Source organism: Falco peregrinus, chromosome 12 (genome assembly GCF_023634155.1).
Source record: "Falco peregrinus isolate bFalPer1 chromosome 12, bFalPer1.pri, whole genome shotgun sequence".
Lineage (NCBI taxonomy): Eukaryota > Metazoa > Chordata > Aves > Falconiformes > Falconidae > Falco > Falco peregrinus.
In genome coordinates this window covers 8,096,515-8,168,603 of record NC_073732.1, presented here as the reverse complement: position 1 = coordinate 8,168,603, position 72,089 = coordinate 8,096,515, and the positions used below count along the sequence as shown (strand labels likewise).

At 40.3% G+C, this 72,089-nt stretch overlaps 1 protein-coding gene across 2 annotated transcripts; it reads left to right on the top strand.

The window, feature by feature from the left end:
- Positions 1-24,212: 24,212 nt before the first annotated feature.
- Positions 24,213-60,218, top strand: SLC25A36 (solute carrier family 25 member 36). Of its 2 annotated transcripts, XM_055816864.1 has the most exons (7): positions 24,214-24,381; positions 34,974-35,144; positions 39,907-39,984; positions 44,549-44,649; positions 52,103-52,169; positions 54,749-55,038; positions 55,791-60,218. In XM_055816864.1, exons 1-7 carry the CDS (start codon positions 24,341-24,343, stop codon positions 55,982-55,984), a joined length of 942 nt encoding a protein of 313 aa, XP_055672839.1. In that variant the 5' UTR covers positions 24,214-24,340; the 3' UTR covers positions 55,985-60,218. The 2 variants fall into 2 exon arrangements, with proteins under 2 accessions (XP_055672840.1, XP_055672839.1); XM_055816865.1 differs by lacking the exon at positions 39,907-39,984 and having other exon boundaries at positions 24,213-24,381.
- Positions 60,219-72,089: the final 11,871 nt, after the last annotated feature.

Sequence of the window (72,089 nt, the reverse complement as noted above, 5' to 3'; positions counted from 1 at the left end):
GCCTTGGCATTAACTTATTCCAAGACTGAGCAAGTCAGGCAGATCTCAGACTGAGTCAAGGGAAGCTTTCAGTAAGCAGTTGCATCTGCCTCAGTTCATATGCCTCTAGTTAAACACCTGCAATAACACCTGTCTTGTAAATGCTGGTGTTCATCCAAGTGAATGCAAACAATTTAAGTAGTTTTGCTTTATTTTTTTCAGGCATTTGGAGACTCATGCTGTGAGGTGTGTTTTGAGTCTGAAACCGGTCAATGTAGCTCTGTGAATACGAATGCCTGATTTCAAATGCCTCTTCTAGACTACCCTGTTTTGCAGAAAGGGGAAGGTCAGAGCTAAGTTGTGAGCAGCTGAAAGTAATTCCATTTATACACTTGCAAATATTTATTCGTCCTCTGTGACAGGATAAATAGGTTGAGCCTACTTAGTCTTACCAATTACATTTGTCAAAGTATTCTTGGTCCATTTAACTGTGACCATGGCTGATTTGCTTAGACATAGTATCACAGAGTAGCATAAAGCTGCACCATGAGGTTACCCAGGATGTGGGCACATACATTTCTCTGTTTCACCTATACGCAGTTCCCTCTGGTGATGGAGCCTCATAAGCTTCAATTCTATCTCCTCCTGAGGTGCAGCAAACATCTACATTAATGTTGACATGCTTCCAAATGCCGGCAGTGTGATTTTTGTTCAGCCAACACTTTCCAGAGACTACGGACTCTTCCGCATCCCAAACTCTACTGTAAAATGATTTTGTTCTCCATGACAAGTGTAATCCTGTTTTAAAATAATTATGAACTTCCATGTCTGATGCAAACGCTTAATGTTTGACACTGATAACCCTTGGACAGCACTCTTAGATGCACTTTTAAATATTGCAGCTAACTGGAAAACTCTCATGACCAACTGAGCACTACCTGCACTGGATCCAAATGCAAGACCTAGCCCATTTCAGCTATGTTTCACGTTCAAACAGGTTTGTTCATTTTTCCTACCTCTCTGAGGAAGCAGAATCCCTCCCTGCCTGCGGAGTTATCCTACAGACTTTTCAAATGGGATGAGGTGAGAAAGGAAGAGATCAGAATAGCTGTTGAAGTTACACCCAGCATTACTGATCAACTTCTGCCTGTGTATCACCTCTCATGAGAGGATATTTGAGACATCTCACCTGTAGAGGAAAAAGAACCAAGCAAGCAGGAAGCATTGTACACATCTAACATAAAATCTGTATTTGTCTGAAGTATCGCTAGCTTATGAACTGCCTTTTTGTTTTCCTTCCTAATGACTCAAATATGCTTGGTCAGCAAGCTTATTTTTTTCCTGTGCTGTCATGCACATATTTAACTCTTCTACTTGAGAAACTGAGCTCTGGTTTAATTAAACAGAATGTGAGTGACTACAACTGCTTGGGTGTGTGTGGACTTGGTACCCTGGCAAACAGTATTACAGACAGCTACCCCAGACATCTGTGCCAACACACCTCGTTATTAGAATGCAGTCATCCTGCTGCTGTTGTCCTGCACGCTGCTCTATCAGGGCAAAGACAAGCCAAACAGTGTGATAGCTGGTTGGGACTAGAGTAGATGAAGCACTTCAACACCTGGGAATCCAAGCGCTAGGGTTCAGAAAAGAATCAATAAAGCTGCACATCATTCCTTTGTCCTTTTTTTCTTGCTAAAAGATAAGGTTGATCTCATCCCAGCCACTACTCAATCCATTTGATGTTTGAACCTCTGTGTGACATCTGATTATTCTGATATTAAGTTTACACTGTTTAAACCAAAGTCTGGGGAAAAACACGGTAGCATATGAATGGAAGATTTCTAAGCAGCCATTATATGGAAAATGACATCTCTGATCCAGATTTCTTTATGACTCACACAACAGGGGTTATATAATTTGTTACTAATATTAGATATGAACTTTGGGATTATTTAAAAGAATGCCAGTTTCCATTTTTACATAAAAAATAATCTGTTAGACTAACAGAGAATATGTATTTTTTCAGATTCATTGTAGAGATAATTCTGTCTCTAACGTTTATGAAATATACAAATTCCATTTCATATGCACTGTTATATCAAAAGCTCATGAAGTCAGCAGAAACAATCCTGCTGACTGCATGGACTCCAGATGAACTTTGGCGAGCACAGTTTTCAAGCTCTTTCAAAGGGACCTTTGCTGAGGCAAAGAAGAAATACAGATGAATCCACTGTTTTTCAATATTATGCTGTGCATTATGTCTCAGATTTCTTAAAATATGCTGTCAAAGAGCTTGTACCTATCCACACATTTAGTCATCAGCAGAAACATGTAACAACCTTCCAAAAGCTACACTTGTTAGGCCCTCAAAATAAGATCTGCTTAGAGGTGGTAGGGGTAGCAATAGTACAGTAGTAGTAAATTTTAACTTAATTTTTAACCCAATGCATATATAATGTCTAGAAGGTACTGTTACAATGTTTTTGTAGCTCTCTGCCCAACATGTGACTTACACACCAATTTCAGGGGTGGTAGTGTTTCTGGTTGTTTTAATCATTCCACTGCTGAGATGCCTTGAAATATACAGTCTTGTGCCTTCCTCAGCACTGCTGCTAACAACAGAGCTGGCTGTTTTTCACTAGATGATTTTTAAAGCGTTTATGAAACACATAATTGCATTACTGCTTTCAAAAGGGCTACAGTTTTCAGCTCTGCCTTGCTGGAAGGCAGCATGAAACCCTAATACATAATAAAGCACATCCTTGTCTGCTTCTAGTCAAATACATCTCTGCTACAATAGATTAGTTTTAGACCCTTTCTACCACAGGTTGGGCCTGCTCCCAGTTGAAGCTGGGTTCAAAGGGAATTGGTAAGCACAGTTCAAAGCCTGGCAGATAGTAACTTGAAAGCAAGATGGAAGACTAGAAAGGGAAACAGGTGAAGGGTGGGAAATGTACATTACAATTAAATAACAGCTAGCATTAGCCAAAGCAATCATGTGGGTGTCTTAATGCTGTTTTGTTTTTAAGTTATTCAGGGTATCAACCACCATGTTCAGTACATGTTTGATGGGAAGCTGCAAGGACTTTGATAACTGGCTGAAAAAAAGACAACATTTCCAGTACAAGTTCTGCTTTGCCTTATCATGAGTTGTCGACACAACAAGTTTCTTCAGAGCTGTTGCATGTCAGATAGGAGACAGAACCTAACAGCCAAATCCAAGTCCTGCTACGTATTAAAAAGAGGGGAAGCCTGTGTTATGGCTTTAATATTTTTTCTGGCCTAAACCAGGACTTCTAGATTCCCATTTTGCAATTTTTTGAACTGATTGTTCTCCAAAACCCCTGTGCACTTTTCCTAAATAAGCTCAAAGATATATCTCCTGCTAAGAAATGCACAATCTAACTTCAGAATGAAATACAAGCTTTACATAAAGATGCAACCAAACTCTTAAGGAAACTCACCACACCACAAGGCAATCAAATCCAAGTGCCCAATCCTAATCTTAACTCCATCCATATCAGACTCAGAAGACTGCTTCCTTCATCTGTTATTTTTCTAGGCAGACCATACAACAAGTCTTTCTCCTTGTACTCACAGTAGTGATATTTTCAGTAAAGCTTTTGCCAACGCAGATGAAAGCACTGGCCTTGGTTTTTTTTGCACTGCTACCAAGGACTTTCCTCCCAAGGATATCAGCAAGCTGTTAGTATTAGTAAATCCAAAGTTCAAACAACTGTCTCCATAGCATCACAGTTATCCATAAATTCTTTTTTGTTCTTGAAATCAAACAGCTAACCAAAACAAGGGCTCTCATCACTTATTGCATTGAAGAGTTCTCCATTTTCACTGAGTTTTTCTTGTTCTCAGGATTTTCAGGTAAGAAAAGCACTTTCATATTGGCCGTGGCTCCATAAAAATTTTAAAACAAAGAAGTTGTTTTAAGTTCTCCCACTTCTTTCCATTAAAAAAATAATTCTTACATAAAAAGCAAACAACACAAGAATCATTTGCCGACAAAAAAATAAACCATTGAAAGAAACTGAAAGTACTCAATGCTCATGAACAAAAAACCTGAGCAATAACACAGCGTCTTGGGATTCAAGCTGTCTGACTTTCTGTCCATCCATTACTTGACATTTTCTCTCCCCTTGCTTGTGTTACAGAGGTTATAACCAGAGGCTACCAAACTTTAGCTAAGCTAGCCTCTTCATTGTCACGTATTCTGGCAATTCTGTCCCTTTGAAATGACTACAGACTATAAAGGTTTGGGGTTCTCAAGAGAGGTAGCACTTGCAGAGAAAAATCACCTCTTAGAAAAGTGATACAGCACAGATAATACATGAATGTGCTGTGACATCCTGCCAATGACTGAGTGCGGCTAGGAGAGGGGAAAGCTGCAACAGTGGGGAAAAAAATCCGGAAGAACAAATCAATCTTTTGTCAATGTCCTGCTGAAAACCCCAGCAAGTGTGGCACCCTCTTTCTCTGCATTAATACAGGGCTGAACTGTAACCACTCCACCTGTCCCACAGCACAGTTTTTCCCATGTTGCTGTGCACTCTTTCCCCAAAGCGAGGAACTACCTGACCGACAAGCGTGGGGACAGTCTCCAACCACTCACCTGTCCTCCGCTCACTTCCAGCTCAAATGCTCCCCATGCGGAACAGCTGGTGAGTCACTGCAGGGCCAGTCAGCAGCCAAGAACAACAAAAAGACAAGGAGGGGAAAAGTCTTAGCTCACCTGTCTTATCTTCTTGGAAGCTCAAGCTGGGTCCCAGTGTTTAATAGAGTTTTAAATACTTCTTGGGAAAGCAGAACCTTTTAACTGAACCTAAGGCTTATGGATTTTGCTGATAACAAAAATAGTTTTTCAAAATTCTTCAAAGTACCTCTCAACATAACTAATGGTGCAGCACTAATCCGCCTCTCCCTTGGCATTTATATCCATCAGAGGTTTAGTGACAGTGCATTTACATTCAGTACTGCACTACAACCTAGCGAGACTTGGACTTAGCTCTTCACTGCTCCTTACTACCCTGTAAGAATTATAATAAGAATCTGCTTTCAGATTTTAATTTCCAAATATCAGACTGGCACTTTTAGTATCACACTTACAGATCATTAAGGCTTTGTTCTGCTAGGTTTATTATGTATATCACAAATTCAGGCATACTGGATGCAAATGCACGCCTGCAAAAATACAATTTATCACAACCAAGTTGAAAACTAGTCTTGGTTATTTTGATGAACATTTGGAAACATACCTTTAATGCTGATCCATCTGCATGTCTGACTATGTAAGAGCCTATGGTATATCTCATTTGGAATGCATGTTTTATAGGACTTCATAAAAAGGGCATTAAGTGATAGAAGGAAAGTAGAAACTGCCTGCCTTTGCTCTGAACCTTCAGGACTAACTCACCAAGCCTTCCCCAAAAGCATCTGCATAATTATGGCTTCGGGGTCAGCAGGTGTGTTTGAACCACTTTCTTAAAGCTTACTAGTAGGAATAAGCTTACTAGCAGTAATGCTTGAAAAAGGAAAATGGGGAAAATATCCTATGCATTGAGCTATTCTCTGCCAATGTAGCCACACATTGATACAGCTTTTGAAATACACAGGTATCTACTTCCACTACAGGCAATAAATAAATTAGTATTACAATAAAAATGAAAGTTCATGCAGTTTTTGAACTGTAACAGTAGAGAGCAGCCACTTCACAATTTCACTGCAGTTTTCTCCACAGTCTTAATTGTGGCTAGCATAGAGTTAAAACAAGGAGTGTGAACAGAGCTCCAAGCACTAGAAAGCCAGTTTGCACTGTTAATTCGATTGGGGAATCCACAGGAACACATCCATCTTCTGCTATAACATGTTAATATAAATGGATGTGTCAGACATTAAACATAATCTGCGCACTTGCTGTAGGCAGTTCCACTTGCAGGGCTCTAACAAATGTTATTACAATGAGACTCCATTTGCTCCAAACTCTGCCTCCATCACTGACTAGAACAGAAACAAGAAGCCTTCTTGCTTTGCATACTTGTCATGAGTTTGGAGGAAGGGACAGACAGGTTGAGAAGAAATATCAGTGCAGAGATAGGAAGGCTTTTATCAACTTAGCACTTGCAAAAATGCAGCCTGTCTTTTTGCTCCTGTCAGGAGACTGGAAAAAGAGCTTCTGCCAACGTCTGTACAATCAGTAAGTTTCCACTCTCAAGCAGCATGAACATGCATTTTTGCCTCCAGGAGGAATGTGAGAGCATCATGTGAATACGAGTAGTGCAGAGTCCAAAGGGCTCCAGCGAACAAACAGCCACTGATATTGATGAAAGCAACATACCTAGGTACGTTGAAAACATCATTGAAAGGAAAAGGATTTTGCTTTTCGAGGCAAATACAAGGAAGGGAACTGTTGTCAGTTATAACTGCTCCAGTTCGAGGTCATGGAAGCACTGAACCACTTTTTGGAATCCAGCTGGTTTTAACTGAGGGTAAATGCCAAGGAAAGAGGACAGGCAGCGTGTCAGGCCTGAACTTAGCTGTCCCACTTCTCCCTGAATTTTCTGTAAATTTAGAACCTCCTAAAAGCTGTCCTTCTCCTCCTTTGCTGTTCTGTATGGCAAAGCTGGAAGTTAACTGGCTAGACTGCCTGCATAATATCTAATTGTCAGTATCATGTTCTTTTTTTTTTTAACATTACACCTTCTGGAAATGATGCAAAATGGTTAGAGCAGCCACTGCAGTCTGTCTTGAAGCAGATATAGCTTTTTAATTTCCTGCACTGTAGTTCTGTAGGAAGAAGAAGTTTTCAGCAATACCAGACAAAAAATCTTGTCCAGCAGAACCGGTCTTGTGGTAGACGGCTCAGCTTACCTGCACTATGGCATGGTAAGTATTTCACACACTTTGCCAAATGTGTATTTCATATACAAATGACAAATGCATTTTTGGGTCATAATTTAACTATGGTTACCACTCATTTCCTTCTGAAGTTCATCTTAAATATTTGACGGTATTAGCAATATCATTCCAACCTGCTCGTCTGAAGAACTGCTACTGAAAAGGAAAGTTTAACTCCACAGGCATTCCTCGGTGCCCACAACGAACTGCTGCCATAGTATTGTAAAAAGGCCATTTTGGCCTTGTTTCTTGAACATCCCCTCAGTAACTGAACACAAATAACTGGGCATTCTGGTGATGATTGTAAAGCCTCTCATCAGCCTTGAATACTTCACCCCTAATGGTGTTACTGACTTTAATTGTGACTGTCATCACACTTGGCTGACGAAACTCCTGCTTTTAAAGACCCTGGGGTTAAGCTGCTGAGCAAGACTTTTGTGGCAATGTCAACATCAGCTTCATGTAGGTCCTTCTAACTGAATATAAGTGGTTTAACATCTCACCAGCATGTTAGGACAGGGAGAAAGGCAGCTAAGGTTCAGCTCATTCAAGATGGAAGCACATCGTTTGGTATAACAAAAGCTCTAACAAGAATCACAGTGGTGTTCGCTCAGCTACTAGAGCTTACTAACTATCCACAGTGCCTCTTTCCCTCCATACATATAGCACGGAGACTGCAAAGGCTTGTTTCTGTTCTCGGCCTTGCCCTAGTTACCTGTGATTAAAAACTGAAGACCTACCTCACACTTTATGTGGGGTGTTAGTGCACATACTGGAAACTGTGAGGCAACAAACTGAGCAGCCAGTCTATGGAGGGGTGTAATGCAGGAGCAATGCCACACTGGTGTTACTGGCTGTCTCTGCTGCCAGTGTCTGCACACTCACAAAAGAGGACAGAGTAAGTTCTGAAGAGCTAGTTTCTCTCACTGCCCCATGAAGTTTGATCCCTTAGATGGCCTTCAGAGTCAAACTTATTTCCATTGAAGCGTTCGAAGAGTACTGCAGATGACATAACTGCTGACTGCAAATCTCCAAATTGCTTAAATTAAACTACATCCTTAAGCTTAATTAAAAATTCCCATGACATTGTGGCAAAACTATTGCAATACATTTAGGATGAAATACCCTGTTTGGTATTTTGAAGATGTATCTTACTCTGCATCTATCTAGTAGCTCTAGCTGCTCTGCCTTTCCCATTCTTCTGGGCAGGCTCCAAGCAGGGGGACTTGCTGCTGGTGCAACAGCTACGCAGCTCCACTACCAGGAAGGCCAAGTGAGAACTAATGTGACAGCTCTTCTAGCTCCTGCTGTCACTGCAGGACCATAGCAGTAAAAAAAAGGAAGCCAAAATGGTAGAAAGCAAGAATACAGATAGGTGCCAAAATATGAGGTGTTTAGCCCTCTATTTTTCTGTTACAGGCTAGAATAAAGGGAATCATGTCTTTTGGGTATGTACCTTTCTACCAGCTCTTCCTGAAGTAGGCAGAACTTCATATATCTAGAGAACTTACAGTAAAAATGTCTATGTAGTATTAGGCAATATAAACAGTGCTCAGCACATCTTGATTAGAAATTGAGCTAATCTACCACAGGGGAATGCAGCATTGTATCTGGCCTTCTAGCCTCAGAAACACTTAATAAATCATGTTACAGGATAGAGTGAAAAAAACATAGTCTGGCTGGCTGGTTCTCTAGGACAACACTGCAACAGAAGGTAGGACCCTCTACACCACCCAAATCATCTGACACACCCAGTGTGTAATGACATATAGCAGAATCTGTAGCTTCATATTTGGTCATTGGTTGTTGTTTCTAGTAGAGCTGTGACTTAAAGTGCCCAGCTCAACGGGCACACCATTACCCAATTCATCTTCCTGAATTGTGCCTCCACTTTTCAGCATTGACTCACTAATAGGCTAGGTACGCTAATATTTACAGCCCACCTCAAATCATTTTCAACATCTTATTTGGCCAGGAAGTTTTCTTGAAGATGTTTTACAATCCAAGCAGAATCCCTCAGCCTGTAGGGTCCCCGCTTTCAAGAATTACTTTTGTTGAGAGCATTAAAATCTACCCCTTGCAGACTAGTCTTAGTCAAGACAACACAGCCTGCTTTTTAGCAGTGCCAGTTGTCTGCAGCTCTCTGATTTCAGCTTGAATTGAAGATATGCTCAGTATTTCTAAAGACTAACATCTCTTCAAGGAAGTTTGTGTGGTAAATAGTAGAGAAATAAAAACAAATTACAGATCATATGTATGTGATTTTTTCTGGGATAAATTACAAAAGATATAAAACATCTGTCCTCAAATGTTATATTCTTTTTTTAAAGTCATTTTGGAAATCACTGAATAGCCTAGGAATGGAAGCTTTACTGTTATGATTACTGACATTTGGCTTTCTCCCTCATCTGAAATTCTCTGTACTTGCTTTAATCCCAGCAATGGTTTTTTTTTTTTCCTTACAAAAGGAAGAAATGGCAGTCTGGTACCTTAGACTGACTGTAACAGGGGAGGGAGATTTGTTAGGAAGATCCAGATACCTATCTGCAAATTATTTTTGGTGCATTCGCTCAGCCCTCGACAGCTCCTAGCTGTATGCACTCTGGGAGCTCAGTTCTCCACAGCACTGTTCTAATTTTGTGTTAGCATAAGAAGCTGTTCATAAGGCTGAAACATGGACAAATCTTTTCAGCCCCATTGTCTCCAAAAAGGCAAGAGATTAAAGAAGGAAGTTATAACAGAGAATAACAATCTGAACACTTACTGTAAAAAAACCAAAAAAAAACCCCAAACAACAACTTTACCTCACACTAAAAGATAGCACTCCTTTTATACATGTTGGCTATGAGATGGCACATACTCTAGCTGTCCTGGGTAATACTGGCACCCCCTGATCTGCCTGCTTACAGCCGTGACCAGTGTCCAGGGGCGCTGCTGACTGGAATCAGAGCACTGTTGAATAAACTTTCTTCCCTCTACTTGAGGTTACAGCGAGCAAGCAGAAACCTGGCTGGTGACTGTTCTCTGCTTTCCTGTCTTTGCAACTCTTCTGTGCTCTGATTGATTTAGGAGAGAAAAGACAACCCCACAAATAAACAAAGACTTGATCTTCACATTCAGCTGATCCTGAAGGCTCAGCACAGCAGCAACTCTAATTTTGTTTTGCAGAGCTTTTCAGTGCTGCATTGAGTGAGAGAGGAAAAGAAACTGACATCTCTTTTTACACTAGACATTTCTAGGTGGTGGTGGTGGTGGTGGCAAGGTGCCATTGGTTATGGGAAAAAGGAGGAAGGTGGCACAGCCACCCCAGTTTGGAAAAGAGACCACATGCACAAGTGACACAATATTCTTGAATTCAGAATGCTGACCAGAATAATCTCCAAGTACCTCTTCACTATTTAGCACTTTATAGGCTTTGATGCAAGAAAAGTTCTATTATAGTCAGAGTTAACACAAAAACAACCAATCACCCATACAATCCAAGTGAATTTATCTACAGATCCAGACATCTCTGCACAAATAACCTTTGGTATCATTCACTCAGCCTTATTCCTGACTGTAGCTCTGCACACAAACCTCCCTCTTGGGTGTGGAAACATATGTGGCTCCATCTGTCTCACAGCTGGCTATGCCTTCTTGCATAATAACTATGCGGTATCAAAAACAATGTAAGAAATCACCATCAACTACCAGAGAGTGTTGCATTTTGGCTCGCTTTTCTAATAAGATGCCTGTAAATTTTCTGAGCTACAGACAAACGACTGCATCTGTTGTGGAGCAGAACGCAACTCCATAAAGCCCCTCATGAACTTCTCTCTCTTCTGCAAGCCCAAGACTACTGGCCCTTAAAATCAGAACAGCCAGCCTACTTTCTAGCTTTGAGGACAAGCTCACTGCCAAACCACTTCTCAGCAGACGTTCTGATTCAGCCATATACTTTACCTCAGTGATGGTACCTCTAAAGCGTCATTGTTTAGGGCCTATGAAACAAGGCTGGCCTGAAAAAAAAAGATACAAACAACAAAATCGCATCTGAGGAAGATGAAACCATGGTATTTACCAAGCCTGTTGGATTACAAGGCAGTGGAGGAAAAAAGGATGTCTACATGAAAAAGCCTGGATGATAAAGGTCAACGGATAAATATTGTAGTTTCACCCCACAGAAGAAATTATCATTGTTGACAAAGACACTTAGGAGATAGTACACTTAGGTTCTACTTAGAGCCTGAGGAACTGGAAGGGACACATTGTTTGAGGTTTGCTCGTTTTATTCAAATTGAAGTACTTCCTTCACACACACATGCATCATAACCAACTTTCACTCTGAATGTTGAAGTCATTCGGGTATAATTGGAACAAACACTGCAAAGTGAATGAGGTTGAAAAAACCCACTGCTTTCTATAAAGCAGGTTTGAACACTGAAGTTTTCACTGGCCAAATCTGTGATATATTGGATATAAACATAACCAATGATTTCTCAGCTTGTTCTGAAGCTAAATTCACACTCCCATTTAAGAAAGGAAAAGGCTACAGCACTGGAAGAAACCTGATATTTATCCTGCTTTAATTGATGTCTCCATTATCTGACCTCTCAAAAAGACTACAAAAGCAAACATCACAGTACATGTTTCTGACTTGCCTAATCTCTCCCTGTCTAGGCTGATTTATTGATTTCAGTTGAAGATTAGCCAATGTTGAACTGTAACTGGTTACATTCAGTGTGAATTAGGTTCTATGTAGAGTCTGAGGAACTGGAAGTGTCACATTGTTTGAGGATTGCTCAGTTTTATTCATACTGAAGTACTTCACACACAGTTGCATCACCTCCAGTTCACTGTGAGAAGTCACTTGGTATAACCAAAAAAAAATATCTGTTTGGTGTTTAGTGCTGGGCCAAAGATCATTAAAGTCAATGAAGTCAAGCTTCTATTGACACTGCAACCCAAATTCCAGCTACTGAAATTCTCAGAACTGTAGTCAAAATAGCAGATATACTTATCTGACCCGGTGAAACATAAGCCTGTCTTCTGATCACCTAGTAGCTGTTCAGTTGGGTTTTTTTACAGACTGCTGCCTGCTTGCATATTGTTGACGTCATGGTACATGCTCCTTTACAGCATTCATCACATCATCAGCATCAGTGTTGTTTAAATATATATGAGCAACATATTGCTTAAGCAATAATTATTTTTCTTCTAAGCAGTGACAAAAATATGGAAAAAATTTGATCTATATTTCTAAATTATCCTTTTATCTATTTCTTTCTAGAACTAGGCTGAGACTGAATATTAACTTCCACAGCAACCCATTACGATATCAAAAGTAAAACTAAGTTTCTGAAATTACATCGGCAGCTAGCAGTGCTGGGAAATTTGTCATATTTAAAGGTTTCAGGACATATTTGTCCTATGATTTTGAAAACACAGTTCCTCCTTTCAGAAAATCTCATTAATAACTGCAGGCAGGAGAATGCAAAAAGTGCAGAACAGTTTTCAATAAGCATATGTTAATATTTGCCATGATGTATCAGCAAGCCTTTGTTAGTTCCTCTATATGCTGTCTTTTAAAAGAAACAGAGTAAGTCTATTATCTTCATTCACTGGCAATCCGACAGTTTTCATGATTTATTTTCTATAGGTTTTCATTATTTTTATAGAAGCAAGTTGCACATGTATAGCACAATTTATTTGCTGTTCTATGAAATTCTTAAAGGAAGATAAAAGTATCAGCGTATCCTCAGATCTCCAGTCCTTTCTAATATGTGACTAAACCGGGGGGGGGGGGGGGGGGGGGAGGGTGCGGGGAAGTGTCTTAGATCCACTCTAGGATGGAATTCTTAAAGGCAACTCACAGAATTAGGAAACAAAAATCCCATCTGTTCATACTAAATTTAAGTTTGAAAGTCTCACTTCTAACATCTAACATATGTTGAGATCCCGGGATTTCCGCCCTCCACTCCCCCCACCCCCCCCAAGCAAATTAAATATATCACTGCAATTGGTTTCAGTAACTCTCTTGCATAATATGGAATGACTGTTTCCTGTAAATGCCACATATCTTTCTTCTTGTAATGCTCGCCAGTATACTTTGAACTGCTTTTCACACATATTTCATTGGCAGTTCGGACATATTCCATCAATAATGCTTTTATGTCTCAGCCTGGAGTTGGATTATAACCCAGAGGGTTTATTTTGTAGGGTTTATTTAAACAGGCAATCACTGTTCTTACCATGATAAATCTTTGTTACTTGCCAAGCTCTGAGAATGGTACATTCTTAAATTAAGGATATGTTTACCTGAAGGAAGCAGCAGATATCGGTCTTAGATTCAGCTCACCATTAGCCTACTGATCTGGAAATAATTGTTACAGAATGGGCAGTAACTTTTGCCTCTAAACACTACGAATTCAGTTTCGTAAGGAGGAAGCCAACCACCCAAGTATTGTCATTCACACTAGAAGACAAAGCCCTTCAAAAGACATCTTCACACTTCACTAAAATACAAGCTGCCGTTCTATTATTAACATTTATCTCAGGAAAAAGCCAAAATAAGAATCCACTGTTAATATCTCCACCACCATCCCACAGATGCAGGGGTCTACATATAAATTTGACAGTTACTTGAAAAAAGTTGCATGCTTCCCCCATCCACCCTTCTTTATATATCAGAATGGACCACATCCATCCTGGGAGGACCAATTACCCTGAGAATGATTCTAACATCAAGAATGATGAGTTTCATCATTTAAGTACCGTTACTATTGACACCATAAAAATCAGTAAAAGGCTGTTAAGGACACTGGGGTGGAGCAGTAAGAGCTAGGGTGCTCCCTAAAGGAAGGCTAGAGGGGAGCCAAGGATGGCCACAACACTGGCTGGGCAGCAAGCTCCCCCACAGGGCACAGTCCCGCAGCACCCAAGGTGACTGATGACAACAGATCCTCTCAACAGTCCAGTGACCATCAGACGAAAGCAAAGCAACAAGTGAGACCCAAGGTCAAACTGGGAAATACAAACAATAATTCCTGAACAGGACTGGGAACAGGTACAACCTCTGTGATATAGCTTAGGCCAGGGTTGAAGGCCCAGGTCTCTGGTTAGATAAGGCTTTAGGACCCTTGGGTAGGTGGTGGGTATGCCCCATAGCTGGATCCATGCCATCTCTTCTAGGACCCACTGCTGAAAATTCAGACTCATAGTGGGTTCACGAAAATTCAGCCTTTTTTCTCTGATGTTCTTTTCCACCTCCAAAGAAAATAAAGGTGCAATACAGAGGCTCCTCTCACCCAGTCTCTTAATTAAGTCTGTACCATTATTGCAGTAGGGCTCTCTCTTCCTTTCCTTGCAATGAGAGGTGGTTGTTAGGAACTAGAGCTTGATTTATAGTAACTATTAGTAAATTCTAAAAAATACAATTCAAACCATGTACTTTAATGGAAAACAGACATAAGCCTCAAGTTAGACAGCAAACCTCCCATCAGACTCCACTTCATGTAAAAATGTGGCCAAATATCTCAGAACTTCAACCTTGTGCACTAGTCTGGATAAAACAGTGTCACAGACAAGGAATCAAACTTCAACTGATCTATCCTCAGAACCTGAAGGGCAACAGGAAACAAAGGCAGTACTGTACCACCCAGCTGGATTTAGGAACATTTGAATTCTGTTTAGAGATACTTGAAGCACATGTGTATTACATAATCACACACAGACTGGGCTTTGTGGACACATAATAGACTGCTGCTTTGCTCACATGGCAAACTAAAACTAAGATAAGAGTCAACTATAACTGGAAGAACACTGTGGAAAAGAATAAAGAGTATATTCTTAGCCAGAAATTCTTGCCTTCTGAGAAATGAAAATTCAAAAGAGTCTTTTTAAAAAGACAGATGTAAAATTTCACAGTATGATTAAAAACAGGAGTTTTGAAATGTAGGTCACCAATCATGCTGGGTAATACAGAATTTCCATTTCATTTGTGGGAAGAAATACATCCAATTAGACATATGTTTTATCATGAAATCAAGACAATCAATAAAATTCCCTCATTAATTTGTCACAGATAAAAATGTATTTCTTCCCACCACAGTTACTAGCAACCTAACTCCCAACCCAGTCAAGGCTTGAAAGATAAATTTGTCAAAACCATCTCCATCCGGTCTCACTGGTAACACATCGCTAAGCCCACTGCTATTTCCACAAGGCTGATAATACCAAATTCATCGAAGCTGCAATTTCACCAAGGCTTAGGGACTTAAAGCATATGAATGCAACTACTTGAGGTTCATTCTGTCTAAACTTACAAAAAATGTGCAAATAATTTTCCAGAGTATCTTCAAAGAACTAGGGGAATGCGACTCATTTGATTGGGTTGTGTTTGATTAGAAAACAGGTTTAAAAAAGTGAGTTTGTGCTCTAGAGGAAATAACAGCTCTGACAAAGGAAGAGAGAGGGACGCAATGTATCTCCCAAACTTGCAGGATCCTACATGTGCTATATAAACTCCCGAACAAGTAAGGATTTCATGTTTGACCTGATGGCCTCTCCCAGAGCTACCATTAATTGCTCATCATAATCTTGTTAAGATGTTTTCAAAGGTCAAGTAAATCTCTATTCCTCAAAATCTTGAATAAAATTGATCAACTTATAAGTTTCCTTTTTGACACTGTTAAACAACTTTTAAACTGGCATTGCTTACACTACAAGCAGGTTCTTTCCATTCCTTATAAGTGCCTTTTTTAGGCAAAGGAATCACTCCCACAGGTTGTTCAGGGGCAGAAAATCAACTACAACCTGATAACCTAACACCCTTTTTAAAAAAACCAAACTTTGTCCCCTATCCCTCCGTCCGTCCGTTCCCCCCAGTTTCTGAAAGTAAAAGAGGATAGTGCCAGAACAATCTGAAACATGACAAGGCATTTCTATAGCCTACAAAAAATAACAAAGACTTCATAAATTGAAAATAATATTTGAAGCAACATTCGCCTTGTTAAGATAAACAACCTATTAACAACACTTTAACATCCTCCATTTGTAGCAGCAGCTGATCAGTTTTTATTTTAATTATGGTGGCTACACTTGAAAATTGAGGTTTTAACAGAGCTGTGTGTCATATGCATGATATCCAGGGAGCAACCCAGGAAATAAAAACTATATTGTACAGCTACGTACCAAAACTTCAGATGCATTATCTCCTGAAAAATCAAAGCCTCCTTGCAATACTTCCATCATTGGTTCATTAACAATAATGAAGCTTAGCTCCCTAATTTACACCTCAGTCAGCAAATTCCTTGTCCAGGCCTAGACAAGCTAAAGCAGTAACATCTCCTCCAGATGGAAATTAATTATTAAGCCACATTTGTCAAGTGAAAGCAGCAGAGTGGCTGACTCCCTAGGCAACTGCTAGTGGCCTGAAAACACTTCTATAGCCTGCATGCTCATCTAAAATGGTTGGATTTGCTCAGTTGCCCAAATCAGGCTGTTTACATTAAACCCTACAGGCCAACAGACCACAGAGACCAACATGTACTGCTGTGATCCCCCCTCCCCACTTACACCCAGCCTCTTCCAATAAACACAACAGTGAGGTACCGTTACTAACCACACTACTACTAAGCTCCCTGGTTTTTACTCCAGTTGTACAAAACCTATGCAGTCACAGAACAATAGAATCATAGAATGGTTTGGGTTCAAATGGAGCTTAAAGATCATCTAGTTCAACCCCCCTGCCACAGGCAGGGACAATGCACCTTTTCTAAATGAGCTGCTCTTCCTTCTGGCTTTTGATTAAAAACTGCAGAAGTTCTGCTTCACTCTATTTAGGACTGAATTCCTCAAATCTCTCAAAATTTTCATACCAGGAAACTAATTTCCAATCCATGGGATATTGTTTACGCATCGCACTCAAAGCAAGCTAAGGACAGAAGCCTGTGCTTTAGAGATGGGCTGAAACACAATCGCGTGATGGATTTGCCTCTTTCAAAAGAGGAATGCCTTGATAGAGTAACCTACCCATATTCTCACAATTTGAGACTCATCTGAGTATAACGTGCATACAGTACTTTAAATCTTCCATTATAGACTCCAGGTGCTGTGAAAAAACACGTGACACTCACTTTTTCTCAACTTGAATTTATTCATGACCTCTGGTAACTCTGCTAACATTGACCTTTAGCTTATGCGGTGGTTTACTTTTTCTGGTCCCTGTAGTTTACTCCCTTGATGTATTTATAGACAGCAATCATACCTTGTCTTAGCCTTTATTTACCCAGACTAAACAAACCAAATCTTTTAAGTGTTCTCTGATGTGATAAGCCATCCATTTCCCAGATAACCTGAATGGCTCTTCTGTACACCTGATTCCGTTTTAATACACCTGTCTTGAAAACTGACAGCCTAAGTCCTGCAAAATGTTTTCCTCAGCTCTCACAAGGGTCACGCACAATAGAATTAACTGCTTCCTTGTCTCTCCAGATCTGGATGTTCCCAATTCTAAAATCCCATTTTCAACACATAGGGCTTATACCCTCCCCAGCAAGCACCTCCAGGTACTGATATGACCTATCCTTCACTCTTTGTTTGCAAATCATTCTGCCTTCTGTTTTTCTCAGTCTTACCTATACCACTCTCCCCGTCCTCATTTTCATGCTATTGATATTCCCCACCCTGTTTTTAAAGAAGATCAGCAGCTCCTCTCTTCTTCTTTCCCTACATATTATCCTTTTTCCCTGTCGTCTTCTGCTTTACCTTCTGGATATTTCCAACGTGATTTTGTAAGCTATAAACTTCAGATAAACAAGCCACTGAGCAACAGACATAAAAATGTATGTGTCCTCAAGGTACAAAGACCGCTCCATTCTCAAGAAAAAGGCAACCTACACAAAGTATAGAGAAAGTTGTTTACCACAGTCTCCCTGCTGACTGTATTTGTCAAAAGGCTATTTCTAAATCCATTAGTGATCTGTCTAATGGCTTCAGTTAAACAACTGACTTGTCTCATTCTGCTTCATTATTTGTGAAAGTTAAAAATTTATCCATATACAGATTGATAGAAGAGTATTAATAAAATCACAGCACTTTTTTAATTTCTGAGAGTTAAGTGGTCAGCTTTTGCTAGGATGGAGTAGAGGTCCTCCAACTATTGTACTTTAGACCATAACTCAAATTCATTTCTACCGTTTCAAAAGAGCAGCAAAACCCCACTCATTTTATTTACTTCCAGTATACTTTACGAGCTAAAAAAACTGCCTTATAATGTCTTGCAATGATTCCAGATCCACAACTTTCAACATGGTCAACTCCTGGCAACAAAAAGCATAATCTCATCATTTATGCTGATGGTATTTATCACTCAAGCCTGAGTCACACAAGTCAGAAAACACATTATTTATAGGGCAGTCTTGAGATTTTGGGGTTTATATGTCTTAACATTCTTTTGTTTAAAACCTTCATTTAAAAGCTCTCTGAACATATTCGCAGCGAGAAAAAGAACACTGTATGTGAAAGCATAACCATCATCTCCCCCCATTTTGAACAGTTTATGGAAACAAACTAGATAAAACATGAGGCAAATGGTATTTAAAAGCAAAAAATCAAAACAAGTTATCTTTATCTCATATACCACGTACTAAAGAAACCCATCCAGTTTCTTCCCAAAGGCTTACTTTACATCTAAATTTAACCTTTCTGCCAGGACTTCATTAGCAGTAATGAAGCAGTTCAATTTCTCAGTGTCATTAATAAACACTAGGTCAAGTCTCATTTCTCAGCCAGACATACAAGGAAATTAATGCCGGCTGTTTAACAAGCTGTACTTCATCCATTCACAAATGATGAATCAAATGACTTTTAAAAATGCACTTTGTAGAACATAGAAAAGAATATGAAAATAGGAAGCCTTAGTCACCCACTATTCCTTTTCCAAAGCACAAAAAGCTATAATTTAAAACCTCATTTCTGTCTTCCTCGTGGGAGCAGCTCACAGTTTTCCCCCTTGGACTAACACCCTACTCACATTTTGTTGCTGCCAAGTCCTTGGGCTTTATCTTGCTTAGCATACTTGTAACAAGGCCTCATCTGAGCTGCAGCTGCCCCTGCAGTACCAGCTACCTTTAGCCATTCCCACTTCTGTTTCTCCTACCAGTTTCCGCATTAGGCTCTTAAGTAACTTCTGCTGTTTAGTATTTAACCACACAGAACCATCTACAGCCTCTGACACTCGTTAAACCATCTCCTACATCTCCCTCTTCTTGATCTAGGACTCTGGCACTCTACAGCTCCAAATTTACAATTAGCTAGGGTGGTCCCCTTGCTCCACAAAGGAACTACTCAGTATTTAAGTTTTGATACAAGATTGGTAAATCCTTTGTAGAAATTGATGAAAACATGCCTACTGCTCAAAAAAAAACTCAATGGAAAACTCTTGGATGTAATTCTTATTTTTCATCTTCTTATAAATAACCTAGCTTGTAATTCTTACCTTGTGCTTTGCAATTCTTCACAGCTGACTACTATTCACTGCAAATGAACTGACACTACAGCAGAAAGCTACTGTTAAACATGCAGGTGATAAACACAGAGGGACTCCATCAGCTCAAGGGACCACTGGAAACTGAGCAGATGGAAAAATCTGTTCCTAACTTTGAACAAAGTCTGTGCAAGAAGACAAGTTCTCTGTTATTTTCACCACAGACAGTGACTTGAACATACATGAACCTTCAAGCCCATCTTAGTTCCTCCTGGTACATATTCTTACCCTACAAGGTGCAGGCATTTTACTTTGCCTAGCTGATTTAAAGAGTAGTCAAGAGGAGGCAAGTAGCTAAGAAAGGTGCTAGGGAATACCTTTTGGACATGCCTGTTCTGTACCATATATTTTATAGTGAAAGGAAGGAGAATAACCCCTGGCCCAGAAATGTTATATATGACTGACAAATGAAAATCTGTGGTATTTAGATGAAGAACGAACACATCAGAAATAACATTCCTAATAACGTTGCTGCTGGAAGCAGTGGAAACTTCAGCCACAGCTTCCTTCTGTAATGACATTTATGAGAAGGGAACATGGCGAAAGTTCAAATGCTGGGATTCCCTAATGGGATATCCTCCCAATACTTAATTCCCAGGAAACCCCAAACCCAATATCTGTGATAGCTCTTCAGGCATACAGACTTTGTAACTCTGTACAAACCCTGGCTCTGCAACAGAGTAGCTATGGGTTTCAGCATACTGTGTCTTCCAGCAAGCATACTTCCTTCTCTACTCTGAACTCACTCCCTGTGAAGTGCACCATACACTGTGCTTTATTCCTTCTGAAAGAAAGGAAAGCCTCATGCATGCTGAGGACAGCCCACACCAAGTGCGTTTACAAAAAGTATTACTTTGTGAATTTAAAGAAAATATGCTGTATTCTACCAAATAGAAATGTGCTCTGACTGTTTCTCAGATCATATGGGTTGAGTTTCTAGAAATAAATACTTGAAAAAGAGAACATAAAGTTGGTGGCAATAAATTTGTGAATACTTTACATTCATTCATTCTTCTATATGATCTTGAAGTATTAGAAAGACAAAAGGAAGCAAATAAAACCTTAACTTCATAGGCCTGAATTCTGAGTATTCTTAATCTTTATATTTTTGATTTTTTAATAAAGAATAAAATTTAATTTATCATTCCTGGATACATGCATTTAAATGGAATGCCTTAAGACATCTCCTCTAGCTTTTCCTGATGACTGGAGAGAAACAGAGCACGGTAGATGGGATGGTCATTTGAAGAAGGCATAAGGAGATTAGAAACGGTAGTTCCTAGGAAGAAGAAAAGCAGCATACAACAACTATGACTCTTACTGTCTATTGAGCAACTTCTGTAGATTGCCTCAGTCAAGGGAGTTAGTTTTTCCCATCTCACTCTTCAGCTTCTAAGGGCTGGCAAGTTGAAAAAATACGTTGTGTTTCATGAGGCCTTGAAAGTGTGGCTGGCTTCTGCCTCCAGACCCCAGGAGCACCACAGGCCATACACAGCATGCTTTATTCACATAATATTCCCTGAGCTGGGGCCTTAGGTGAGCTCTGTGTCACTGTCTTCTGTTCCTCAACCTCATTTCTCCATTCATCAACATGAAAGGGGTTTTGGTTTTTGTGTTGGATTTGGTTGGATTTTTTTCATTCACATCAACTTGAGGAATTTGTCAGACTGAAGGATCCTACGCATTTTTTGAGTCCCCTGGGGATACAAATTTCCCTCTCTCCACATAAGCATGTAATATATACATCCATGACAGCATGATATCAATAAGTAATTTAATCCCACAGCAGGAGAATTTCATAGAAGGACAAAGAAGTGGATTAAAATGGTTCAGAATCTAACAATAAACCTTGTTTTCACGTTTCTTGAAAATATATTTCTGTGAGCTTGGTCAGGAAAGGCAATAACGTATCACTTGGATAAACAGAGCATCTAAGAATGTTAAATATTTCAAAATAGGTTGCTTAGTACAAGTATTATTTCACAGGGGGGTTGTTTGCTATTGTTTTATGAGGGTTAACCCTGGCACTGGCAAAAGATAGCAAGTGCTTGTTTAAAGAACACTATAGGGTAAACAAAGCCATCACTACCCAAAATCTGTGTTTCAAATGTGGAGTTTTGATCTCATTTCTTGTATATTTTAAACTTGTGTAATGTGTGTGTCATATAAACATTATAAAATAGAGGGTCATTATAAGTATAATAATAAGAGCAAGTATCCAACACAGTACCTTTGAGTAGAAAGACAAATACAATTTTCAGAGACCTAATGGAAAAATGCATTGGAGAAATACATTATCCCATCTTAAGCTGCCATAAAAGAGCAGGAAAAAAATAGCTGTATGAGGAAAGGTAGCAAAGTTTTACTGTTGCTCCTTTTTTACACAGAAAGCCATTGATGAAATTTAAGAAAAGGTGTTTTCTGTTAAAATACTAGAAGATGAAAAGTGCAGCACATGCTATGTGGATGGTATCCCTAAGAAGAATTCACAGCTAGAAAATACAGAAACAAGGGTTAATTTTTTTGTCAAGCATTTTTCTCCTTATTGCAACTTTGTCAAATCCTATCACACACCTTAGCCACACCAAGCAGATAGGAAAAGTAAGTCCAAAACGCAACAGAACATTTTTTATTATTATTATTTCTAAAGAATCAAGAAGTAAAAATGACAGAGGATTCTGTAGAAGAGTTACCCAGGTCTTGCAATAAAATTACAGAAAAAAAAATAGATTGTTACAAAGACTTGGGTGAATAAGATCTTGTGAAAATGGGACCTCATGAAATTTGGATGCTTTTGTTTACGTTCTGGGCTTTTAAGTATGATCCCACATGGCATTTTGTCTCCCCACTTACCTCTTCCTGATGGATGAAAGGGGAAATGCACTGTAAGAATCCATATCCATCAAACATCATGGGATATGCAGTCCAGCCAGAAAGCTCAGCCTAGCAAGGACAGTAGAAGAAAATGTTAAAGGCAGCTCCCAAGAAATGCTGCAAAATAATTTTGCAGAGTGCTTCAGACTCCTAATAAATATTGAAAATATTTAGTTCACGCCTTTTAAATGTTTCACTGGAATATCTAAATTTCTATTTAAAAACCCATATTTTTTTAATTAGAAAGCATCTAATAACATGAATAAAGTGTTTCAACAGCTCTACCTATAATTATTGTTTAATAAGCATTCACAAAAATTACCACATTACGTTTTTTCATTTGTCACAGCGCAAGCCAAAAGTGCCAGCTGAAGTTAATAGCTCCCAGATTAGGAGTTCACCTATACAGAGGCAAAATAAAGCAGAGTCTTTGTCTGCTATTTAATCTTCTTTTGACTTTACCGGGACATGTGTTCACTGGATGGCATCACATGGACTGCAGAAAACCCATCTTCTGTTCCCTCTTAAGCTACTGAAGGAATTGGAAAAAAATTGGACTCATGACCTCAAACTAAGCATTCGGCATACTACCATCTTTCATGCAGCATTTAATAAAATCACTGTTTTTTCAGTACTCTCAAAATAATTTATCTCTTAGCTAACCTGGATATATTTACTCTTTCCTGTGTGACATCCTGTGCCAGGCTGCACAGGATCCTTTCTCACTTTCTGAATGTTGAGTTTAACATGCCTTGTGTACATATGCTCCAAGCTTCCAAAAGTCTCGCCTGTCTTTCTATTTTGGAACAATTCTCTCTCATTTGCTCACTAACTTCAACTACACGCTGTATGGAGTAGCAGCGCAGAACACCACCAACAAAATCATTGTCCTATTTTTACTTATCTCAGTTCAATGTAACTACTTCCCACCCACCCCGATCTCACATTTCTCCAAGCCTTCTCCCACCCAGCTTGCACACCTCCCCCAAAATTCCACATTACATTTCCAGCTTATTTGTGTCTTCCGCATCAGCTCACCTTCTCAGAGATCTGGGTTTTTCTAGTTTAAGAAATGACTGCTTCAAAACACATGCTTGTTTTGTTAATGCAGAGATTATAAATTGTCGTGTTATTACAAAGCAGCTCCTTATATTCCAAAGGAATTTTGTTTGTGTGTGGACACTGACAAAGATCCTAGCTGGCAATTTATTTGCTTTTAGGTGCTTGGATTTTCAAAATGTTGACAGGACAACAACTTTACACACAATTTAAAACATTTTCTGGTGTAGCATTATTTGTTTTCCCTAAACCCTATATTTTTGAAGAAAACCAAGATGAAAGTCACCCAATGAGTTACAATATTCACTTCAGAAATGCTCCCAAGGAGCCAGCATTTGGGTGCCTCTTTGGGGAGACCCATTGCCTCAGTACATGAGGATGCGACCTACGACACAAAACCAAGAGGAAACAGAAGCTAAAGCCCCTATATGTCTTTCTGTGGCCTGCAGGTGGGCTCCCCTCAGGGCTAGTACGAACCTCAGGAAGGTGGACTGCGGCCCTCAGAGAGGCGCACACAAAGACTTAAAAAAAAAAAAAACAAAAAACAAAAACAAACCAAAAAAAACCCCCACACCTGAAAAAAAAGACCCCAAAGAGCAGCACTAACCACCAGGACCCCAGAAACACCGGACAAGCCCTAGGCTCCAATCCAGCCCACAGCATAAGCTTCCCACAAGCACAGCTTCCCCCAAAGTGACGGGCGACCACCCCCCTCGCCCAGCTTTTAGGCGGAGCGCGGCGGTGACGTCGCCCGGCCCCAAGCAATAGCAGCTTCTGTTTACCTCGGGGGCTCATTGCATATGTATGAGGAAGGCCTCCACGGCCGGCGCCTGCCGCAGCGGCCGCGAGCGGGGGGCGGGGCGAGGCCGCCGCCGCAGGAAGCCGCGCGGCCGCGGTGCGTATTTATGCTGAGGCCCGCCAGCAGCGGCCCGGCCGAGCGCGGGGCGGAAGGGCCCGGCTCCGCTCCCCTCCGCCCGGGCGCAGGCGGCGAGGATGAGCCAGAGAGACACCCTGGTGCATCTTTTCGCTGGCGGGTAGGTGACACCGGCGGAGGAGCGGGTGCGGTGCCAGCCCCTCCGTACAGGCTGTCAGGTGGGGCAGCCCGCCTAGCTGCCATCCCCGTGGGTACTGGCGCAGGTGGGCGTGCGGTCGGTGCTGCCCGCCAGAGCTCCCCTCCTCCCCGCTCTAACTCCGGAAATGGCCCCGGTGTGCTCTGCCTGCCCGCCCGCCGCGCGGTCCTGTCCCGCTGCCGAGCTTGCCCGCCGCGGCCTGGCCTGGCCTGGGGGGTGTCGGCCGCGGCCTGGAGTGGCTGCCTGGTGGCGGGGCGGCAGGGCTGCATGGGTGGCCCCGGAGCGCGGCGAGGGGCTACCGCCCGTCTTCTGGCGCTGAGGGGGTGCAGGGCAGGAGAGAGGGGGTTTTCGCTGCGGCCGCTAAGGCGGGGGGCGGCAGGCAGGCCGCGCTGAGGCGCTCCCGGCGCGCCGCTTCCCGCCGGTGCCCCGCGGCCCTTCCGGGCCCGCTGTGGGCCTGTGTGCCCGGCCCGGCGGGGCGCTGCGGCGGCCCGGGCCGGGCTGGGAGCCGGGCGTGCGGCGCCTGCCAGGCGCGGCCCCGGCTGCTGCCGTCTGTTACCGGTAGTGTGCGCGTGGGCCGTAACGTGGGCCCGTGGGGGAGACGGGGGCCAAGGATTCCCTTAAAAATAGCCCGCTTCCGCTAATCGCTGTTCCAGGGGTTCACCCCTTATCTGGGAATAGCCGTGGAGAAACAGGCCGAGGCCTCTCTACGGGGCTGCCCCAGTGCACAGGAGAGACTGCCCGGGCCTGGCCGCCGCTCGGCGGTGTAGAACTGACCGGCTGGTAATGCTGGTGTCAAAGGACTGCAGTGTGACTTCGGTGCATTTCGACAGCTCTGGTGTGTACCGCTCAGGCGTGGGGCTTGACGTGGTCATATAGCTTTGTGCCCATGAAGACAGAAGAAATCAGAGGGAAGAACATAGCTGGAAGTAAAGTTTCTTTATATATATATATCTAAAGATATGTCATCTTGGTTAGTTTTAAGTAACTCTTGTGTCTTCGCAGGTGTTCATCTGTCTTCATCTTATTAAGCTTTGTAATGCACGGGATGTATGCTTTTCCACAGCCTGTGGTCTCTCCACAGATAGAGCGGGAGGAGTGCCTGCCTTAGAGAAAGCTGGGGTCCTGTTTAGCTTAACTTTAAAAATGTGTTTGGGTAGTGAGCACGGCTGTGTAGAAGTGGGAGAGAAGACAGGCTGAGAACATACTTGGTGTCATCCCATGAGAGAGCTTGAAGTTTGGGTTTTCATTTGTGCTCCTCCTTGACAAAATCAACTTGCTGCCTCTGGACTGGGGTGTGTGAGATGGAAGAATACAGTAGTGTTTCCTCTGACCAGGCCTGAGTGAGTTGGGTACACGTGAGCACTTTCTGCTTCTGGCACACGTTGCAGGTTTCCAGTGTTATGTGCCTAATTTAGTGCTTATGTGGGTGCTTTTTTATCCCCTGAATTTCTGGAACTCCATTGAGGAGAGTGATTATGCAGCAGGAAGCCCAAGAGTAATGGTTCATACTTTTTTTTTCTATAGACTTCATATCCTTGTAAGCATTCAGAAAAGCAGTAGAAGGAGTGCTGCCTTGTAGCACTTTAACTTGACAGCTCAGCACAGGGGAGATTACTAGGCAGAATCATGCATAATGATGGAGATGTGTTTATAAAACCAAAACTTAAAATTGGCTGAAGATTGCCCAGCTGAACTTGGGGGGGTTTTTTGTTTTGTTTTTTTTTTCCCCAGGGAAGTTTGGTCTAGTTAGCTGCTGGCCAGTTGGGTCAAGGGTTATACTGTGAGGGAAGGGCTGAATGCTGTTTCCTTATGTGCCAGTCACATGTTTCCTGTAACTTCAGTTCAGCAAAGCTAATAGTGTATATGTGGTCACATTTAGCAGTAGAAAAGTTACTCAGTCACCTCATGACTTCTTCGCGAGCATGATGAACTACAGATCACTGGAGTGATCGTTAATCTGTGAATCTTAAAGAAAAAGGAAGGAAGCTCTGTTTTCGTTTAGGTTTCACTGGAACCTGTGGAAAGAGCATGATTATCTCAATTGCCCTTTATTTATTTTTTTTTATTGCAATGTCTAAGTTCAATCTTCAGTTCCTGCTTTCTGTAATGAAGCTGTAACTGATGACTTTGCTGTTTTAGTAATGTAGGTAGGGCCATCCTTGGATTTTTCTGTAGCTGCTTAGGTGGTTTTATCACCAATTCAGCAGCTGGCAAACTACAATACTTCTGGGCTGTTACAATTTACGCTGGGAGTTTGTTTCCTATTGCTAATAATTTTTCCCCCTCATTCCTTTTTTCCTGTCTCTGCGTCCTTATCCCTTTCCAACAGGTTTGATAGACTACTAGCAATGCTGGCCACTGGGGCAGTGTTGATGAGGGAATTAGCAATTACTATTTGCTTTGTTTTATTAAAATAATGCTTACTTTAATTTCATTCTTAAGAATCCTATCTGTTTCATATCTGCATGTTAATTGTAAATACAACTGATATTTTATGCTAGAAACTCTTAAGTCTAAAAAGAATTTATTTAGTGCTGATTTTGGAATGGCTTTAGTATAGTTTCTAGTACAATCATTGAAGTGGTGCATTTTTTCTGGAAAAGAAAGCTCATCTAAATGATTTTGCTGACCTAGTTCATGCATTAACCAATACATTAACAAAGCAGTACTACTTTTACATGCAAACCTCCCCTGCCCCCCCACTGCTTGGACCTTCTTGACTTTTAAATAGGATATTCTTTGAAGTTCTGTATGTAAAAATAAAAGCAAATCTATTTAGAAGTAGAAAATCCATAGCATGAGAAGAGCATCACACTTAGAAGAAATAAGTTAAGGTAGAAAAGTAAAGAATTCCTTTTTAATAAAAAAAGGGTTACTAACTTTTAAGAACACATTCCTTCAAGAAAAGCGGTTTTGACTGATAGAATTTGTAAGCAATTGGTTCCATGCAGTAACTTTGCTGTCACCTAAAGACACTTAAATGTAGTTAGTTTTGTAGGCTGTATTCAAAACTGCCCTTCTTCACTCTCTACTGAAGAGTATTTGCAGGGTGCATACCTGCGTAGATCGATATTGTACCTGGAGTTCAGTGTCATGCTGTGACACATTTGAAATGGCTTAGCTCAGATTTTGTCATGATGCCCCTATTTATCAGGTTCTGTTTCTGCAAACTGTGTCCTTACCACAACTCCATTTGTTAATAGTATCTTGTCTTTGCAGAAGCAGGAGCTAGCTGGACACCTGTAGTGTTGGATCATGATACAAAATTCTGCTTCAGGTGAAACTCTTGATGGTGTTGCATTTTTTTATCCCCCACCCTTCTGAGCTACTTTGTTGCATTGCTCAGAACTCTTCTGTTTCAGGGATTTTTTGTGTATCTCTTCTGTAGATTTTTTTGCATCTCTTCTGTATTTCCATCTTTTAGTCAAATAGCAACTGTTGCCACTGTAGACAGAGTGTTGGCAATACAAACCCAGGTTCTTCCGTTCCAAAGAAAGAATCAATTGAACATTTTGTATCCTTAACTTGCAAAGTCTTGTGACTGAAATGTAGGCTTTAAATGAACATCTTAGTTCAGGTATGTAAGTTCCACACTTAACATGCTTTTTCTAGTATTAGACTACTTAAACCAGCAAAAAAGTAGTAGAAAGACCTTAATATTTTGCTTTATAGGGAAGATTAATAGTTTTGAATGTGCCTGCTTGCAATTGTAATTGGTACATTGAGTGAATATTCAGGTCTTGGCTAAAAAAGTAATTTCCAAGTTCTCATTATTTGTTCTTAATTTCTGGAAAGCTTATGACAGTTATTCTGTATCATACAAACTTCCATCAGGGCATGGGAACCTGCCTGGGTTTTGTTTCCTCAGCAAAAAGAGGGACTGTTTTGGGTTAGGAGGTGGACAGCTGCTTCTTGGAGTTCAGGGTTGGACAGTCCCAGGTGTACTTCTTTTTTTTTTTTTTTTTACTCTTGGTGTTTCTTGCAGAAAGTTGGCTGTTTTCTAATTTAATATGTGAGGGACTACAGGGAGGAGTCTGTGTTTATTTGTCCTGGTTATAGAACTGTCTCAAACTGAACTGTAATGGAAATCCCTCTGGCCAGGGTTCTTGGCAAATCCCTGCAGTGGCTGAAATAGTTAAGACTCAGAAAATATATTTCAAATAAATGTCTGAATTGTTTAGAAAGATCAGACACTGCTGAAATATATGAAGTAAAGGTGAATTACCCTTGCAGTTTTTTGACTTAAGAAGATACAGTTAACGTAGCAGGTAGTGTGATGATAGGGGCTTTTCTTACTCCCTTTCAGAAAATACTCACTTGAGCCTGAAGTGAGTTGCCAAGCACTTAGAATCCCCCCTACGCTAAAATATATTTCTAGCGTAACCCTGGCTGTCTTTCAGAACAAGGTCTTCCTGTTGTAAGGCATAGGAGAAGGTGAGTACCATCCTGTCCATACTCGAGGTTATTTTTGTGTTCATATACTCTTCTGTATTGAGTAAGACAGTGTGTGTTTAAAGCACTGAGTAGCTTGGTGTTTGCTCCATGAGGTTACCAGATGGCAAGAAAATTGCTGTCAGTACTTGAGAAACTGTGAAGCTGGTGTTTCTTGTATTTCTTTCTAGATGGCTGATGTTTTTAGCTGATTTTGCTTAATACAAGTGTTGTAAATATTTATTTACTGTGGTTCCTATAGAAGCTACACTGTACATGTTGATGTTTGTTTTGGGTAGTGGAACCCAGTGATGCTTGTTCCCGTTGTTTTCCCTGGTTTCACTTGTAGGTTTCTATATGTCAGCATATTGGGGAAATTTTATTTGTATGCTGTCAACTAGAAATAGCGAGTTTCATTAGTATGTTTAGTGTAAGGATGTTAGCCTAACTTACACTTCCTAAGTTTCAGCAGAGAAACAATTGCTGAATAAGCAGGTTAAGGGTTTCTGGCTGTTAGTACCCCTAGTCATCCTATTAGTACTGAAGATTGAAAGGTGTGTAATACACAAGTTTAGCAGTACAATAACAGGAAAACCCTGAAAATTCAGGACTAATGAGATATTCTTGCTGTTTCTGAAAATTGTACTTGCTAAAGCCCTTACATACCCTCAGAAGAGGGATCCTGTAAACTTAATATCCAAACTAAATAAAATACCTGCAACTTTACCTGCTGATGTGAAAGTTGGTCATATTGTAAGAAAGTTCTGTGAAATTGCTGATAGATTTGGGACCTGAATTTGCAGCAAGTGGTGGAGACATTAGGAGAGTTACGTTTGCAAATGGTATGGGGTTTGTTTCTTTTGACTATTTTAGCTCATTTTCTTGCTCTTTCTGTTGGCAGCCAGTATTTGCATGGAACTTTCATTTTCATACAGGAAAGACAAACACCTGGTAAAATATGTGAATGAATGTAGACCCAAGATAACAGGGTCGAGGGTTATCTTTGAGTCTTTGAGGCTGTGGTTACAAATACTGTGAAAGGTGAGTCTGAGACTAGCAGCCTTCGCTCATAATATGTATCTGAAGGAATAAAAAAATTTTTGCACTGACAGTTTCAGTCCTAGGTCAGCTGGCATTGGTATGGGGAGTATTAATCTGCTTTGGAGCACTTACAGACAGTCCAGTGGCTGCAGTTGAGACCCCCATCTATGCTGGAGCTGTTCCTGCTTTTACTTAGGAGGGCAGGTGTGTGTGTAAGGTAACAGAAGATGCTATAACTACTCAGGACAAAGACAGTGATTCTGTAGCAGTTGGCATAAAACTGTAAAAATTAAAGAAGGTTTTGTTGTGCAGCCATCTCTGGAAATAGAACCTGGGATTTGAATGCTGAACAGGATTAGGTTTTGAAGCATGTGCATATTTCTTTCCTTTCGATGCCTCACAAATAATACAGGTTTATCTGAGGAAAATAGTTGTCAATACTGTATCTGTGTTGAATTGCTAGCCAAATTTAAAGCCTAAATAGTTCTAGGTTTCTTTCTGTTAATATGGTGAAGATGATGGACTTCTAAGTGCACATTAGGGATCAAATTAAATATTTTTTTGTTATGTTGGGTGTTTTGTTTGTTTTTTAATGGGTGTTCTGTGGAATAACCTGCAGTTTAGGAGGGCATTGCCATCTTCCTAAATTCTTCTCTCCAAGAGATGTCAAATAGACAATTGCTCTTAGCTTTGCTGGTTTAAGTTTGTCACAATCCTGCGGGTTAGATAACTACATGTCTCTGCCTCTGTTTCACTGTGTGTCATGTCTGTTGTGCCTTCTTGTACAGATTAAGCTGCAGATTTTGTTCTTTAACCTGACTGTTAGAAGTAGTAGGATTTGAATGTTCCTTGTTTACCAGTGTGTTGATTTTTGTATATTTACCTACTGATATTTGCTCTTCTGCCCTTAAAATTACTTAGGACCTACAGGTGGATTCTCATGCTGTTGTATGATCAGATGTTTCTGCAAAGCTGACCTTCATCAAGTTTTTCTTATACTCGCTTGGCAAAGCTGAAAAAGGATTGTGGTAAACATTTATTACAGGCAGGTGTCAAATTTAGGATAGGTAAGATGAGAAAGTGGTCTTCTGAACAGTGTTCATTAGAAACTGGTGAAAACACAGGAGTGTCCTGGGTTTTGCCTTTCTTTGCTTCCAGTTTATACTTTCAGCAGGAGTGTATTTGCTTACCTATTCGCTCTGCCAAGGGAAACTCATTTAATCCTGGAGAAAGTTACGTATTAGTAAGTATTTTCGCAAGTCACAGTTGTTGGGGCCTAGTATATGACTGGAGATGTTGAAAACCAGAGTGGTTTTAGGTAGTAGAAATTTCTTAAGTAGTTTACAAAATCCCACTAGTGTTACTGAGAAGAAATCTAATAATTTTCCAACTCTTAAAAAAAAAAAACCACCACAAACGTTTCTCCAAACTGTGCTACTTCCTGACTTGTGTTATGCCACAAACTAAAAAAAACCCCCTTAATGTGAGCCTGTGAGGGAGTAGCAGGAATGATGGCAGCACTCTGCTGACAATTTATAGAATGATTTTGCTAAGTTGGAGCTGGTGGCTGGCTGTTAATGGCCTGCCAGGACGTGAAGCACGAAGAAAGTCTTTCACGGTATTTCTAGTAGTGTGTCAAATAAGCAAAGCTGGAAATAGATTTTTAAGTACAATACACTGTCATTGATGCTGGTGGAACAGTAGTCATGCTTTTAGAAGTTGTTTATTTGGACAGGGTACATAGTTATTGAATTCTCTCTCTTTATTTACCTACAAGCTATGTTTACTGACAGTTTCACATAAACAGGTTTTTGTCAGGCCTTGCAGTGTTTATCCTAAAGTTCAAGTGAACTAGATAAATTGGTATAGTTCCTGGATTATGCTTCTGTCTAGTGGCTCAGTTCAGACTCAGTGCATCTTGTGACTACTGAGCAGGGTCTGGTTCCTCAACACTTGGAAACTTTTTTCACTACTTCAGTTCCAGATGCTTTCTCTGTTATATGGGGGTTTTTGAGGGCTGGGAGTATCACATTTTGACAAAAGTAGAAATTGGGGATTTTGCAAAGACCTTTTTGAGCAACAGAGAATCATGTAGCATTAGAAAACTTTCTTCATCTGTAAGTAGCAATTTGAGATCTTGAAGATAAGGGGCAGAGGAAAGTTTTATTCCAAACTCGCTAGTGGAAACAGTCAAAATATTCTCAGGTTCAGTTGAGACATCTTAAACTGTTTAAAGAAACAAACAAAAAAAGCCCACACCCAATGACACAACAGTAAGGAACTGCCAAGAGTACTATAACTTTGAAATTGCTTGAATTGCAAAATGTGGCGCATATAAAGGGTGTGCAGCTCTTAAAGGGAGGCAGTTGATTTGCTTCCTTATGATGGATGTAAAAATAGTGCTGGCTGCTGTTACATTAGCTGGTTATTGCTGAACAACGCTTGCTGCAGGGCAACTTAAAAAGAACGGGCATTGAACAGCTGCGTCTGCCCTTTTCCCTAGTAATCCATTGCTGAATGAATTATTTCAAATCCATCCACAGTGAATGTCTGACAGAAGCGCTGCTGCAGTCAGCCATCCCTTGTGGTGATTTGGTGTGGTGCAGGGCAGCATGCAGCATAGAAGCTCCAGGTCAGCGTTAATCTTCAACTTTGGAAAAATTTTTCAGTGCAGTGTGGCTGTGGAGCCAGTAGCATTAAAGTCTCCAAATTCCAAGTGCTGTTGAAGAATGTAGGCAAAGGTTTTTTTCCCCTCCTCCTTTCTTCCCCCTTCCATAGTATTTATCTCATTAATATAAATCATACCACGTGCTTTCTCTTGTTATTACTATTGCTTGAAAACAAGCCCTCATGTAACCTGTCCAAAATCAGATGCAGAAAGATCTTAAAGAGAGTAGGCTTGAGGGCATCAGAAACAGAGGGGTCACAAGAAAGGAAATAAACTCTAAAGCCAGCTTCCTGCATTCCCTGTGCAGGCATATTACCATACAGCAGTGTCTGCTGTTGAACTGCAGGAAACACACTAGCTTGCTGTTTTGCTTGAAGATGCTCAAGCCCTTCTAAAGCTCCATTACAGGTTATTTTGAGAGCTGGCTTACCTGTGGTATTCATGTTGTGAACCTTAACATGTTACAGGCTCCTACTGTTCTCAACACTGGCTAAAACAAATATTAGCACATATAGTCTGTCTCTTCCTGCAACTCATATTTTAGAAAGTCTCGTTGTAGCTTACCATTGGAAGAGTAAGCAAGTGTATTGCTTATTTGGAGATGTTTTCAACATACTGCTCTAAAAGCTGTGTCAGTCTGTCACTGCATGTGTACAGCATACACTGAAAGACTGTTTTCCATCTTCCTGTGAGACTACTTTTTTCCAGACTGGTGAAGAAACTTCATTTCTTTCCTTAATTAAAACTTTGAAGAGAGTAGACTTCAGTCTAATGTTGGAGTTAGGGGTGGGACAAGATGCCTTTAGGCTTAGTAATAGGCCTAAGTCTAGGTCACTAGGTCACTAAGCCTAGGTCACTAGGCTTAAATGGAGCATTAGGTGAGCATCACCAAACATTATCCTACTTGGCAACTGTTTGATATAGTCAGATCAATTTATGCAGAACAGATTAGTTTTTTAGGATGCAGTGCTGTGCTAACAACTACCATTATTTCTGGTCGTCTCTGCAGTGGAAGAGAGTGAACAGACTAAGAGCTATTGAAAGCTACCTTCCTATGAAAGTTTACAGAAGATCTTGAGTCTTGGCTATTACTTCTAATTTGTACTGAACTCTCATGTGCATGTTGGAAGACATTATTTAAAAAATACTATTGAACCATCTTACAGCTATTGAAAGTTTCTTGGGGTGTCTGAGTGTCTCATGATACAAGAAAAAAGATGATAATTATCTTACCAGAATTGAACACCAGCTCTCTGGTTATTGCATCAGAGAAGTGAGTGCTGGGCCCTTTGAAATTACTTACATGCAAATAGAATTTGTACTAATTTCAGACTGAGTTGTTAGTAACATTAATTAATGCTTGAATTTAAATCCTTTTTTGGTTTTATGGTTTGGTTTCTTGTTTTGTTTAAGGGTACATATAGTATCCTGATCATAGTTTTAAGAAGGGTATTTGGCAGAGTTAAGATTACTGATATAAAAAAAATTCAAGGGAAGCACTTTTCTGTAATGGTGATACCAAGGAATTGAGTGTTTTCTTCGGAATCAGAATTCATGGATGTGATATCTTTTCTTCAGAGGCTGTATGTGATTGTAGCTAAACAGATAGGAATGCAGATACTAATAAATTTGTTATGAGCAAGCACCAGAAGAATCCTCTGAGCAGAACTGCTAAAAGGCAGTGTGTTCTTGGCTGTGTTCTGCTCTGGCAGAACGGGAGTAACTCCACTGTCAGCACAAGTTGTGCATGGCTTGCCTTGGCTTGCTCACAGAAATGAGTGGCAGACTGAAACAAAATCTGGAAGTCTTCACCTTATTAACTATTTAAAGCTCTTTTGTCTTTGCAGGTTCTACTCTACAGTATCTAGCCTGTCTTGCTGTAAAGGGCAGAACTTGGGAAACGCTCAGGGAATTGTTGCTTTCATGGTACAATACCCAGAATACAAATGGAGTTCAGAGGGTATCTTAAATATTTTAGTTTTATTAAATTGCCACACCACAGTTTTTACCAGTTTTAACGTGTAGCCCTATATGTGTAGTGCTTAAATCTTTTCTGCTGTTAAGGATATTTGGCACTTGGTAGTCAGGCAGACACTAAATATTTTTTAAAAAGTTAAAATTTACTGTAAGAAGTTAAACATTTCAGGTACTGAGCTACTTTCCAGAACAGATTTGAACCACACATATTGAAGACTGTGCACCTTCACTACTTTGGGAAACTTTACTTCTGTTTAAATTTTCACTCCAAGTTGGGTTAACAAACTGACTTCAAGGACAAATAACTGCAGCATTGTCACATGTTCCAACTGTTTCTTCACCTTTTGCAATTTGACTGTGTTGAGTAGAATGTTACTTATGTGAATGTATCATTCAGTTTCTTTTCTAAGAATGTGATGATCCTGTTTTCTTTTTGCAGATGTGGCGGTACTGTTGGTGCAATTCTGACATGTCCACTGGAAGTTGTGAAAACACGATTGCAGTCCTCCTCTGTGACGCTCTACATCTCTGAAGTCCATCTCAACACTGTGAATGGTGCTAGTGTCAACCGAGTAACTAGAGTTTCTCCTGGACCTCTCCATTGTTTGAAGTGAGTGTACAAGTTACTAGGTTTTTGGCTTATTTGGGGGAGGGAAGAGGGAGATGCTGAACAAATCCATGTGAAAGATTCAGACCCTTAGGCCTGTCATGATGCTGCCATGAGATACTTTCTGTATTTTGCCTTTTAACTGTTATTGCCACATTCCACTTTTCCAAATTCCCTTCATGCTTGGGTTTGTATCTTGAAGTACCCAGAGTGTATGTACCCTGTACAATTCACAACTCCAGACTACATCCCCAAAATTCTCTGGGAGCACTGTAATGCTTAAGTGCCAGGCTCTGTTTCATTCTGGAAAAGTGTTAGTTTAAGACTTTAAACTCTTTTGTGTCCAAATCATAGATGTTGCTGAATATAGAGGCAAGAAGCCCTATGAAAATTAACTCAGTTTCTTAGTCTCTCCCAGCTTTCATCATTCTACACCCTTCCAGCCTTTTGATATCTTCTGGTGGAAGTAACTCTTTTTTTAGAGCCAGTAAGAGTTAGGTAAGGCCAGACTCTTCCATAATCTGGAATGTTTTGTTTGCGTAGTACCTCGTTGAATGGGGACTGCCTTTCCTTTCCTTGCCACCAGTGCTTGTGACATTCAGTAGCCAGCTGGAAAGTTGTATGGCCACAGTTAAACTGCTTGTACAGACCACAGGCAGGGCTCACTTCACTCTGAGGGACTCAAGCTTGCCAGTTATGGGGAGGTACCTTCAGTATTTGGGAATGAGGGGAGTTTTCCTCCAAAAAGCACCTACTACTGCTTCTTGCATTAGAAAAAATTTGATAAGACTCAGACCAGCAATCTTCTATCCCCAATTAATCAGTGAGAACTAACTGGTACAGAGCCCCTTCTGGCAGTTGCAGATTTTGGCTTAATCTGATTAGAGGATAGGATTTGCTTAAACGGAGGTTGTACTCAGGTAGCTTCTTGAATGGAAGGTGGTTCTTATTATGGAACTGTTTGAATTTGGAGCCTTTTTACATGTAAGAGTATGATAGGTGAGTGTGTTGGGAACAAGTATGTGGGAAGGAAGTGCTCAGATTGTAAAAAGGAGAGCTCCATCCAAAATAGTTGCCTTATCTGCTTCTCTTGGTGGAAGTTGAGCCCTTCGGTGTTTTCCCTGAATGTTATGAATTTATCTTCTCTTTAGAAATCTATCTGAATAGAAGGATGAACAGATGGTTTTTTTCATATGCCCCTTTGCTAGAAGCCTGCTATGCTTTAAACTCATCCCTAAAACCTACAATAACTTGGTCTTCCCAGGAAGCAAATTCAGACTGAGGCAGAGGTAGTCTATGGTGAACTTAACTGGTAAGGCTTGCTTGTTTTGTGGTGTTTATTGAGTTTGTTAAATCTGCTTCTTAGACATTTGTTTGTTTATGGTACAAGAATATGTATCTTCTGCTTTTACTCTTTGCTTAGATGTGTTTTCTTCAATGTTAGTATCAAACAACTGAGAGGCCAAGTAACTTCTCCATGCTTCAAGTTCTTTAAATACAGTAAATATGAAAAAATGCCAAATGACATGGCAATGGACTGTGACAGTAAAAGTCATGGAACTATAGAATAGTTTGGGTTGGAAAAGGCCTTAAAGATCACCTAGTTCCAACCCCCTCTACTGTAGGCAGGGACAGCTTCCACCAGACCAGGTTGCTCCAAGCCCCGTCCAGCCTGGCCTTGGGCACTGCCAGGGATGGGGCACCCACAGCTGCTCTGGGCAACCTGTGCCAGCACCTCGCCACCCTCAGAGTGAAGAATTTCTTCCTTATGTAACTGTTCTTGGTTAAGGCATGAGGGCTGTTTAGTGGGGAAATCAAACTGGATCCCTCTTACTCTCATACCTTTACTGTGACTTGATATTTTCTGGCTCATGGGTTTCAGAGTTTGGTTGTCTCTTCTCGTACCAAATCCAGTGCAGTGCTCCAAGGCTTACCATACTCGGCCTAAAAGCACAGTGAATCAGTTACTTGATGTCAGAATTTCAGTTAACAGAATGCTGTGGAATCATTTCTGCAACTTAAATGTCAACAGAGTGACTTCAAAGGCATCGCTGTCAGGAAATAGAAGAACTGGTACAGGTGACTGTATTCTCTGGCAACAAAAGCAAATTCCCTTATTAAATATCTGGTGTATATCATGCTGTGAATGCCTCTCATAACTAACCTTGCTGAGTTTACACCTGAGGTCTTGGTGATGGGAAGACAGGCTTCCCCGTGTGATGTAAGCAGGTTAGCTGAAGCTGTATGGAGCATTTGTGCTGCTCTTCTGACCATGGATTTGGCATTTACTGCTTTCAATAAACAATGCAGGCTCTGGGATCTGCTCTTTAATGCAAAGAGTTTGTCTTATTTCCAGTGTAGGCTCTGGAACTCCTCCAGCTGGTGTCTGTGAATGCAGAAGGGTGTCGGTAACTACCAACATTATAATCCTGTCTGCTGCAACCTTTCTAACTCTGTTGCTCTGTCAGGTCTTGGGACGCTGTAGATCCAGAATAAACAAATAGATCTGATACATGTCACTCCAAAGCTTCTCTTAAGACACTGAGGTTCCTGCTGCTTTGTGTACATGTATATGTGCATATATACATGTGTAATACATAATGTGATGGTAGTAGTGATTTTTTTAAGCGTATGCAGGTCATGTTAATTCAGTTCAGCTTTGCTGTAATCTGATGCTGTGCCCATGCTGAGTTCTGGAATATGGTAAGATTCTTCTGAATAATTCCTTCTGTAAGTACTAGAAATGCTTTCAGGATGACAGACACATCTAGGTAATTTGTATTTCCAAAGTGCTTTTCAGTATGTGTTCAATTCTCCAGTTATTGCCATGGAGCAATACTACCCGCATAGTGAAATCATAACTAATTTTTATGGACATGAAGCAGGACACATTATGTACCAGCATTCCTAAATAGTGATGGTAACTGTGCAGAACCACCATTTTATTTTTGCATACTGAAAACAAATGTAAATTTCAGTTTGATTTAGCAGAACTGTAGTGAATCAGCTGCTGGAAATCAGAGTAGGTTTGGAATCTCCTTCAGTACTATATGTGGCTTTCGCCTGTTTGTCCTGATAGTAAATTCCAAACAAAACAGCCATTTATACAAGTGTAGTTTTCTTTATTGAGTAATTGACTTCTTGTTAACCTGCATGTCTCTTTGAAGAAGAAATATACAGGAGAACTATTTGTGTGTATTGGCCAGTGTTTCTAAATCAGTAAGCACAAAGTTCTGTTATGCAACAGTGAGGTAGTTAATTCTTAACTTTAAATCTGGTTCTAAAGCAATTGCTAGAGCAATTTGCTGTAATGGGATGCAGGTAGTCCTTGTGTCTCCTTCCATGTCCTACCACACTTTTTAAAAATAACATCTCTGATGAGCATCTAGACTGCCGGACAGTTGATTTCACTAAAACTGAACACTAATGATTATCCTCTTACTGTGCCGGTGTATCTTGCTGCATAATGGTTTTCAACTCTTTCTTTTTTTTTTTTTTAAGTTAGATGGGATAGGTATTCCAAACACTTAAGTACTAGTAATACCTCACTTGAGACCTCAAGTTCACTGCTGCTATCCCTGTGTTTCTCTGTAAATCCCTCATGGATGGATGGTGACACCCCTGCCACCGAAGAAGTCTTTTCAGAGCTCTGTTTATAGTGGAGCTGGTACTACAAGGTGTTAGGGCTGTACTGTGGCTCTTTGCATGGGTTACATTGCTTTTTCAGTTCATTTCAAACTGAAGTGAGTTACCTTGCATGAAGAGGTAAGGCTTGTCTTTCCTGTAATGAGTCGAAAAAGAAAAGCCTACTGGCTCTGCAGCACAGCAGCAGTGCTTGGGTACAAACACACAGTTCAGAACTGATAGGGGGGTATCTCTTGCCAGCCGTAGGGAAGGGTCACTTCTTGCATTGGAGGCTTCCATTTCAATTTACTGTTGTCAAAATAATCACTGCATCCTATAGAAAGAAGAAAGCAAAGAGTGGGTTCCTAGATAAATGCTCAGTGGATTTAAATAATTTATGGGAATGTGGAAGGCAGGACTGTCTGAAAGGCTGCTTTCCTCTAACTTCAGACATGTTACTGAGTGTACTGTTGGTCATGTAGAATCAAACCAGGATAGCACACACAGAGCCATGCTGAGGTTTCTTTTTGGAAGAGTAGGTAATAGAATGCAAAAGATGTCCCTGGGTGGGCATGATAAGCAGTGGAGCAAACATCTTACTGAGCTGCTCTCAGAAGGTGTCTGACTTGCTGTAACTGTACCTTCATAAGTCTCTCCTCTCTTGCCCTCACTCCCTGTCCTTCCCACCCAAGAAAGTTCCCAAACATTGGGAACTAAAGGGAGATGAAAGGAATGTGGAATAGAATCAAATAATTTTGTCTACTGAATGATGTACAAACCTACAAGAATGCAAACATTTCCATGCATAGTAAGGTCTCCCTGGTAAAAGGACACTCTCTTTGACTTCCCAATGACAGATAACTAACTACCTGTATGTATGTCTACCTATCTTTGAGGTAAACTTGTGTTGACATCATAAGGCGTTACTTCTACATTTAGTTCCTGGGTTTGTGTGGTATGTCAAGAAATAATGGAATTTTATGCTGATTCTAGGAAATAACTTTTTTTTTATGGTCAGTACTACATTGTCAGTTATGAAGTTTTACACAGAGTAAAGCTGAAATTAATGTGGCTATGGTGGTCAGTGCATTTCTTAATTTTGATATGAATGTTACAGTATTGTCACTTTTTTGTTTTCTAGGATGATCTTGCAAAAGGAAGGTCCTCGCTCTCTGTTTAGAGGCCTGGGTCCTAATTTAGTAGGCGTTGCTCCTTCCAGGTAACTACAAATGCATACAGTAAACAATTTTGATGAAATCTAGGTTGATATACATTGTTTAAGGGATTTAAGGTTCATTGAAGCGGATTTTGTATCTGCAGTTGTAAATACTTCATAGCAAATAACCCTTGGTACCTGGGGTAATTAGTAGTCTGAGAAGCTGAGCCATACATATACTCTGCAGCTCCTGTTCCACAGCCCTGCACCAGCTGTCTCAGCATTTACTGTCCTGTATGCTAACATGATAGTATTTACTGTTGTGTGCTATGCAGAGTTTTGCCTAGTTAAGAAGGAAAACACTTAAGGAGTTGCACATGTAAACAAGAAGTTTGTAGCTTTGGAAATGCAAAGGTAGATTTAGCTTCCAGTTAATCAACAGTGTGTCATATTCAGGAAGCAGTTGTGGGACTGTAGCCTCAAAACACCGGGTTTGTCTTCCTGAATTCTGGTGTAGCACAGACTACTGTACCCCTTCAGAAGGAGACCTTGCAAAACTTCAAACAGGTCAAGACTGGATTGGGTGACACACTTAACAGCTGTATAAAATAGAAAACAGATCAGCCGTGGGTTGGACTCCAAAGGGTACTGGGCCAGTGTCAGAGGGTGCAGCAGATGAGGATGTAAATCTGATCTAATTGACAGTGGTATTGCTGCTGTCAGTTGCTCTGCATCAGCACAAATACTCTAGGCCATTCAGCCGACACAGGCAATCAGAACACAGCGCAGATTATGGCAGTTTCAACTGACCCTTACATAGAAGTGTTAGCCTAAACAGTCCAAAAATAGAACAATACCTAAGGAAGAGGATGGAGACAAAGCTGTGCAAAACGAGTATAACTACTTAGTCCTGGATGATGCTGTGGTTTTCTGGCCTGGTTTTGTTCTTTTATTTTGTTTAAGAGAAGAGACTTTATGCAGAGGGAATATATTCCACAAAGTTTTTCTTCTTCCCTTGATTTAGTGCCCTGCGTTTGTTTGTTTGTTTTGGTCTGAAGAGAAGACATTCCTGTCTTCTGTACACCCAGCTGGGGAATATCTTAACTTTTCTGGTTTAAGGTCTTGGATGCTTCTTAAACTGGACTTTCCATTCAGCATTGGTCTATCTTCTACTTAGATCTGACAGAGGAGGTGTTGCGTAGACCTGCATGAGTGTCACGTTAAGAAGGGGCTTTCCTCAAACCCTTTATATTTGATCGGCCTGTCAGTCAGTCTCCCAAGACAGATGAGACCCTTGTGTCAGACCAGCCTGTCTGCTACCTGCGTTTTGGCAGCCCGCTGGATCGGAGGGTGACTTGACTGACCTGTTCGGGGACCTCCGCTGACAGTGTCACAGAGTCACGTCCCTTCTGTCAGCTACTGGGATCTCTGGCAACTTACACAAAATGAGCTTCAGCTGAAGATCTTTGTGATGCAAAATGCAAGTTTGTGACAGAATAAGGTTCAGAGATTGCCGGTGCTAATAGAGACTGCAAAGCAAGCTTGAAGCAATACACCTGGTAACAGCTGGCATGGTTGGCCATAGAACAAAGTTCTTGCCCGGCGGGAGTCCCTGTAGGGGAGAAGACGGGTTCAGCCCGTCGACTGATCCCAGAAGTGAGGATGGAGTCTCCCCTGCTGTCGCGACGGAGGGAAGACACAGTCGCTCAATATGAGTGATCAGCAGACTTCGTTTATTGTACCTTACAGTCACCTTTTATGCCTTGTTATAATTAGCTCATACATATTACAAAAGTTAAGCTCATTATTGGTTAGTTGCCTAAATACCAAGCCCGCCGCTAGTTTCTCTTCTGTAGTTTTCTGTTCCCACCTGCAACATTCTTTTCCCACCGAAATCTTCCTGTTACTGTATAACAAGGACAGCCAAAGACAGTGTATTTTGCTTTACTTCAGATAAGCTGAGAGCGATGTGCATTTTTGTCCAGCCAGCTGGACTATGTCTATGTGACCCTTTTCAGCTAGTCAGTTATCCACACCCTGCCTTCTCCCCTCCTTTCCTTACTTTCTACACTTCATGGTACGTTACGTATTCATCACCGCGCACAGGATTGGTGACAAGTTTCTCGCTTCTAGCGCAAACCAGTGCACATCCTCAGACTGCTCTGCTGATGTGTTTTGCTCGCTGCACAGGCTCCGAGCGGGGTTTTCCCTCCCTGGGGGGCTGCCGTGTGCGTGTGCTGTTTGAGTCGGAGGTTGCAGTCTCCCACCACCACTTTTGCCTTTGTCCTACTTCCACCTTAGCAGCTTGGCCAGAACTTTCTCACGTGGAGGCTTCTTTCTGCATAATTTAGATGGGGAAAAGAACACCATTTATCTGCTTTCCCGAGGTTGACTCCCTTGGGATCAGAAGCCCTTTCAGTCATCAGTTTCGATGACTTTAGAGGCTGGATCAGCTTGACCTAAACTATGTGCACCGAAATGTTTAGTACATAGTTAAACACTAAATCGGAGTTTGGTAATTTGGGAGCGTAGACAGCAATTCCCCCCTTTTGGAGTTATTTTGGCCCAAGAGCAGTTACATTTAGGTGGAGCTTTAGTGATTAGTCGTACATATCTTTGTTGCGGATTGGTATTGCGTGCCCAGTGAGGTGTGGTGGTACCTTGGAGGCAGGTAACTTTGGGATGGAGGCGTGTGTTAGCGTTACAATGAGATCATCTCATCCACGGAAAGCAGTTTCACCACGCTTGGTAGCTCAGTAGCAGGCACCTTCTCGTCTTCCCAGCTGTGGTACCAGCAAGTTGCCGTTCCTGCAGGGAGTACAGCAGAGCCCGGCCGCGGTGTCTCCTCCCCACCCTCCGTTATTCCTATCGGCCTGTGCCAAGCTGGCAGAGTGTCACATAACGAGCTGTGGTAAAGGAGATTTGGTGCATGCCAGCCATCCTGAAAACAATAACTGGATTTTACCCTAAAAAAGCTTTCTGTTATATTATGCTTCTGTTAGGTCTCAGTTTTGTCTAATTACCCACCAAAGTAATTTTACCAAGAGTAAGAGAAAAACTTAATTCAGGAATTGGAGTACTTTCATTTTAGCAGATTTTTTTAAGGATTTAGGAATACCTGAGGTATTTCCTGATCACTAATCTAGCATTGTTGTTTAGAGAAGCTGTAGTATTTCCAGTAGCGTTCTTTGTTCTTGGCATCAGTGGGGTATCAGCCCTTCCTAATCTGAAGAGCCTGTACTTTTGTTAGTCCAGTCTACTCTGAATGTTCAATAAATGTATTACTTGTTTAATGGCAATTTTTATACAAAAATGTATAAAATTTTATAAGTGACTATCCTCTATTAAAAATACCCTCAGTAGCAAAAACCCTGCTTGATGGTAAATATTATGTTAAACCTTCTGATTTCCTTCCCTTCTCCCCCCCAGCTAAAATACTTGGATTGTTCAACCCCCATTACTGCCCCATACTAAAAATGTCAACTCGACACAATGTGTGAAGTCTTATTTCATAAGCACATCCTCATTTCCCTCCAGCTGACTCGGTTTTCATCCAGTACTTCATTTCAATTAAATATTGGCTAAGTGGATTTAACAGCAGCTCTTTGTTTAAATAAGCTGTAGGGAAGCATGTTTCATAACACATCCAGTATACTTAACTTAGTTCAGATTCCATTTTCAAAATTGTGCCCATGAAGCAAGCACTTTATCTTTTTTGTAATAAAGAAAAACATGTTTGCACAGCTAATGAGGCTAATGTTCTGTTCATGAAAACTTGCATGTTCATTTTCTCTCTTGTAGAGGGGTGCCTGTAAGTTGAGGGGAAAAAAAAACAAACCAAAACAACAAAACAGTTAGAACCTTAAATGTGTTTTTTAGGTGTGCTGAAAATAAGTTTTTAGCTTTTAGGAAGGAAACATTTTTCATATTTTATTGTATTGGCATGTTAAATTATGTCTAGCTTTGTTTTGATGCTGTCACAGACTTGAATGTAGTAAGAGTTTACAAATTAGTGTATTCAGAGAGAAAAAATCTGTTTATTCTCGATACAGAATTAAAGGAATAAAATGGGGATCGCAGCCTAACAGCTGTTCTAGCATTTAAAATATGTGTTTATAACTGCAAGTTAGAAAGTATAACCACAGGTTACCAATGTTTACATCTTAAATGCTGGAATAATATTATAAATATTAAGTGTGCTGTTTGGCTTTAGAAAAAAGCTACATGCCTGTGCTATTGAAATGAGTTTAAGCCCATTAGAACAAATTTGATCTGCTATTAAAGAAATATAGAATACTTATTTCTCAGTTTGGCAGTGTTTTGTTTCCCTGCCTAAACTTCCTAGTGTCACAAAAGTCACTGCCGTATTTCTAATTATCTGTCCTTCCCCTCAGTAATTAGTTGAAGCTGTTCTGGAAGAAAAAGTTGTAAAGGATGACCTTTTTTGTCTTTTCCATTCCTAAAGTAGTCCTACTACTTCTGCAAGACTTACTCCTTGAGTAATTTTTTTTACTGAGGAAGTAAGACTTGAACCAAGATCATCTTGAGTAGATCAAGTTAATGGCACTGCTCCTAAAGGATATCAACACCTGAAATGTAACATAACGTAGATTTTTTCTAATTTTAGAGCGATATATTTTGCTGCTTACTCAAACTGCAAGGAAAAACTGAACAATATTTTCAGTCCAGATTCTACCCAGGTACACATGATTTCAGCTGGTGTGGCAGGTAAGGATCTGTAACTTTTTAGCTTCATTCTAGAGTCATATCTACAAATGAGAGGTGGCAATAAATGTGCAAAAAGCAGAACAGAAAACGTTCTAGTGATTGAATGATCTGTTTTTGTAGTGGTTACCTCCTTTGGCCTCTCATTAAACAAGCTATCTGGAGAATATGTGCATGAAGCTTTGCATTTAGTGTTAATGAAGACTGTGTGTGTGTGAGTAGTCTTTTCCCGGAAAACTTGCATGCCTGCTTTTTCAATTCTGAGTTTATGAAATGTAAAATGCAAACTTTCTAAACGGTAACATTTTGCTCTGCAAGCTATAAACGCCATTGTTTGCACTGAACTCTAGTTTAATGCTTCTTAATCTGTTTTTTTACCATCACTTTCTGTTACAGCTTTGTATATCTGACTTATTTTTGTCTTTCGGAAATACGCCTGCAGATACTTGTATAAATTATAAGTAACACCTCCTCATCCTTTCTTCAAATACCAGTCTGTGAGGCTTGCTGTATCACTAAAGTGACATAGAAAAGCAGATTCATGTAGTTTTCATATGTTATCATTTCTGGAAATTGTTATTCTGTATCTGCAGTGTAACTTTGGTATAATTTAGCATCTACCAGTATTTTTATTGCTTGACTTCTATGTTCTGTTGTTTAGGATCATTAACAAGGGGAGTTAAAGGCAACTGAGCTGAGTTAGAGTTGTGCTGGGGAAATCAAACTTGGGCCAGCAACACTTTACCTATTATTGCCTGTGTCTTTCCTACACAAAAACAGATTTTTCAAAAGTGTTTCCTGTGTAGGTCATAGACACTTCACAGATTACTTCTGACAGTTTTATGGTAGCCTGTTGAAGTTTCTAATTCCTCTCAAATTTTACATATAGTATGTGTAATGTAAGTACTAGCAATCTGGAATAGACTTCCAAAGGTGATGTCAGAACAATCAATAGGATTAATTTTCTATTTAATAGTTGCTAATAATCTCTTACAAAGAAATTGTTATGTAGTGTAGAAAATAAGTGACGTTAGCTATATACTTAAAATAACATACTAATGCTCATATCTAACATGTGAGAGATGCCATAGCAGTTTTTCATAATCTTAAAGATGTTAGGAGAGCTGTTTTGTCTTAAATGGGCAAAATAAGGTGCTCAGATGATGCAGTATTTTTTTATCACCTGGAAATGTGTATTTTGTTTGTAGGTGAACAGCATGGGGAATGGGATGGAAGGGAATTTCATGAAAAGTTCATCCTAATCAGTTAATTGCTCCAAGGAAAAGGAATGGTCTTCCGTGCTTTGTCAAGGGGATAAAACATGGCTTTAAATTTAGGGGTGGTGGTAGGGAGAAGGGAGGAAGTATGGGTAATAAACAAGTCTATCTTCAATTGAAGACAACTTATGTAACTCACGCAGTGCTGCAGACAAACGAAAGTTCAGAATGTTCCTTATCTTTGAAGTTACTGCCCTCATTCTGTAATGAAAAGAACACTTACAGAGATGTGCTGTAGTGATTTTTTTCCCAATTGCTTGCCAGACACACTGTAGTTTGTCAAGGGGTTCTGTATCTGCTTGTTAACTTGCTTCTCTTCCAGAAGGCTGGTATTATGCATTTGTACTTAATGACTGTAGGAGACTGGGGTAAATGTATTTGAGCCTTAATTGCTGTTGGCCTCTTCTATGTTTGTACATAAGTCTTACTATTGAACAACTTCTGTGGCTGTTACCTTTCTCACACTTACCTAGTTCTGCAGTTGTATTTCTAAACTGTATAGCCAATGAAACTGAATGTCCAGTGCAGGCTCACACTGCAGGTCACAGCTTTCTCTCTTTAAATGCCTTGGCGCTGTACACTGCAGATAGTCTCTGGAAGACCTTTAAAAGAAGGTTCTTTAATTCCCAGTACTCAGTACTCATGGTATTCTGATTTATATGAAAAGGACTGTAGTTAAAATTAACAGTGCTTTCTTGGGAACGTGCTAACCTTGTTTTTGTAATTCTAATATATTTCAGAAAATGCACTTAAACCAGCTATTAACAGTTTTACCTGCAAGGTTTGTATTGCTATATGCTGCAAATCAACTTAAGGAAATGGCAAAGTTAACAGGGACAAGATCAAATGTGAGCTCTTAATTGATTGACTTAAACAGGTTAACACAGAAGATCATCGTGATAATTGCTTTGGAACTTCAGATTTCTGAACTGGCAAACTGGATAAACACTTGTAGTAATTAGCAAAAAATAATCGGTATTGGTTTTTTCTTTTGCAGCTGCCATTGGTTTCAGTAAGGAATTGAGTAACTCAGTCTTAAATGGGAGGGGTGTTGTTTGGATATGACCTTTCTGTTACATAAAGACTTCTAATACCTAATGAGCATGAGGTGATGTTTGCACTTATAAAGCTTTTCCTGTAGGTTGCAAAACACAACTATGCAAAAACACAATTAAAAAAATCTGCTGTAATATTTTATGAAAGTACTGTAAGTAGTGAACTTTAGTCGACTTTAAAGACTGTTGACTTGTACCTTAATACGTAAGTATCTCAGACTAGATGATCTCATTGTTAACTAACTTTATGCACATGGCATTTTTGGGTGTGAGAAGCTGAGGTACGGTATTTTAAGCATTTTTGTTTGGTTTTAGGCCTGATTCTTCCTTCTCAAGATAAAACATGTATTTTTGGTTTCATTAAGATTCTTCTAGTAAGTGTTTTATCCCAAGGAGGATGAATTAAGCTACATATTAGTAACTGATGCCTTATGCAATTAGAAATTAATGTTTTTATCTTGCTGTGTGTTAGCTTCCAGCATATAATTCATATCACCTTCATACCTAAAATATCTGTGTATTTACATGGAGAAATACTCTGCAATCTTTTTTGCTTACTTCTCGGCATATCATGTGGTTCTTTTTTGCAAACCTGGACAGTGAATATATCTGAAGCATAATATGAGAGCATTTGCTTGTGTGAAGGTAGTCTATCTCTGTATGTTTCTAAGTTAGGCGAAATTCTCAGATTCGCTATAAACTCTGCCTTCTTGTTGCACTTACTCAGCCTTTTTTGCCACAGAGAATAAAAACAGAACTGAATGAGATACTTGATTCTTGTATAGCTTTCTGATTTGCCTTTTTAATGATTTGTAGCCTCATTCAGACAATGTGGTTGCAAATCTGCTGCAGAACTACTTTGTCTTGTAATGCTGTTGCTGTTCTCTGTAGAACTCTACTGGCAAACCAACTCAAATGTAGATACTTCTATTAAAAAAAAATTGGGACCACTTTATTACTTACAGAGTTACCATGCTTTTGTAACTTTAGTAGTATGTACAGTTACTTAATACCAAATGAAATGCACATTTAGTTCATTGATTACTGATATTAGAAAGTTTGATTTCATAAGGCATCTATCTTTTCATTCCTAAGATAAGGCTAGCTTTTTTTGAATGATATTTTGGAGGGAGTGGGGAAGGAGGAGGGTTCACTCGTAAATTTGATCTATAGGTAAGTATTTGGAGATGTAAAATTGAACTGCTGCAAATGAGCAGAAATTTCAGTACTCAGTGCATTTTACACAACTATTTTGATATCTGTGGCCTGTTCTGATTATTTTTCTTTCTTTTTTTCCTAAACTTTTACCTGAAAACAGTTAGATCTCACAATAACTAATTCACAAATCCTTCCAATGGGATTCGATTTGTACACGTGTGTCTGATGAGGTCACTGCTTGTTGTTATGATACAGAAAAGCCTGTGTCTATTTTAGGCAATTACTGTACATTTCTCCCGTGAAAAGAGTGAGATCGTGTCATCTCATGCTCCCCATCCGCAGGTCACTTCCTGCAGAAATATGGACTAACTTAAACCTCGTGAGTACTGAACTGAGCGTCTCTTGCAGCCTCTAGTGTAAGAACCACACATTGGGTTTGTAATATCTATTAAATAAACAGAATAAGGGGAATTCACTTTTCATTATCTTAAACTCAGATGATGTGCATTGTGCAAAGACATCACTTCTCCTTAACTCTTAAGAGTTATTTTTTTCTGTGCAGTTCAGGGGAAGGTGAAAAATGCCTTTCACTGATAGCTGCTACCTTACTTAGCTCTGGCTAATTGAAAGTCCCTACTGGATTAAACAAGGCCTTTTGGTTTTTTCAGTGTCCCAGAGCTGCCTCTAAAATGCTGCAGCTGATATTCTTTGTTGCCACGTTATTTCAAAGACCTCTTTTCTTTTTCTTTTTAATATGTATATAATCTATCTGTCTTTCTGTTTTCTCCTTTGGTTTGTTTTTGTTCTACTACTTTGGATTTTTAATTCAGCATTCCATATTCATATGTGTCTTTATCAATTACATTGGCTTGTAGATTAAAAAAACCACCCTCTAACCTTTGAAATATGATGCATAATAGGAATACCTGGGATCTTACCTGTCAGTAGCTGGTATAGCTGAAAAAGTAGATTGAGACAATTCTGTCTGAAAGTGGGATACAATTTCGTAGACAAAAATAAAAGTGAGGTGCAGGGGTTTATGGTATTGTCAAATTAGCCTACACTTCTAATGAATCTGGAATCTTTGTTGAGGCTACAACACATTGAAAAGCATTGTAAAGTTCACTGAGACTTCTGAAAAAAAAAGGAAAAGGAAACACTTAAGCTTCATAGCAGTTGTTGAAAGCCCCCCCCCCCCTTATTTTTTAACAAGTACTTTTGCTACAAATTTTCTGTATTTAAAAATAAAAGCTTATCAAAGATCTCAAATGATATATTTCATGTTTTGGAGTGCTTTCCTTGGTGTCAGCATCACTCAGCTTGTAGTTCATTTTTCTTCTTCCACTATTTACTACGTTACCTATAAGAATTGAGCCATAGTCATTTTATTGTGAAACCTTAATTATCAAAGGCTCTTTAAATTGAAAGCTTTGGTATGAACTGTCATGCAGTTTGGGCTTATGACAGCCCTAAAAAAAAGTTGGTTATGTCACTAAGTGTCTGACTCTACTATTAAGGGTGTTATGCTTAAAGAATGTTTAGAGCAACCCAGGGAGTGCAAGTTTGGGCAGGCTAGGCTGCATCCTGTGCCAACTACCCTTCACTGGCACTTTCCAATATACTCTTTTCCAGCCTGCCTAGAAGTATCAGGCTGCAGCAGTGGATGAGTATAGTCACCACCGCCTCTGATATCACTTATGTGTTTCCTGTTCCAGATTTGGGATCTACAGAGACTGTTTTTTGGGAGGTTGAATAGGAAGGAGAAAGGCTTGAGCAGATAATGCTGTAACATACAGTCTAGCTGTACCAAAATTCCAAAGCATGCCACTTAAATAGGAATGCAAAAGATTTTTTTGGTCGTCTTCACTTCTAACTAAGAACTAGGAGACATATAAGAGCTGATTTTGTATCTTAGAGAGAAATATTTTCTGGAAAATGGGGTGTTTGTAGAGGAAGTCAGTAATTCTTTCCCACCTTCTTTAAAAGCATTTGCAGTCGATGTGCCCTTCACTGCACAATAGATATAGAAAGATTCTGATTTGAAGTAAAAATTTAAAGATTTCTTGGTTCTAATATAAAGACAAAAAATGCAAGAACAATGTTTCCTTACAAGTTTAGTTCAACCAAGCATCAAGTGCTGTTGGAAGCAGTGGAGTTCTGTGGCATTAAGTGACAGATCAGAAGGGCACTGAACTACAGAACCTTTTTTTGCAGATGTATGTTTTAAAAAGTTTCTGTGCCTTGTTTTGGCAGAGTAGCTCCCTGATGCTTTGAGTTTCAGCATAATTACTTGCCTACATGAAATGCAGGTATAAAACAGTTCTGTCTTGTTAGGATTTCACTCACATCATATGTAGGGCTATATGTGTACCTAGACATAGGGCAGAGGAGGGGGGGGAAGCCAACCCTGAACCTTTTATATACCAGAGGAAATTATTTAGTTAAGAGGTTTGAGTCAATTGAAAAATCTATTTAATCAAAAGATTAAACAAATCTCTAATGTGGTTTTGCTATTTTGGCACAGAAATACAGCTAAATCTTAGTAGCTGCTAAACCTTGTAGTTTGTCTTTAGAACTGTAGTTGAAAATCATAATGACCTAATTAAGATTTGGGGGTGAGGGTAGAACAAACTTTAAAGCAGTTAAGATCCCCTGGCATTTCTCTTAAGTATTGCAGTCATTTGTGTGCAATGTAAACCTAGATTGTGATTGAATAGAAGTAACATGTATGCGAGCAGTTCTGCTAAATATATATATATGTAAGCTGTTAATGACCTTCATAAACAAGCTTATCAATAGCCTGTTTGTTGTATAAGTATTGTGCACCAGATATGCACTGAACAAGGTAACTGTTGCTTTCCCACAACCCCAGTCCATTCCCTTGCAGGAGGGCAGCATGTCCTTGTAGTGATATACAAGTGATGTATGTCACTTAGAAAGCAAGTGTCTAAATTTATCATCTCTTGCCTGGCCATGTTCCAGCTCTTCCCTTTTTCCTCTTCTCTCCTGCAGACGTGACACCTCATTAATGGTGCATGTGTGGTATTACAACTCTAGATGTTTTTACTTTACTTTTATTTTTTTCCCACCCCCCCCAGAGCTGCCTCTCACTTAGCTCTTTTTCTTTCCGCGGTTGTGCAGAAGTAAGACTGATTCTTACTTCTTTTCTTTTTCAGTTTTTAATTTCTTTCCTCTTCTCTTTTTCTTCCTTTTCTTTTTCTTTAGCAGACTGAAAATCAAAGCTTTAACTTCTAGCCCTTACGCAAGCCTGAATAGTTGCTGTCTGTCTGGATAGTTAGAAGTCATACTATTTACTTTAACAATTTAAACACTGACTGCTTGTAAAAGTATTCCTAGGCCAACCAACAATCTCTGCTTTGATTTCTAAATAAAACTTTAGTGCTCAAATTTAACTGCTCTTTTATAGTTAAGTGTTAAAAGGTCTCTTAACTTACAGTAATACATGGCTTTTAACTGCACCAAAAGTAGTATTTATTCAGTCTGCATGCTTTTAAACTCGGATTGTATTTCAGGTAGCTAATTAAATTGTCACAATGTTTTATACCATCTCAAATTGCTATAGCTGTATCTGCAATGCATTCTTGTTGATACATTTGCCAAATTGGCTAGTATTAGTCTAGCTAGCTTTGCTGTTCTGTGGTGTCAAAACAGGGTTGGTATGATTAGATAGGCAGAGAAATGTACACAATTGGGCTTATTTTATATGGGACGTCTTTTACTAAGAATCAAACTTACTCAGTATTAATATAAAATTTTAAAATAAGCTAAATGTTTATTGGCTGTATGGATTCATAAAATGTCAGTGTAGGACTACAACGCGTACTGTCTAAAAATCAGTATAGTCCGAGTTTTTGCATCCACTGTACCTTACTGTGTGCGATTCGAACTTAGATGCAGTTGCTGTTGTGATTCTATCACATCTAACTCTTTTTTTAAATATTTTAGGTTTTACTGCGATCACAACAACTAATCCCATTTGGCTAGTAAAGACACGATTACAGCTCGATGCAAGGTATAGTAACAATGGGAAATATCACTGCTGTGATAAGATTTCGCTTACGTGTTCTGAACCTGTTCTGCACCCTAAAATGGAATGATTCTTTAAATATCCAGCAGCTTAAATTTGAAAATTTTGTGCTCCTCTGTCTACAAGATACACTGTCATTTTTCTTTATTTCAATCTCTGTGTTCTAAGGCTGCTTGAGGCACTATGGTATACTGGCCAGCAAACTGGAATGGATTAAAAGGTTAAGTCTCATTAAAATAACATTCTACCAACCATATGCTTACCTTTTCAATCAGTGATACATTCTTTGTTTATAGCTGTTGAGCTAAACATTCCTGAAGTAATATTTTAGCAAAAGTTTAGAAAAATGCCTGAAACATCCTGGTTTACATTTTTTTACATATAGTAAGCTTTAGCCTATAAAAAAAGACTGTTTTCATAGATCAAAAAAGAGGAATTGTTCTAATGCAGGAGAGTCAATAGAAGTTGTTTGGACTTATTACAGAATCAATTACAGAAATTTATTATAATAAAACTTGTAATGAAATAGAATTTTATATAAATATGGAGGAAGAAAGACCATTATGTAAAACTCTAGGGAGCGACTGATGTGGTGCGAGTGTCTCAGTGCAACTATCTTGTTTGTTTTATAGACTTCCTTACTGAAAGCTTAGCATGCAAGATAAAATTCTTTCTGTGGCTATCCTTAATAAATGTATTTAGGATGAGCCACATAATCCTATTTGGAGATCTGTTGGGCTTTCTATATTAAGTGCATATTAGCATTTTTTCTCTTTAGCAGGGATATTGGCAGCTTCAAGATGACCCTAGTTAAAATCTCACAGTAAAACTAGTTCTGGGATGTGTGTGTTTTTTTGTGATGCCATCATATGGTTGGGTGATAATTTCACAGCTAATTCCAAGGGAGTTTTGATGTTATGTGCAACCTGATGGTGTTTGTGTCTCTGCTTGTTTTTTACTGACTAATCGGTTAAATTGCTTAAACTATAGGGCTTTAAGGAAATTAGGGAAAATTCCAGATTTCTTGTAAACATTGTCTGTACATTTTATCAAGCATGTTCATGTGGGAGAGCTAATTAAGGATCTTCCAACTGTGCAGGACACTGTAATTACATGGGCTAGTCTAGCACGTACTGCATTCTCAGCTCTTCTAATTCAGTAGTTGTTAGAGGCATAGAAACACTTGGCCTGTGGGATTATCATGGCTTGATCTTGTTTCTGTTGAAGTTCCTAAAAGTTCCTCTGATCCCAGTAAGAGCTGGAGAAGGCATGTGTTCTGTTTCTAAAATGAAATTTCTTTGGCCTTCTTGCATCAGAAGAGCTAACTCTTACAGAAATTTGTCATTGCACTTGTCTAGGTGTAACAGGGATGCATGGGGACTGGGTGCCGCTAGAGCTGCAGCTGTAGGTCCAGCTGGTCTTCCTACCAGCTGTTCTTTGACTTTTTTTTTTCCCCCTTGCCTGTCAGCAAATTGGTGCCAGCACCCCAGATCTCCGCAGTGTCTGCCACCTAGCTTACTCAAGATCTGATGTGCAGCAACATGTGCCTGGTCTTTCTCTTAGTTGTACTTGGTACCTTTTTTCCATTGCTGCCTGACATTGCAGTTTCAAACCATCAGGACTTAAATTCTGCCATCAAGCAATGCCTCACACTACTGATATAGTAGCTGCTACCACTATCTGTCTTGCTTTGACAGTATCTGTATGAGTTACTGTAACTTCTTACAAGGTTATTTGCTGGTTTACTCTGACTTGCTTACTCAGGAGACCTCTGCTGGCAGAATCCATGTGCTTCAAGTGCCTGCACTTGCTGCTGCAGCAAAGCATAGTCTAGTCAGTGTTGTAACGGCTTTGCATAGCTGTGTACAGTATGCTATGTATTTCAATATGCACGACTCAATTCAGTAATCAAGCTAAAAATGGCAGTAAGTAAGATTTTATGTACCAAATATAGCTTGATACAGTCATGTCTAATGAGCATTTTCCTTGACATCAGCAGTGGCTTAGTTGAATCAAGGAATGGTTGCCTGTGTTGTATTGGTTGGTATGCTCCCTTTGGATATGCTATTGTCTGCTGATAGCCGTGGTGCCATGAGGCTTGCTGTTGGAACTCTTTGCCGCTGTAATTACCATGCTGTGGAGCTGTTTTTGAAGCAAAATTTAGGATAAATTCGCTGTCATTATGCAGAATAAAATGGTTGGGTTTTTTCCACAAGTCACTGACATTGACAGTTCATTTAGGAGGCTGTTTGAAAGCATTTAGGCCTTTATTGTGTAAGACTGAAGCCTGGAGCTGTTAAACTTGTCTATGTGATACTTCTTATTCTTTAGTCACCGTATCAAGTTTGGCTTGGATTCAGTGTAACGCTTTCCTTGTGTTTAGTGCTGAAGGCCTTCAATACTTCCACTTTGTTTTGTGTGTTCTTAAACGTGTCTGAATTGGAGCCCCTCAGCATCAATGAGAGATGTTTCCGAAGTCCTCTTGTCACTCAAACAAAACTGTTTAATTATTTTCCAGTCTCAAGTGCACCAGCTTGATGTCTGTCTTGTTCTCTCCTTTTTAGGAATCGTGGAGAAAAGCGAATGAGTGCTTTTGAATGTGTCCGAAAAGTTTATCGATCAGATGGTATTAAAGGCTTTTACAGAGGAATGTCAGCATCCTACGCAGGCATATCTGAGACTGTTATTCATTTTGTTATTTATGAGAGTATTAAGAGAAAAATTCTAGAGTATAAGACTGGTTCTGCCATGGACAATGAGGATGAATCAGCAAAAGAAGCTTCAGACTTTGTTGGGATGATGATGGCTGCTGCCACTTCCAAAACTTGTGCAACATCAATAGCATATCCCCATGGTAAGTGGGGCGCATACAGCTGAGAGCCTGAATCAAATTGATAAAGGGAGTCTTTCCAGTGACACTGGAAGTATCAGGTTTTGGCTTACTTGCTAAAGAACTATTTCTTTGGCTAAAGCTTTTCATGTCAGATTCAGCGAGCCAACTTCAGTATAGTATTCAGAAATGGAGGTGGGTTTAAGTGGATTTCTAGGATGGCCTCTTCGTAGGCTCTTTTTTATTACTATTTTTTCTCCAAAGGATTTGCCAGGGTATGGCCCACAGTACTTCAGGAGAAGGTCCTTTTTGACTTGGAATAGTTCTGTATACTCAGCGATTTCACATAGTTTGTCAGCACGTTCTTGTTCCCCCCCTCTAGGAAAACCCGCTGTCTAGTTTAGTTTTCAGTTGCACTTAATTTTCCTGCAAAGTAGTTGTGTATATTTTGTTTAATGGGTTGAGTGCTTCATTAGTGGCAACTTCCAAGATAAAATGTAAGCCCAAACAGTCCTTTTCGGGATTTTAATTAAGCAAATGAACTTTCCTTGCTTAGTTAGATATTTAATACTACCTAAAATTTAACTTATTTTCCTCTTACACATACTTGGTTTGTTTCTATGTTTGTTTCCCTTTTCCGTTTTTTGAAGAGTTTATCTGAGATTGAGAATTTGGGGAGGGGGAAAGGTTGCTTTTTAATGTAAAATCACTAACTGTTTTTTGGGAAAGATAGTGAAAAGCGGTGAATGTAACCACATGTGGTTTTCTTTGCACAGAGGTTGTACGAACAAGACTAAGAGAAGAGGGAACAAAATACAGATCTTTCTTCCAGACGCTGTCTTTGCTTGTGCGTGAAGAAGGGTATGGATCCCTCTACCGAGGTTTAACTACACATCTGATCAGACAGATTCCAAACACGGCTATCATGATGTCAACCTATGAAGTGGTAGTCTACTTGCTCGATGGATAGCAGCATGACAGGGCTTCCTAGAAGAAGGTGGAAGAGTGAACGACTGGAGTGGACCACTGAATGTCAATGCCAATGTGGTGGGCAAAAGAAAAGTTATATCGGGAACATGCAGCTATGGACAAAACGGAAGGTTGATTGTGGGCAACTATGAATAATTTTGCTGCCTTATTGTATGGTCTCTTAGCAATGTGACAAGTGGGAACTGCCCCTTAGGGAATGCCTTTATATATCTCTTAATGCAAAATCGTGACATTCTTTTCATCTGTTAATCTAGACAAGGCCATTCAGTCATCAGAGACCTGATGGGTGCGGGAGGGGGCAGGGACATAAAATATATTCTTGGGCAGCCTTATTCACATCTCTTGGTGATTGCTCTCAACTGCGTCTGTTTTGTTCTGGTTTACTGCACAGTAACCTGTTGGAAGAATGGGCAAGACAGTATGTTCATACCTTTCCATACCTGAAACTTCCATTCAGTTACTCTGAAGATACATAAAGAGACTGAGGTAGTAGTCAGCGTGTAAAGTTTTCTGTGTTGCTACCTCAAGAGAAAATATGGCGCAGGGACCCAGAACCAGAGTTATTTCTTCACTGCAAAAGGTGATACTTGGGGTGTGTTTTGGATTTTTTGTGTGCGTGTTTTTGTTTTTTTTTAAAGTTCAAGCAGTGTTGTAGGTTAGTGAGAGAGGATCTGATTGTTGAACTCTTCAGGTTATCAATCTTTTAATACTGGTATATGTGGATTTTGAGTTCTGCTGCGTCATCCTTTTTCTTTTCTGGAACTTCCCCTCCATAAGAGAGACCTAATGAAATATTCTCCTATATCATCAGTTCTCCTTGCCAGTCTGTGTCACTCACACAGCTAAGGAAGAATTTGCTCAGTGCTACTTCATAGCCTCTTAAGGATTCTGAATGTGATAAGAAATCTCACCTAGTTCAGCCTACCATTTGTGAAAACAGGATTCACTCAAATAGTTTCATGCTACCTAAGAACAAGCTGTGTTACCGTAGGTCTGGCAAATCCTGACTTGGATTACCAGTACCTATATAGAAGTACAGGGGAAGAACACATACCACCATGGCTAAGGTGACCAGAAGGCGGGAAACAGTTGAGGTTGTGATAGGTCTTTTCAGTACAGACAGCCTCTCTGCAGAATGGTGGGGAAAATTGTAACTGAGATTTTCTTGTAAGCATTCCCCTTGGTAATTGCTTTATCACTTTTTCCAACTTTTGAGCCTGTGTACTGAACTGCAAATGACAGCATAACCTTGTCCTCCAGATTGTCTGAATATTCAGGCATTGGTTTTGTTCTATAGGCCAACTGCCAAACAATGCATTGAATTCAGCAGTGAGGCTTAGCTAGTTTCTTCTGTCATAACTTACAGGGTTTTCTAAAACCATACAGCTGGGATGTCAAAATCAGAAGCTTAATGTTACAAGAACTTTTACAGCTTTCCAAACAGGTATCTTTTATGCGCACCTTGAGTACTTCTCAGTCTGTACCCAGGATCCTTAGGAGGAAAATTATCATTATAACTTGGAGACAATAGCTTTCTTCCTATAAATGCTGCTACACTGGTGTGGACAGAACTGTCCTATCAATTCTTCCAGTGTGGTACTTCAGTACACTTAAACTGTGCATTGTGTGCAATGGCTTTATTTTATGAACGACTCCTTATGCACTTTGTGGCCTTCTTATGGCTTATGACTTTTTTTTTTCCTCTTACTGGTTATCTGTAGTCAAACTGCCTTCGAAACATGCAGTTTGATTTTAAACAAAGCATGTGGTTTGATTTCTGTGTAAGCTGTGCAGGATAAAACATTTTATGCAGTATGATCTATAGCATCTCTGTTGCAGTAGTTCTGTAAGCTGTATGTAAAAGCTGGAAGCTTACAGAACAAATCAGTCTGGGTTTTTCTCATTTGTTTTCCTTTATTTTGACCCTCATCATGTTCTCCATGCAGTGTCAAAGTATCTGAGTATTTTTTTGTACTTCTCTGTACTGACTGTTCATCCTTCTAAAAGCCACCTACAGTCTGCACAGCGACCTTGCAGTGGAGGCTTAGCTGTATTAACTTCCTTCTCCTTGCAAAATGTTATCTTACCTCTTTTGGAAGACAGAGTGTGGTCTGTGATGTGACCAAAGTTGAATTTGGTTTTTTTAAAGAAGCAAGGGGAGTGCCTAAATCTGTGTTCTAAAGTGGATTTTTTTCTAGTGATCTGTCTAGGAAAAGTCTGGAGTATTCATGACTCTGACCTAAGTCTCGCTGTGATGCCATTGTTCAGATAACTCGGCCAAGTGCAGGAATAGCTACTTACTGTAACTTCTGTTCTGTAGAAAGTGGATTACTCTTCAGGCCATCCAGATTATTCAGTTGTAGATAAAATATAAGTTGGCAAAGATGATATTTGGCTTTGGAGCTCATGAATACAATTAACACTTGGATTAGCCTAGGCTTCATGAGAGTTACTCTCCTCTGTTTATTGCATATGTTGTCCCTTGGTTACATGTTCATCTCCCATTAATTCACTGGGTACCATGTGCGTGCTTTGGGTGAGAGCAGACCCCCTGGAGTTGATAAAGAGAAAATGTTAACAAGGATAAATTGCATATGGGAGACAACAATTAAAAGTAGACAATCAGCTTATTCCATTTTTTTTAATGGGTGTTTAAGCAATGTTTTAAACTTCAGGGGTGATCTTCTTTTTGGTTTGTTTTACATAAAATGTAAACCCAAAGTTTCTTGGGATTTTTTTATTTTTAAACTACCAGTACAAAGTTACCTCTGAAATATTCCCAAAGATCTTTAAATTATTTATATAGTTTTCTTGATATTTATTATAAAAAGTCAAAGGGAATAAGAAGATGCTACGTTCAGTAATATCTTTAATGACAGAACTGAAAGGAGTGCATTTTAAACTTTCTCGTAACTTAGATGGTCATCTTGATTTATATTTGAATGTAGTGTATGCATCGCACTTTTGTGCTAGAGGCAAAGATCTTGGATCTCTGAAAAGCTCACAGTAATTAATTAGCTTGTTCATATTTCCCTTGCCGAGATGAAACTTAAATGTTATTGCAAGCTGTTCATTTTGACTCGGCAACCAGTTAGACGTGGGAAATGCTGTGAGACTACAGTTTCCTGAGCCAGTCAAGAGATGGCAGTGGAGCATGCATCCTTCAGGGAAAAGGAGCCCCTCTGCCAGGGTGGCTGCCTCCCTGTGTTACAGGGCACTGGTGGGCCCTGGGTGTCTGTGGCAGTGTACTGGGGGGACATGGCAAGCTGGCCCAAGTTTGGAAGTCCTTAAAAAAAAATAAAATAACTTAGTCAATGCAGTCACACTGCTCAGCCCCTCTTTTATGCATCTGGTCCCTGTAGAGCTGTGTGAAAACAGGTGAGTTGTGGTGTGTTGGCAGAGAGCTGAGCCTAGCCTTTAAAGTGACTGATAGACCTGCTGTTTCTGTCTGAACTTCTGATCTACTAGCCTATGTTGTTTTAAAGTAGGTTTACACTAGGGATTTATGGAGGTTTTTTAGTTGTTTTAATTGTAACTGAAACATCAACCTGTGCATTTTTGTTGACATTGCACCTGTCTAGTTCCCTGTTTACATAATGCACTCCATATAATTCCTTTCCAATTGAGACGTTTGTTAATGACAGTTTCTGCTATTCTGTTTTTGTAACATTCCTCAGACCTGTAGCATTTTAAAAGAATGCTTCCAGAGACAAAAGATTGGAGAGCCTTTATAAATGTTGCTTCCTGTTTAAATTTGGAAAACAAGCTGAACACTGAAGTGTGCCTAGGTAAATGTATTACTCTTTTTTTTTTTTTTTTCTTTTCCAACTTTCTGTCTGGTTAAGACTCAATTATGTAAGTTCAGTTCTACAGGAGAGTCTGCCTACCCTGCATATGTGAATGTAATTATGCCCTCGGAGTCATAGCTAAACACTCACAAATGACAGTTTGAGAATACTTCAATGCTCGCGTGAGGTTTGCTATTATTCTTACATGTAGTTGGCTGTAAACAACGTGCATTTACTCTGTATTTATATAGGTAACTTTTTTGTTTGGATTGCTTTAAACTTCAAAGCAAATTAAAATGATATGCTTCTATTCAAATGTTGCCTTCTGTGCTAAACTCTACACTATTTTTAACCTTTTAATTTTTCTATTACTGATATATACCAGTGCCTGGACAGTTGTGATTAAAAGTGAGCAATTCATTAGGAGATCCCAGTGAATCATTTTATCTTGTTCCATTTTCAAGTAACTGAAAATAAGTTATCTGTATTGTGGCTATAATGTGTTTTTTGAAGGGGTTCATGGATGGTTTAAACCAGTTGGACGTGTTCATGCAGTTGGATTTGAATATTGTTATCTCTGTAGAACCAAGTGTTACTGCCTGCCAACTTAGATTCAGTAACTAGTGATCAGAAAATTTGTGTCCATTTAAAATGCTAGCTAGCCCAAACCACTGCTGACAAAAAACAAAGGGCAGTAATTCCTTAAAATATTCAGTTAATGCATGTACATGTAATGCATGTAATACATGTAACTGCATGTACAGTTAAAACCAAGTCCTTGAATCTTAAACATTAGATATCATTTTTCTTAAAAGTAGGTATTTGATCTGAAGTCTGTCCTCAGAATGCCTCAGAAATAATTCTGCAAATGTGTATCTAGGTGGTGTTTGGTGACTGTGTGCTGTGTGTTTTCCCCTCAATGTGTGTTCTAGAACTGAATCCTTTGCAGCCTTTAATACAGAGCCAGGCTGGATGTCTCTCACTCTTTCAGCTATGAAGAACTACTTCAAAATTTGCATTAAAACAGCACATCTGTGATAACTTTTCTCTTTCAGTAGGTATAATGTGAATTGACCTACCTTGCTGTGCTTCTGAGACTGTCTGGCTTCCAGGTCACCCAGGCTTAGAGGTGATCAGTCTTTTGGAATCAGTACAGGCAACCAGCATGCTTATCCCTGACATATCTGAAGTTATGCCTCTAATTGGCATAACTGTAATTGTCTGTAATTGATCTTTCACTTTAACCCTCCAAAAGAGGCACATTGGCAGGGCAGACCTCAGGTTAAGTGTTTGAGTGTTTTGACAAGTTGTGCAGCTTTACAACCTCTTCTGCTTTAGGAGTTGTATTAAGCTTGCCCTGCAAAAAAAGCATGTACATGAAATGAAGGTATATGTAAGGTCCTAATTGAGTTATGGCTTGGCATTAATACAGTAGTGTAGTCTGACAGATGCAACCTAAAAGCATGTGAGGTTTAACAATGATCTCTTTCACACAAAGAAAAAAGCCCTTGAATTTGACAATGCACTTAACACTAAAATAAAAAGGTACTTCCAAAGACAAATACTCTTCTTATCTTCTATGCACTGTTGCCAGCCAGTGTGCTTTGTGCTGACTCAGAACATCATTAACTTCTTGCACGGCTTCTATCAAAGGCAGGAAATGCCTGGATAGGAATCTAGTTCTCATGAGCGAATGGATACAAACAAAATGGTGTATTGAACTGTGGAAGGTAGATTGGAGAGGAGGAGCTTCTACTTTTGTAGATGGAATATTTCAAGGGATGCTCTTAAGACTGACTTTACTAATGGAGACATGCTTGTTAATGGTGGAACTTCATGAAGCTAACTGAAAGATTTCAAAGAGCACCTCCAGATGGTGAAACGTACTAATTCTGGGTAGGTGTCTGTGCAAGGGGGAGTTTCCTTCCTGAACTGTGGCTGTTCAGAAGTCAGTAGCTTTTCCTGACGTGGCTCTTGCAGCAGAGACTTGGGGTGGGACTGAGGATGTAAATGTTGAAATTGTCTGGTAAACTCCAGTGAGACTTGATCATCCATCCAGAATTATGAAGACAGGTGTGCAAGTGTGGCAGAAAATATTTTAAGGGTTCTGTTAATACAGGACTGTCACTATATAATTGGAGAGTAGGTCTTGTAGAACCAGTATTTAAAAGGGAAGACAAATGAGGAAACTACAGGCTCGTGTGTCTGTAGCAAGCAGAGCTCTAACTACATCAGTCCTCTGCAAAGTATGTTCCAGACAACAGAAGTAACAGTTAGCAAGTATTGATGATGTTAAAATAAGCTGATTATTTGTGGTCATCTCTATTTTGGTGAAGTTAGTGCGGGAGATCCAGTCCATGTTTTTTGTTGAACTATATGATGTGGAGCCACAAAGAAAATAACTAGATTATTCCAATGTGAGTAAGATCTTAGCTAAAGAAAATGTGTTTTGTAATGGGGGCTGTCGGATTGGTGGTGAATATGAGTATCTGATGGCCTCTGAAGAAGACTTTTGCAAGAACTCATCTTGATATTGTATTTAGTATTCTGTCAATGGTTTTGGCCAAAGGACTTGGGCTGCATTACTGTGATTTTTGGATGACTAATTTGAAATTTGTAGTGCACTAAGTTTTGAATATGATTTAAAAAAACAACTGCAAAATGCATATTCAATCAGTTACAAAATACTAATGAGAGTTGTTATAGGCCAGGAGTGTCACTTCCTCAGTTTGAAAGAAGAAAAAGACTCCAGGTGTAGTCTGTTCAAGAATTATCACTGTTACCTATTTAAAAGAAAAAGCAACCACCCCAAACAACAAAAAACCCAGCAGTTCCAGGGTGCGAAAGGGAAGCATAAACGCCACTGTATGTACAAATCTTGGGCTGACCTAACTTGGGGTACATGCACAGCTCTGGTTCATCACAGCTATAAAAAGAATGTTACAAAAAATGATCAGGGAAAGAAGTGTGTGTATCCTGTCAGAGCATAAAACTGTAGCTTAGCCTGATAGACTCTGAAAAGGGATATATATGGTGATTTTACATGAGGAAAAAAAACTCGGAAGGGTAAGTACTATGGGTGACAGTTCCAAGACCCGCTGCTACAAAATGAACTATTTGCTGGCTATTATTAATATCTAGCTTAAATTGTAAGTTTTTAATGATCAATGTGAAACAGTTTTTAATAGTAGTGGGAGCAGGAAGGAAGAAGGCACTTCAGAGTGCCTGAACAGCATGTGAAAGGGATGTCACGATCTGGTGACCTGCGATAGCATAGACCTAAATGAGATCTTCTACGTGTTTTAGTAGGGATTAGGCTCACCTGTATGATGGAGTTAATCACCCTGTGTTTGTGGGGTGCATGTGGCTTGTTTCAGGAGAATTTATAGAAAAAATGAACTAGGGCTCATCTTTATTTTTTTTTCCCTCTCTCCTTCTCTCTTAGAATCAACCAATACCAAGAACTTGTCTTTCCAACTTCCCCCTTCATACATCTATCTTGAAGCAGTTTATCACTTTAACTGAACAATATCCTAGATTTTGTTGCTGATCTGGATTTTTCCCAGTTTTATGCCACACATGGCTTTTCTGCAGGTGTTGTATTTCTGTCAGTGTCTGTCTGAGGAATGATGCTGTTGTATGCTAAGATGTTAGGAAAGAAAATACTATATCCTCACAGTGCATGCAAGGAGTCGAGGAGGTTCTTGGTGTAAAACTATTTCAGTTGACCTAAACCAGGAGTGAAATTTGGCAATTCTTATACTAATATGAATAATTTTATCCTTGTTTGTTACTTTGCTCCTGCTGCATGTAGTTGTGTTGCTTCTTGGTCCCTGCTGCAATCTCCTGAGCTCATACAGTGTGCTTGGAACCTGGGCCTGGCAGTGCAGGTCCCCTGGCAGGGACCTGGGCCTGGAGTGCAGTGGAGCTGGCAGTCTGAGTGACCTCTGAACCCTGACTTTGTGGCCTTTCACCCCAAGGTGACCCCTGACCCCAGATTGTCCTTTGACCCCACCCCCATACTGCTCTATCCTGCTGGTGATGGGTGACAGCTCCCCCCATGAGGATGCCGTGGTGAGTCCTGTGACCCTGGGTGACCCTACATGACCCCTCCCCCCACAGGTGGAGCGCAATGCCATGCTGACCTCCTTCCTCAAGGTGACCTTTTACCCCTTACCCTACCCATGACCTCTGACCCCCAGCCTGACCTTCACCCCACTCTGCTTTTGCAGATGGCTGACAGAGGGGGGCAGCCCTAGCTTGCCCAGGGGAAGGACCTGGGGGGCAGAGGTCACAGGCAGGCCAGAGGTCAAGGTTTACTAGGGGGTGATGGGTCACCAGGGGTCAGAGGTCAGTGGGTTCCTGAGGGTCATTGGGGCAGTAGAGGTGACAGGGTTGGGGTCATGGAGGGGTCACTGTGGTGAAGGGGGTCACAGAGGTGATGGGAAGGCAACAGGGTCAGGAATTCCTGGGGTCACTGGGGGTCAGAGTGGGTCAGGGCTCACCAGGGTCGGATGTCAGGGGACAGAGGTCACTGGGGTTATGGGGGGGAGGGCGGTGTTCCAGGAGGGTGAACAGGTGCCAGATGTCATTTGGGTCACAAGGAGTCAAGGCACAGTCGTGGGGGGGTCAGAGGTCACTGGGATCAACAGCCAGAAGTCATAGGGTCAGAGGCCTGTGGGGTCATAGGTCATGGAGAGTTGGGGGGGTCAGAGGTCACTGGATCTCAGGGGCAGGGCCAAGGGGGCCAGAGGCAGTCACCCTCTGCCCTGTGCAGGGAGGGCTGCGGGGGGTCCCTGGCTGTGAAGGTGAGGGCCAGCAGCACAATTTCTTCCTGGCACCTCCTCCAGCTGGATCCGAGCCTGTGTTTAACGGCTCGGCAATGTGGTTTGAATTACTCGAAACAAGAGCGATCCATTATCATCCACACGTTTCCTAAGGGACTAGTTGAGGTAAAATACCGAAACACGACAACCATCCAGCTATGCTCGTAGGGTGGTCCCATATTATCCCCTAATTCATTCAGGCACTAGACAAAGATTTAAAATGCTTTCTTTGCAATACTAAAAAAAAAAAAATATAATAATCACAAAACTGTTATAAAAAATACTGACCTTCCCCCTCAGAGAGAAGAATATCTGCCCCGGTCCCTAACTGTTACAGAGAGGACCGTTGCCAAAACTTTATAGCTTGGATGTAAACGGAATATTGCCTCTCGAGCAACAGCAACTCAGAGCTGTTAAAACCACACACACTGAAATGCCTCAGCCACACAGGGGTGAACCAGACGGAGCTTACGTTTTCCATAGCTCGCCTCAGCCAGCACTGCGCTTCCCTCCCATCACCTTCTTTCCCAGGGTAACAAATTGTTTCCTTATGGCAGGGCAGGGACGCTGGAGCGGTCCTCAGGCATGATGGTGCATTTCTGTGGGACAGCGTCCCGACACTTCTCAGGATGTGAGCTTCTTATCTGGGCTGTCGCTTCTGCCCCGCTCCCTAAAAAGGTGTGCGGAGTTAATTTGGGATGGATGGGGTTTTTAGAGATGGCAGAAATGAAAAGATAAGCACGTACGCACAAAGATAGGCAAGCCTGTGAGGGTTTTGGAGTACTGGAAAAGATCAAAAGACCTGACAACCCTGCCCATCTCAAATATCTCAAGACAAATCTTCAAGAAACTTAGAGCTCTAGTCCTCCCTAGCTGTGAAAAGGCACCTCATTATTCACAGGGAGGGCTGGCAATGTTTGGTGGCAGTATCTGCCGACCTTCCTATTCCTTCCTAAAGATGAAGTCACACTGGGATTCAGCACTGTAAATCCCTTCCTAAAGAAGGATACAGGCAAGAGGCAGGATCTGGGGGAAACGGGGCTGCGGTGATTTGGAACTGCCTATCTGAGCCCCTGGGACAGCTGAGGCTCTGAACAGACATCTGCATTCGGTGTCGGCATTACTATATGCATCTTAATTATACCTACTCTGTCTAGTTTGCATGTTCCGAGGAATGAGTAGAAGTTGTTCCCCAGCACCTTGTTTCTCCTCAGTCTTGTGTCCAAATGCAGCTTTGGAGGGAGGTGGAGTAAAGCTGCAGCAGTTCCTGTGCCCTCAGCACTGCTTCTCTGTGCTCAAGCCAGATATAAAAGTGAGTTGGACGAGGAGGTGGGTTTAAACTGTTAACAAGGAACAAAGACACTCTAGCTCTCATTCTGATTTGACTTTTCTATTTTTTTTAAAATATCTAATTTTTAGATGTTTATTTCCTGGTGTGTGGTTATGAAGTTTTTCTTTGAGTTACAGACTTCTGGTGTTAAAAGGAGTAGTGGATGGAGAAAGATTAAGTATATTGGTTTTTCCACAAGAAAACTAAAGTCATCATTTCAAAAAGAAGTGTCTAACAGTAACATCTCCAAACATCCGGAGCTAACAGACTAAACAGCATTCTTGTCACTGAGCGAGAAGCCTCATAGCCTCTGCTAAAGGCAGAGTAAGAGCAGAATGTCAGCAGAGTCACCCTGAAAAAAAAAATAGAGGTGGGCTATATGTGTGTGAAGGCTGAATGATTTTCATGCGGAGCCTGGCTAATTCACTCTCATTGAATTTAGGCCAAGACAAAAGAGAAAAAAATGTAAGATATTTGTCAGTGAGGCTTTGCATAAGGAAAAATGAACTCTCAGCTCGCTCCGGAGCAGGAAGTAGTCTAACAGCAGTGTTCTCTGAATGCCTTACTATGCCTAAGTAGGTTTAGCGATGGAGCTGTGTCTTGTTTGTTTGGAAGTCAAAGAGCAAGTTGCACAGAAGTGACAGTATTGCTGTGTGCAGTGGACCCTGGCGTGTAGACCCAGAGCTTTTTCACATGACATGTCAATATTGGCTGTCTGCTGGGTGGTTGAATGAAGGCACCACTGAACAAACTGATTCATGTTGTGGTTTTTCTTGAGCTGTGATGGATGACTGTGCTCAGGCTTCTGCGTGGACCATTCTTGTAGCATTTTGTTACTGGCTTGGTGATGCTGTGGTGTAACGTGATGATACAGCACCACATTCTCTTGATACAGTGACTGTCCCCTGGAAGACTGCAAATGAGAAACTTTACTTGAATTCGTCTCCCCCTACCTGAAGCTGTCTATACCACATCGGAACCCTTAATGTGCAGCTTCTTTTGTTGATTTAAGAAGAATCCCTTGTTCTTTCATTTTATATCAGAATGAAGAGTTTGGTTAATTTAGCTTTATGTAATTTGTATGCCCAGATTTCCTTGTACTAAAATAGAACAAGGTGCAGAGGGTGGAGGATGTGTGCAGTGCTGGGCTGCCCAGGTCAAGACAGACTGGAGAGGCTCCAGCAGAGGGTTTTGAGGATGATGAGGGGATGGGAGCGTCTCCCTTGCAAGGAAAGGCTGAGGGAGCTGGGCCTGCTTAGCCTGGAGAAGAGAAGACTGAGAATGGATCTTACCAATGTCTATAAATACCTTAAGGGCAAGTGTCACAAGGACGGGGCCAGGCTCTTTCCAGTGGCACCCAGTGACAGGACAAGGGGCAACGGGCACAAACTTCAACACAGGAAGATCCATCTGAATATGAGGAAAAACTTCTTTGCTCCAAGGGTGACAGAGCTGGCACAGACTGCCCAGAGAGGTTGCGGAGTCTCCTCTGGAGACATTCAAAACCCGCCTGGACTGTGCAACCTGCTGCAGGTGAACCTGCTTTGGCAGGGGGTTGGACTAGATGATCTCCAGAGGTCTCTTCCAACCCTGATGGTTATGTGTTTCTGAGGAGCCTTGCCTTGCGATTCTGATACCCTTGGAAAGAGCTTGCTTTTTAAAGGAGCATGTCAGCCCTAAGTAACTTGGAAGCTGGAGACCTTCCTTTGTAGCATAAGCATTGAAGCGGAGACATTTCCAGGCATTACAGACCAGAGGGAAGATAGTTACGCAAAAGCATAAGCCTTTGTAGTTGATGGATTTCAGATGGCTAAATGTCTCGTGCTCTAACCAAAGCTGAGACTTTACTGACACCTTTGTGAAGTCTTATGTACTCTACAAGTATCTGCTGTCAGCACGTCATTCAACATGTATAGAAAGCACCACAACAGTGTAGTTGTGCAAAACCAGAGATACCTCCTTATGACGCAGCACAGATAAAATCTGCAGTTAATCACTCTTAATCTTAAAATTTAGGGATTGAAGAGGACCTATGTAGACCTGATTCTATAGACTAGAAAGGACCTGGGTGTATAAAGTGAGATGCAGGCACTAAGTTTTGCCAAAGGCCCTTTGCTGCTTCATCTTGAAGGTAGACAAACTGCAGAAAACCCCAAGCATTTTATTTCACCAAACATCTGGAAATTATTCTCTGCTCATATCCACAAATGCTTCTGGGACAGGAACATGCAGCTCAGCCCTAAGCTCCACTGAGATCCTGAAACTTAGCATTCTTTTTTTCAGGCTCCTTACGGAGCTTGGCCTGGAAATAGGTATGAAATAAAATGCAAGGAATGACTGTTGCTTTCATTACTGATACAGCTGGTGCCATTCTACCTGAGTGGGGGTTTTTTTGCTTTACAAAAATCAAGTAAGAGTGCTCAGGAAAGACAGAGGAGACCCAGATTCCAATTCCCTCTCTGTCTAGAAGATTGTTGCCTTTCAAAAGCACGTGGCAGGCTCTTCCTGGTTCAGAGGAAGCTTTCCTGCTTCTCTTTCCAGCATGCATCACAGCTGTAAAGAATTTGGGAAACTTGAAGAAAAGAAAGGAGGGAGACACAGGTAGTGTGCTGGATGGTTCTGGCCTCTTTATTCTACTTATTTGCTAGTGACTTCAGAAAAGAACAAAATTGTGCCTTTGCTCCCAAAGAGTGATTTGTCTTTTCCTATGACGCTTATTTTCCTTCTTAGGCATTTTCCGTCTTTTTGACTTCTTTTCTCCAAAGGTCTTTTGTTTCCTGCACAGCAACACCTCTTTAGCACTGGAAGTTGAGACTGTCTCTCCAAATAAAGACCAGATGAGTTTACATGCATTTAAATTCCTTGTAATGAAGGAGAGACTTTGATTTGCTGCGCAGAAAGCAATCTGCCTTGCTTGGGGTTCTTTGCAAGAAAGTGCATCCAGTCTCCCAGGTGAACTCTTAGCTGTTGTCTTGGCTGGATGGATAGTGTTCTCCATGGTCTCCTAAGGTTTGGAAGGCCTTGCCTCAGTATTTGCTCTTCTTTTGCTCTCTACAGGTATTTGTGAGTATTCAGAATTTTGTTGGTTTCAGCCTGCGCTTGGATTGTGAGCTCTTGTACTGCGCATACCTGTGCGCTGACTACCCGGTCCCTCAGGAGCTTCACTTTGAACTCAGTGCCCTATCTCAGGATGGGAAAGCAGCAAAATAACTTATAGGCACTTCGGTTCTTTACTGTGCCTGGTACCACTCGTTGGCCCTTGGGTTAGCTTTGGTCAATAGTAATGCTCTGTCAAGCAGAGTTTAAGGTTGTGATACTACTACATTTAGTCTGGTTTCCTATACTGTGGTCTTAACTACTTTTGCAGATATAGGCTGTGATGAACTTCAACTAGTATGTGTGCAACGACCAACAAAAGGGGACTCCACACTGAGAAAATACAATATTGCAGTGGGAAAGCACCAGCACCTGGTTCAGCTCTGTTCTGCCAGCGTCAAGGTTGTGCTGAAGTGCTTGAAGCTACTACTACAATGAGAAGGAAACAAGCAGGAGCAGGGATGATGTGGTAAGAGTGCCACATGTCTTTTTACCTTGTGCAAACTTTAATTTACTCTCTTCTTGGCATGATTGATTGATTTTTGTAGACAGAAACTGGTGCAACACACAGGGCTGCAGCTGCATGTCTATCAGCCTCTATAAAGAAATCATCACTCGGTATCCTGAAATTGAGAAGCCCCAAACTGCCACGGGTCAAAAAAACATTAAGAAATTGCTGTAGTTCAAGAACACGACTGTCACTGTAATAGTTAATGCTTTCAGATGAGTGCAAATCAAATCTAATTTAAAAAAAATCCAACCCACTAAGGTGTTTTGCAGCCCATGAGAGCCTTACTGAGGAGGGCTGCTGGAGCGAGTGCTGATGGTTCAGCTCCATTTTTTTTTTATTTTTCCCTGTTCAGTTTCTACAGGAAGGACTGATGAGGTGACCATAATACTAGATGATTTTAAAACTCACTAATTCAGAGTGTCTTGTATTGAGTTCTGTTGAGGGAACTTGGATTATGATGACTATTATTATCCTGATGTTGAGGAGTGTTAGTCAGGGACTGGGACCTCTTTGCGTAAGCCACAGATGCACACCTTTTGAGAGGAAAGACAGTTGCCTTATAAACAGGTCCTGATTAATGCAGAATATTTTAGGTTACTACTAATAGATGCAAATTAACTTCCTGCAAACTAAGTCAGGAAAATGGTGTAGTCAGACTAATTCTTGGGTTAGTTTTCAAAGATATAGGAGTCTTAGCAGGAAGAAAATAATTTCCATCTGTAATATCTGATTTTATTTAATGGAGCTGTTATTTAGCCTGTTAGTTTGAAGTGTTACGAAGTGGTTCATTGTGAAAGAGCAGTGTAACTCCCGGAGACCTAGAGGGACAAGTGAAAAGATGCCTATTTTTAAAAAAGGTCATTCTGAACTTTTGACTCTGAAAGTCGGGTCTTGTTCTTGACCTTGGGATTTCTGGTCCCTGGACTGATGGTGATTGAGAATATTGAAAACAGAGCTATAGAAAACTACCAATTTTCACTTAATGTGAAAACTGATAGTTTTGCAAGTATGTGAAAATTTGATCCAGTGTACAGTTTGCTCTTTCTGCCAGTCAACACTCCTATTGGTGGTGTAAATGACTGAAGTTCTCCCTCTGGGCAAAATGGTGAATTTGTTCAGGCGCAAATATGTCTTTTCATGATGAAATTTTATCCCCTTTCTATCAAAAACAGCTTTTTATACAGAAACATGGTTTTCCCACTGTTTTTTCTAGTCATAAGAATTTGTGCAGGAACAGTGGTATGATCTTATGGGAATTGCATACCAGCTAAAGCAATTCCAGTCATTGTTGTCTAACCAGTATTTCCACCCCTCCAAGCACCCCTGCTTAAACTTTTCCAGGTTAGTAGGAAGTCAGTAAGATGGAATTAAAGGAAGCAAAATTACATGAATGCCTAAAAGATTAATTTACTTTGATTATTTCCTTGTTTACAGGCAATCAAGTATCTCCTGACTTGAATATAAGGTCTATAACAGGATGAAAAGAAGTTCTTAGAAAGTGAAAGACGCTGGTAGGATCTTACAGTCAGAATTATGTGCAGTACAGGTAGGGTCCCCAAAAAGTAAATTGTGAATGTGTCATAATACATACAGAACAAAGTACCACATGAATTCACATTCATAAATAGCATCTTTCCTGTCCCACAGAACTGAAAGAAGTATATTTGTGCTTTCTCATCTTTTCTTTCAGTATGTGAAACATTATGGGAATTATTCCCTATTTAGGGTGACTGAGTATAAAGAGAAGTACGTATAAATCAGTAAGTTCAAGTTGTTTGTGTTGGATTTAAACCTTTTATTGAGTTTTTTGATGGAGTGTTCATTCTGTATTTGTAGTTTCTGATTGCCAATTAGGTTGACATAATCAAAAAATCTCGACCCCCACTACTTAAGGAAAAAAAAAAAGCATTGTAGGTGTATGGCACTAAACAGCAAATTTTAGAGTTAACAAATCAAGTGAATTATTTACTCCCTGCTGAATCAATTTGCTGAGCTATCTGTCTGAAATGTCCCTGCTTTCCAGAGATGAGGGCATAAGACTTTAGAAAGAGATTAAGTTGTTTATAATATAACTATTCAATACACAAGCATGATTTAGACTGGGAATTCTAACAAAAGGCAACAAAGCCAAGAACCCAGCTCTCAGTGGAGCTGAGATATCAACTTAGAATGTCATATACGTTGGCTTGAATAGCCTGGATAGAACTTGAGTGTGTCAGTGTGTAAAGATGTTAGTGCTTTTTTTTTTTTTTTTTACATGACTGATAAACAGCTGGAAGTAGATGTATGAGTTGAAAGAAAATCCCTAGTAGGAACTTTGATATAGGTGCAGAAAAGAAGATTTTGCTTTTTTTTTTGTATCAACTTCAGTAAAGTTTCATTGTTGATATTTTGCTGCAGGTAGATATTAAGGAGAATTTTTGTAGTTGGTAAACCTAGTAGGCTGTAGTGAGTAAGTTGCTTATGAGATGAAACCATTTAATACCTTGTCATACTGTCCTACAGCACTGCTGTTTATGTAGTTCATAATACAT

Coding starts and splice junctions, on each gene's coding strand:
- SLC25A36 (XM_055816864.1), top strand. CDS start 24,341: ATGAGCCAGAGAGACACCCTGGTGCATCTTTTCGCTGGCGG. Junction 52,170..54,748: donor CGATTACAGCTCGATGCAAG/GTATAGTAACAA, acceptor TCTCCTTTTTAG/GAATCGTGGAGAAAAGCGAA. Junction 55,039..55,790: donor ATCAATAGCATATCCCCATG/GTAAGTGGGGCG, acceptor TTCTTTGCACAG/AGGTTGTACGAACAAGACTA.